General features: G+C 32.7%; 3 protein-coding genes and 3 long non-coding RNA genes across 19 annotated transcripts in view; 3 read left to right on the forward strand and 3 right to left on the reverse strand.

Moving 5' to 3' along the window:
- Positions 1-2,476, reverse strand: part of LOC18433194 (putative magnesium transporter NIPA6) — a 10,559-nt gene extending 8,083 nt beyond the window's left edge. For 3 of the 4 annotated variants that reach the window (XR_016053618.1, XM_011624649.3, XM_006843289.4), the window contains exons 1-6: positions 2,289-2,476; positions 2,140-2,196; positions 1,395-1,485; positions 1,146-1,306; positions 938-1,065; positions 677-814 (exon numbers count right to left, since the gene is read on the reverse strand). Coding sequence is in view for 3 of the 4 variants with exons in the window: in XM_011624649.3 (XP_011622951.1) it covers positions 677-814; positions 938-1,065; positions 1,146-1,306; positions 1,395-1,485; positions 2,140-2,196; positions 2,289-2,415 (702 nt within the window). In the remaining variant the exon portion in view is untranslated. The remainder of the gene's footprint in view (positions 1-676; positions 815-937; positions 1,066-1,145; positions 1,307-1,394; positions 1,486-2,139; positions 2,197-2,288) is intronic. The other variant, XM_088864140.1, reaches the window with a different exon arrangement.
- A 6,326-nt stretch (positions 2,477-8,802) lies between these two features.
- GLDH (L-galactono-1,4-lactone dehydrogenase) lies at positions 8,803-16,198 on the forward strand. Of its 3 annotated transcripts, none has more exons than XR_016053659.1 (6): positions 8,803-9,596; positions 11,982-12,232; positions 12,428-12,613; positions 13,025-13,467; positions 15,295-15,435; positions 15,572-16,198. XR_016053659.1 is itself a non-coding variant. In XM_006843288.4 (6 exons), the coding sequence occupies exons 1-6, from the start codon at positions 8,958-8,960 to the stop codon at positions 15,725-15,727; spliced, it is 1,806 nt and encodes a 601-aa protein (XP_006843351.1). In that variant the 5' UTR covers positions 8,803-8,957; the 3' UTR covers positions 15,728-16,198. The 3 variants fall into 3 exon arrangements, 1 of the variants encoding a protein (XP_006843351.1); XR_016053668.1 differs by having other exon boundaries at positions 13,064-13,467; XM_006843288.4 differs by having other exon boundaries at positions 13,035-13,467.
- A 5,154-nt stretch (positions 16,199-21,352) lies between these two features.
- On the reverse strand, positions 21,353-29,288 carry LOC18433192 (U-box domain-containing protein 44). Of its 8 annotated transcripts, none has more exons than XR_016053688.1 (5): positions 27,776-29,288; positions 27,269-27,569; positions 23,135-23,214; positions 22,724-23,065; positions 21,353-22,633 (listed from the first exon to the last, which is right to left on the reverse strand). XR_016053688.1 is itself a non-coding variant. In XM_011624648.3 (5 exons), the coding sequence occupies exons 1-5, from the start codon at positions 28,808-28,810 to the stop codon at positions 21,747-21,749; spliced, it is 2,688 nt and encodes an 895-aa protein (XP_011622950.1). In that variant the 5' UTR covers positions 28,811-29,288; the 3' UTR covers positions 21,353-21,746. The 8 variants fall into 8 exon arrangements, 7 of the variants coding, with proteins under 7 accessions (XP_011622950.1, XP_088720296.1, XP_088720308.1 ...); XM_011624648.3 differs by having other exon boundaries at positions 23,135-23,257; XM_088864170.1 differs by having other exon boundaries at positions 23,135-23,257; positions 27,269-27,576.
- LOC148783815 (uncharacterized) lies at positions 27,224-39,636 on the forward strand. Of its 2 annotated transcripts, none has more exons than XR_016053697.1 (2): positions 27,224-27,583; positions 38,826-39,636. It is a non-coding gene; the product is annotated as an uncharacterized LOC148783815 (long non-coding RNA). The 2 variants fall into 2 exon arrangements; XR_016053698.1 differs by lacking the exon at positions 27,224-27,583 and adding an exon at positions 37,263-38,246.
- A 24,445-nt stretch (positions 39,637-64,081) lies between these two features.
- LOC105420572 (uncharacterized) lies at positions 64,082-65,408 on the forward strand. The gene is made up of 2 exons (XR_966642.3): positions 64,082-64,590; positions 65,122-65,408. It is a non-coding gene; the product is annotated as an uncharacterized LOC105420572 (long non-coding RNA).
- An 867-nt stretch (positions 65,409-66,275) lies between these two features.
- On the reverse strand, positions 66,276-68,171 carry LOC110007170 (uncharacterized). Its single transcript, XR_002280743.2, has 2 exons — positions 67,577-68,171; positions 66,276-66,508 (listed from the first exon to the last, which is right to left on the reverse strand). It is a non-coding gene; the product is annotated as an uncharacterized LOC110007170 (long non-coding RNA).
- Between the last annotated feature and the right edge of the window lie 3,918 nt (positions 68,172-72,089).

Genomic DNA, 72,089 nt, shown 5'->3' on the forward strand with positions numbered 1-72,089 from the left:
CATTGAATATGTATATCCCAGCACATTCTTCTATTTGAAGGATGGTTATTTCTTTTTCCTCTTTTCATGGTACTTTTTCTCGAATAATTGTAAACCTACCCATGGAGGGTGTTTTTGCACTGGTATACAACTTTATACATTGAATTCAACTTCAGTCAACCTTTCATCCCAATATCAATCTCCACTTATTTTAATCAGGAGATGCCAATAGTGCAGTATATTGATTAGCTGATCTCAAGGTCCAAAAGTCTGATACTTGTTTTAGAAGCACACACCTGACCAAACCAAGCCGATTGAAAATCATATTTCATTATATACCGCTATTACTTGTTATTTGATCTGTTACACTAAACAATTTTGCGATAAAACGTTAGAATGACAATATGAAACAGATGCAAATGAACATTAGCACTGCTCAAGCATGATAGGATGTGAATCTGTTTTGTTTCAACTACAACGCAGCATTTGTGACAAGAAACAACAAAAGAAATGAAATCACTAGTTAAAAATACAAAAATACAAAATATTGTGCATTTTGGTCAAAATTCTTTAAATAGAATTGCATCCTACATGACAGCAGATTCCCTATCCAATTAGTTGTAACTCAAATTTTACATGAAAAGAAACAAGACTCAAAATTTTAATTATTCTGCCCATCATATAAACTTTCACAGACCTTGTTAAGGTAATTCATTTGCATAACAACGCAGGTGAGCACCACCATCATAAAAAACCATGTCTGTGGATATGTCAACTGATTGTTACCCTCAAAAGTAAGCTTCAAGGAGGTGCCTAAAGCTTTCACACTCATAACCTGCATCATTCATGTAATACTTATCAAAGAATAGTGGCGACTTAATCGTTCCAATGCTTGAAATTCGATATCAGAAATGAATAATGACCATACAGATTTGTCAATTCAAGTGCAAAGCAGTACCGAGAGGGAGCCCATTAAAGAGCAGATGCCTGTGAAAATCAATACATTTGTGTGTCCACAGCGCGGTGCAAAATGAAATATTAACACCAAAGCCAATACTATGACAGATGCCACATAGAGCAAAAAAGCTGAAAAGGGAAAGAAGGCAAACAGTTACAATTTGAGGAAATTGTCTTTCCAAATTTACAAAAAGAGGAAAGATGCAGACCTGTTTGAGTTGCCATCATCCATATTTCTTGGACAGAAGTAATAGTACTCTCTTGAGGTGCATGAATGACAATTATGACTGAACCAGTAATACACATTACACAGCCCAAAATCCCTAAATTATGCAACTTTTCATTCAGCATAAAGTGTGCCAAAACAGCACTGCATGAGAAAATTCGAGTTGTCAAAGTCAATCCAATGTCATTATAACAAGCACAAATGAGAGAGTGAGAGAGAGAGAGAGGGTCACCTTACAATTATACTCAAGGCACCAAGTGGTGTAACTAGGACTGCAGGAGCAAAGGCATAGGCAACAAAATTTGATACTTCACCAACGATCACTACATTGGGTACAGAAAAAATCAAAGAAAAGTATATGTCATTACCAATCAGTATATATCCTTGTCTTTAAAACAGGAATATTCTTAGAAGAAAAAAAAAACAAACTGCCAAACCATTAATAATCCTAAAACTCATCCAGCTCCTAAAATGCATATAAAAATTATTCAAAAGGACACTGTCCAAGGAAACACTACAGGTACTACTCTGATCTCCAAATGGTGAAAAGTAATCAGCGTAGGAGCTCAAATTGTTCAAAACAGTTTGAATTGGAGTTCAACACCCATCTTCCAAATCATACAGAACAAAAAAAAAAAGAAAAAATGCCGTAATGTCCAATTGATTGGGACGGAATTTATGTGCGAAAATATCAAAGTCCGCATAGAATATGAGAAATAGATTGATAACAGTGGAAAAAAAAAAAGGAATGACAATAAAACATGAAAAAAAATATGTGACATGTTATCAGAAATTGGTATCATTGGGGCATAACAGAATATCAATTTTAGAAATTTGAACACAAAAAAGAAGAGAAAATGAAGAGAAGGCCATGATTGCAGATACCGAAATACATTCAATGAGAAATCTCACGTAACTAAACACTTTTCCTTTATAAGTACATAAATTATACAACCTCATGAATCAGATAAACTTACTTGTGATCATGCCAGTCCACCATAGAGGCTCCAGCAAATAAGAATACCCACCAACACCTGACAAATAACAGGAACATTAGAATAAAAAACAAGAAAACCCGTGATTTTGGGTTTTTACACATCAAATCGAGAACCCGTTGCCAACCCACCGGCTCGAACGCCGGAGGCTGCTGCTTTCTTCAAACCCTTCTTCTTGATTATGAAACTCGCTCCAATGAAGGCACTGGAGAGAAGAGCTAAGATAAAGCCTTTAAGATTATCAGTGGAGACTACCATGGTGAATATGTTTTTTTCTCTCTTCGTGACAGGAAGAGAGATGCAAAACCCAACAAGGAATCATCAAACCATGCCCAATTGGGGCCTCTTTCACGTTGGTGAATCCATGGAAGGAGATAGAGAGAGAGAATTGGGGTTCAGGGAAGAGAGAGAAAATGAACAAGTAATGATTTTTAGTTTTATTGAGGGGAGGAACAGGCCTAGAAATGGGCCACCGTTGAGAGGAAAGAGAGAGGAAATGACAAAACAATAATGCGGTATGGACAATAAAGAAATCCACTTGGATAAAAAAAAAAAAGCATAAATTGAGTTTTGTTTTAGGAGAGAGAATAGACAGGAAAGGTCAAAAAGACCTTTTTTTTAGAGAAACTTAATCTAGATGAAATTTGTATATTACTGGCAAACTTACAAAAACAAAAACAAAAAAAAACCTCCCAATAAAAGTCTTCTTGTACAATTTACAACTTTTTTCTCATTTTTTATCCCAAATGTAATTTTTTTAGCAAATAACTCGGTCATAAATAAAAAAAAGTAAGATGAATACCAGAATGCTTTCTAAAAAAAATACAGTCCAGCATCAAATAGAGACGGTCAGACACTTTGTTTCTAATAAATATGCGGTTCGACATAAAATAAGGGCGATTCAGTACTTTGAACATATGATTTGGCATTTTACTTCTGAAAAGCATATAGTCCAACACAAAATAAGGCGATCTGACACTTTGAACATGCAATCCACCACAACATAGGGTGAAATGACGCTATAGATATTTTTCGTTAAAAAAATAAAATAATATATAACTTTTTTAACTTAAGGGTATTTGCTAGAAAGTTCAAGTTTGGATAAAAATTGGTAAAAATCTCCTCGATTGGAAGTAAATCGCCTATTTTAAGGGTTTTTGTAAAATTACAGCAGGTCTTGGTCCAATGGGATAGGTTGGTGACGGCGTTGAAACATCAGTCTCCTTATTTTCTGGTTTGTAAAAGCTAAAATTGGGCACCTGGCTTTTTAGAAGGCTTAAAGAGTGCATGTGGATTAGTAGAAACTCGTTGGCAGATGCAAATCCGGCGTGACACAGGGACTTGGGTTTATAGGAAATGTATTCATAGGAAGGAAAAAGCTTATACAAGGCCGAAGCTCTAAACAATTAATTTACGGTGCACCTCAAAAGTTCCATTAAAATAGGTTGTTTTGAGGTTTAAAAATCCTCAAATTGATCATCTCTACCACAATATGTATGAATATGAGATAAAATGGATTTCAAGTCCTAGAAATAATGCATCTTATAACGCATTTTTAGACCGTCCATTTTCAAGATTTTCAATTGTTCATAGATCTGCTCTATCTATATTGCATTTGAAGTTTTGAATTTTATAATGAGATATGAAAATAAGATTTCCAGTATTTAAACAACATCTTTTGACACTATTTGAAGGTGCGTCGTAATTTGATTGTTTAGAACCTCGGCCTTATACAAATCACACCATTATAGGAAATGTATACAATGAGCTCTTTAGTTTTGATTTGAAGATGTCATAATCATAGTTGATGGTTAGATATGAAATCGAGTGGCTGAGGATATGCCATTATTTTGGGGCAAAACCCAAAATATAATCTCTTAAAAATAAATTTGTTTTTTAAAGAAGTAACTCTAATTTAATCTTTTAAATATTAGGGTTTGGTTTTTATAAGGTTGCAGCCTTAAACAATCCAATTAAGGCGCACCTCCAAATTTTATCATAACATGTAACTTTGGTGGACAAGATTCTTAGGATTATCTCAAAATCTATTTTTATATCTAATTATAAAATTTTAAACACCAAAAATGGTTAAAATCAAGGATATTTGTAAACATATGAAATGGACGGTCTAGATAATATATTGCAAGATACACTGTTTATGGGACTCAAATTTTTTTTTTTTTTTTCATATTTATACATCTCGATGTCAAGATGATCAATTAGAAGGTTTTTCAACATTAAAACAACCTTTTTATTATGGAATTTTGAAGTATATTTGTAATTCTACATTTTAATGTTGCAACCTTATTTAAATTTTTTCCTAAATGTTATGACACACTTTCATTTGTTATCTCATAGTTAAAAGTGATTGTGGCAGCCTCATACCAAAAATAAATAGTATCATTAGTATACAATCCTTAGATTATAACGAAGCATGGTTGCGATGTTTTTGTACAAGTACATTTTTTATGTAGAATGTATGTTATACCCATCTTTTGAATGGGGTGGTGTTCTGTACATGTGTTGCAGCTTTATACTTAGTATAGAAGTATGATATACCACAAAAATCTATTAGAAAAGTGTGTTTGAAGGTTGGAAAACCTTCTAATTGAACATCTGGACATCAAGATGTATAGTAGAATAAACAAAAAAATAGAATTTTGGAGATTTTGAAGCATTTATATATCTGTTAAATAATTCTGCAATGGCTGGTCATATGCCAATCCCAAGATTAGATAAAGGATGAGGGTTATGCTAGGTAGGGCAGCTATATTGAATTTTTGCCACATATTTTCATGAATCTTTAAGTTATTAGCCAGTGCATGAATTTACGCTCTTCCCTTGGAGGAATAGTTCAAAGACCTATTGAATGACCCATAAGAACTAAGGAAGGAACCTTCCAAAAAAACAGGATTCATGTAGCCAATTCCGATTAGGTAGTGATATAGATTTGCTAAATTTGAAGTATTTTTTAAATTATAAATTTTGTAATTAGGGTTAAACATGGATTTCTAAGCTATCATAATTTTTCCGGCATTGAAACTACATCTTCCAAAAAATTTAGAGATGTGTCTTACTTGTATGGAGTAAGGGCTGCCCCTTATACAAACCTCACCTATTTACAGTGTAAATTTGATACATCTTTTGAAATAATACCAAAAGTGTTGTAGTATTGTCCAAATAAAATGGACCATAAAGATTACTGCAACCTTACTTCCATCCAATTTGATATCTAATGGGTGGTTGTAATTATGATGTCATTGTAAGAGAGATAAATGGTCTCATAGTGTACAAACCTTAAACAAAATATTGCAATCTAGAAAAATAAAAGATAAAAGTAAATAGATAAAGAATATACCCTTTTTTACAGCATGCAAAGAGCCCACCCCAAAAAAAAATATTTTTATAATAATAGTTAAAAAATAAAAAACCTAAAACCTAATTTGCTCTCTAAAAAATCCTAATTTTTAAAATAAATATTTTTATTTTCCCTTGTCGATCCTAATTTTGGAGCCAAGACTTGTCACCCACCGAGGATTTTGATGAGGCAGTAATCCGATAGCATGATAAAAAAAGGGCGGCAATTATGATTAGGAACTCACTCTCCTGAGAATTACAATAAACCTAGATAAACTTCTAGTTCTAACTTCTAACCCTCAATTCCCTGCAACAACAAAACACGATACAAACACTTTAAAAGAAAACTAGAAACCAAATAACTCCAAATTTAAATTTTAATCTTTAAAAAATAATAAATTTTAAAAAAATTGATTGCATCATTCTCTATGGGTTGGAAGAAGCTCAAACTTGAGCTTGTTATATTCGTTGTATCTTATACAAGTCATTCAAATAGTTGGTAATAAAGTCACACCATTTTCCTATATATGTTATCTTCTTTAATGAACTAATTAATCAAATATGAAACTTGTAGTAGAACTCTGGGACGTCGAGTGCTATCTTGATTTCTTCAAGCTCAAATGGTTGCATTTCGCATGCTATATAACTAGTTCATCTTTTATAATCGATTATCAAGTTTTGTACTACTTTTGGGTTCTTACACTGATATTTACTATTGATAGTATCTAATATATCAAGTTTTTTCTTTATATGATCTCAAAAATTAAGATTTTGTACCAAATCTACTCGATTATAAGTACCTTTTATTGATGCTCGGTATTTTCTAATCATTACAACCGTTTATTTAGTTCACCAATCTCTATTCAAAATTCATGGATCTCAACTCGAATCCTTATACTATAATATGTGCTCTCTTTTATTTGTTAATTCACAACTGTTATGACTTGTAGCGATATATCTTCCATCACAAGCACGTTTTTAGAGGCATCATGATGGATGTATCTTTTGAAGTTTTGATGCCAACTGATGCAGGAAAAATGGGTAAAGAAAATAAAATTAATCTTAAAAAATAAAATAAATAGATGAGAGAATGTACCCTCTTTCATGGGAGTCACCTCAAAAGATTTTTTCATGAAATCAAAACTAGATTTTCATTCCCTTTTCTATTTTTCTGGTCCAATAATTACATATTTATAAAAAAAAAAAAAATCTTAAAACCCAACTTACTCTATAGGAAATTCTAATCAACATTAAATCTCAACCTTTCATCTTGTAAAAAATAAACTTTAAGTCCCACCCTTCAATTGTTTGTAATTGAAAAAAAGACATAAATATCTTTGAAAAAAACTACAAATCTAAATAACTCCAAACCTGAATTTTAATATTTAAAAAATAAATAAAATTAGAAATTGGAAAAACTCTAATAGTAGTAGAAATCAAAGCTTGCTATCTTTAGATTTTTATTAGAGGCTCACACTGAAAATATCCTTTTAGAGGACAGAGAGGGAGGGGGGTTTTCAATCTATCAGAAATCCCTGGATCTGTAAATTCCTAGAGAGCGAGAGAGAGAGGGCCTTTTAGAGTGAGAATTGTTTTTCCCTCCGAGAAATTCCCAAATCTGCAATATTCTCTCAGATGAGCAGCAATGAAAAAGGTTTTCTCATTTTCTCTCCTTAAAATAGTAGGGTTTAGCACTCAAATGAGTTTCCAAATTTTCTCTCTCTAAAATAGCAGGACCTCATTATAGGAAAAACAGATTGGCAGTATCTCAGAAGACGTCCTAGAATTTGACATTTTCTTGAAAGACCTATCAAATATGTACTGTAAAACTAAAATGGAAAATAAGGAATACATTTATTGTGCAATGGTGGGATTTCGACAAAAGAAAGAAAACAATTCAGGTCTATATCTATGAACTATGAAGGGGATTGTACAGAGAGTCTCGATGGGCCTCATAATTGTCGTGCTTGACAAACCATTCAAACGTAACAGGGCTCAGGAAAATTGCTTTTCCATTTAGAATTTGTTGTGATTGAAGAACCATTCAAACATAACAGGGCCTTGGAAAAATTGATGTGCTTGTGTAGAAATTTCTAACCATTACCGAGTGTTGATGGGCCAAAAAAAGTCCGAAGCTTTAAAAGGTGTCTTTCCTCGATTTTAGAATCGATTTAAATTTGGGTTGTGTTAGGGTGCTCACGATATGAAGTAATTTAGCATGGTGTTCAACAAAATTTGGAAACTTATATACATTTGTTTTATACATGAAACATAATTTAGGGTGTTCACACTGTAGAGTAATTTATTATGGTATTTAACAAATTTTAACCACTTATATACTATTGTTTTATATATGAAACATTGTTTAAAAGAAAAAATAAAATCAACTGTTCAAATATCTTTTCCAAAAATATCATTTTTTTTAATACAGATTAATAATCTACATGCTAAAGATTATATATTTCCAAAAAATTATGATTAAATTTTATTTTAAAAATAAATTATTAAGAGGCTTGCATTTCGGCATATGAGTTATTGGACTCGTAGAAACTATATTTTTTTTTAATGAGGAAAATTATTTCACGTGGGCTGGAATGCATATCTACAATATGCGATTCAACGTATAAAGCATCCATCTTAAAGATAGACGTAAACAGGTAGTCCATCTAAAAACAATTGTAACTAACTTTCCAAATGTTTTATTGATATAAATTCTATTTTTAGTTTTAAAAATTTATTTATTTTTTCATATTCATGATCACCATATTAAAGATTATATATTCTTTAAAAACTAAGATCAAATTATATTTAAAAAATATATTTAACTCCGAACCCATATTTCTATAATATACTGATTGGCCGGATAGAAACCAAGTACTTTAATAAAAGTATTTTTAGTCATAAAAAGGGTCCGACGTGATTCACATCAAATGTGACCTCATCTAGATAAAGCACACTAGCGATATTTATTTATTGAACAAATTGTTACATTTAATACTCTTTTAATAATAAAAAATATCTTTACGAATAAAAACTCAATGTACAAGAGTATATAAGTGTCTAAAATTTGTTGAGTATAATGCTACATTATTTCGTGTAATTTGACCTATCAATCAACCTGCAGGGTCCGCATAATTTGACCTATCAATCAACCATTAGGGCCTGTCTTCCTATTATTGAAAAAAAAAAAAAAAAAAAAAAAAAAAAAAAAAAAAACAACTCAATGAACAGTAAATCCATTTTCTAATGAGCGTCGTAAAGAGAGAACTTACCAAGTGACTGAAAAGAGAGAGATGAGCATCTTAGAGAGGGAGAGTGCCGTCCCCTCGATCGAGAGAGTGTCGTTCTTCTCTTCGATCGAGAGAGAGAGAGATCAGCATTTTATAGAGGGAGAGTGTCGTTCTTCTCCTCGCTCAGCATCTGAGTGAGAGAGATAAAGGGCCATGTTTCGAATTCTCAGAATTCGCAGAGCTGCAGCATCAGCCATCATTTCACACTCAAAGCTCTCAAACCCTACTCCAAATACCCTAATTCCCCAACCTCCATTACAGGCTCTCCGCCCCTTCTCTTCTTCCTCCTCTGGAACCACGGATTCAGAGCTCCGAAAGTACATTGGCTATGGCGCCCTTTTTCTAGGCTGTGGTATAGCCACCTATTACTCATTTCCATTCCCCGAGAATGCAAAGCACAAGAAAGCTTACCCCTTTCGCTATGCTCCATTACCTCAAGATCTCCACACTGTAACGAACTGGAGTGGGACTCATGAGGTGCACACTAGGGTGTTTTTACAACCAGAGAGCCTGGAAGAGCTCGAGAGAATGGTGAAGGAGGCCAACGAGAAAGGCCAGAAGATCAGGCCTGTGGGTTCGGGCCTTTCGCCTAATGGAATAGGGTTACATAGAAGAGGCATGGTGAATTTGGCCCTAATGGACAAGGTTTTGGAGGTGGATAGAGAGAGAAAGCTGGTTAGGGTTGAGGCTGGTGCTCGTGTTTCTCAGTTGATTGACAAACTCAAAGAGTATGGGCTCACATTGCAGAATTTTGCGTCCATTAGAGAGCAGCAAATCGGGGGCATAATCCAGGTTCTTCTCCTTCATTCTCACCTGAATTCCACATTTTCTTTATGTTTTGACGAGGTCAAAGATAAAACATTTACTTAATTTATCGCAGAGTATAATGGAAAGGAATGCTATAATCTAAGCATCTTCATTGCAAAAAGATGTTACATTTCTGGATTTTTTATTATTGGACCTTCAAAAAATAATGTGGAACCCTTTTATTTTTGAATTGTTTTCTTTATGCACAGTAAAGTTGGAGATTGCTTTTTATTCTGATTTGCATTCTAAAGTTCAATGGATATGAGTGTGATACCAAAGCATATTAATTCACTTCTACATGGATATGATGCGTTGCAAACTTTATTTTACTTTTCTATTGATATTATGCGAGTTGCCTTCAAGGACCAAAGGGCAGTTGAAAAGAAGTGGAAGTAGACGTCAAGGCTTGTTAGCTTGGCTCTCACTTATGTTTCAATAGAATCACATTGAGAGGTCTTGAGTGTCCTTCCAGTTTTGCCCCAGTTGAAGTCAAGATTTGTGCTACCATTTGGTGGCCTGCACTAAATGGCCTCCGGTCCATCTCTAAAAGAGAAAGTGTGAAACCGTTGTTGATTCTATTATATATAGATCCTTAACTCTAAGCAAAGCAATTATTTAAGAGACTAAGGACCCTGATGGTTGCTGTGGGCCTGGTTTGTTCCCTAAGGCTTAGTTCATATGTCTAGATATTTGTAAAGATGCAGTTTCTTATTTTCTTTAGCAGTCCATTGTTTCTTTTATTGAATGTAATGGAGTATAATTAGGGGACCATCTTCCAAAGAAGGTAGCTTTCCTCATGCGGCATCATAGTTCGTAAAACACATTTACCTATGAGGCCATCTAATTAGTACAGGCATGACCCAAGCAACCTGAAAGGGCTCAAACAAATTGAGGAAGTCATTTTAAATATTGCATGTGAATAGACAAACACAAAAGAGGCTGTTTTCAAAACGTCTTCAAACTTTCAAGATTGGATACATCTTCTCTAGGGGTAATACATAGTATCTTATGTATAGGGTGGCCAACCAACCTAAGTAGAGGATTCAGGCTGGTGCTTGGATACCATGGACAATGCTTCAAAGAGTGTTCAACCCCCACCAGTGTTGAACTCTTTTGGACATGGGGCCAAAAAGCAACCCCAGTGTCCCATTTCTACTACCTCTTATTAGGAGATATTATTGGGATACTTGTTCACTGGACCCCAGATAGATGTCTTAACTCCTGTGTTCTTATACCCCTTGGACTTCTTCTGAATCTGCACAACAAACTCCAAACTATGTGGACCCTTCTCATCTCCCGTTCAAATACTAATTAACATAATACAGTCTGGGTAGTTGTAGGATCCTACATCTAATCCTGTATTGGGAGCTCTTATAGAGCATATAACTCTCTACTTTCAAACTCTATTCCTTGTTCTCATACTTTTTTATCTTGCATTGTCATTCAACTGGATGTTCCTTTTTTCTGTTATTGGGCTTTATAGACCAGTGGACTTAAGTAAGGCATTTTTACTTCGTCTCTTCTCTTTGATTGATGAAAAAATCTTATAAAATTTGGACTTACCTGTATACATGAATAGTTCGAATTCATTGCAACCTAATATTCTCTTTCAATTTTTCTTTTCAACCCAGTTTTCTGTGCTCTATTTTTCATTTTCATTCCGTGGAGGCTGACTTATATAATCCTGAATGTTTCACAACTTGTGTGAAAGCAGCTCTTGCAATCTTGGTATTTTGCAGAGGCTTCCGATTCTCAGTTGTTTATGAGTTTACAGTTCTAGTGTGAAAAAGAAGTTCTCGAAATGCGTCTGTTTTCATTTACAAAAAGGAAAAAAAAACTCCCATACTGCTTTTAAAAAAGTCTACCAGAGTGCTTCCATTTATGTGTGCAAAATGAAGCAAATGTTCCTTCTACTTTTTCCAAATCACCAATCACTATAGTTTAACATATTTCTCAACTGAGGATAATTTTTTACTTATTATACTTGTTTGTCGATTCTAGGCCTATTATTGTTATACTGAAATTGCACCTATGATGTTAAATTATGGTGTTAGTCTCACTCTTGTCCCCACAGTATTACACCTGGATGAATATGCACTGTTTGACATATGATTATTGCTTCAATGAGTCATTCTCTCAAAAAATTATTGCTTCAATGAGCCATTCTTGGTAATAAATTTTCCTATAATAAGCTGTGACAGTCACTATGCAAAACAAAGGAATAACATTTGTGGTCCTAACATGTTTATGAATGTCCGAAAAAAGCTCTGCTTCCCTCTTGAGATATATTTTCATTCATATATGTGTTGTCATAGTTTACTTCAGAATATGGTAATTGCATTTGCTTTTTTCACAATCCTTGATTTTCAGGTTGGAGCTCATGGTACTGGAGCAAGCCTGCCTCCCATTGATGAACAGGTTGTCAGCATGAAACTGGTTACCCCTGCTAAGGGGACAATAGAGGTCTCTAGGGAGAAGGATCCAGAACTCTTTTATCTAGCTCGCTGTGGTCTCGGTGGTCTTGGTGTTGTGGCAGAAGTTACCATCCGATGTGTTGAGAGGCATGAGCTTGTGGAACATACATTTGTTTCAAACATCAAAGAGATAAAGAAAAATCACAAGTAATAATCTCAATCTTACAAAATGGCTATATGGGATTATTTTTATTTTTATTTTTTTGGGAATAGCAATATTAGAACATCTATCTCAAGTTCTAATCAAGTATAAATTATGCCTTTGTTGATCTATTTTGTGATGTACTTTATTGGTCTGGTTGTGCTTTGGATTTGTAAAATTCTTTCTCTATTGTTACACAGGAAATGGCTTGCAGAAAATAAGCACCTTAAATATCTGTGGATTCCATACACTGAAGCTGTAGTAGTTGTTCAATGCAACCCTCTCACAAAGAGAAAAGGTCCTTCGCAGTTTAAGCCAAAATATAGTAAGGATGAAGCTTTGCAGCATGTTCGTGATCTATACCTGGAAATGTGCAGAAAATATGGGTGAGTGGAATCACACTACATATAGTTGTTCTTGATTGATCATTGGGTTATGTTGTTGGGAACTTCTCAAACTAGCTGGCCTAGACCTAGCTAAATTGGACAAGGTTGCAATTTGATAGAAAGTGTCGTGATGACTTAATTCAGCTGAAGAATGGAACTTCTCTTCAATTTTCTGAAGTTCTTCCTTTCTTTTTTCTATATTCCTCCATTATTTTGAACTTTACTTGTATTTGGCAATATTGCCCTAGTTGGTGACTGTTACCAGAAAACTTGGCCTATAAAAAGTAGGAATTTCTAACCTGCTTTTTCCTCTTTAATTCCTACCAATACTTTATCTGTTTCTCTTCTGCTTTTTGGTACCCTAAGATTTATATTGTTTTTAAACATTCAGCTAATTAGTTGCAAATATAGCTGTTTACAGAACCAAAGAAATTACTTTGAAAACCTCAGGAACGGAGCAACCTGAAGAGGAAAAAGATGTCAGTGAGCTTTCCTTTACAGAATTGAGAGATGAGCTCCTCGCGCTTGATCCCCTCAACAAAGATCATGTAGCTCAGGTCAACCAAGCTGAAGCAGAATACTGGAGGAAGTCTGAAGGATTCAGGGTTGGTTGGAGTGATGAGATTTTGAGTTTTGATTGTGGTGGACAGCAGTGGGTGTCGGAAATTTGTTTTCCTGTTGGTACACTTGCAAAGCCCACCATGAAGGACATCAGCTATATGGAAGAGTTGAACAAGCTTATAAAAAATGAAGGTATCCCTGCTCCTGCTCCCATTGAGCAGCGATGGACTGCTCGTAGTACAAGCCTCATGAGTCCTGCTTCAAGTTCATCTGAAAGTGATGTATTCTCCTGGGTAATCTTTCAAAACCCATGCCAGATTCTTCAGTCATTTTCGACTTAAAAGTGTACAAGAATTGAAGAGATTTCGTTTTATGCATCCATTTTTTTTCCTAATGCAATTGGATGGTTCTATCTTCATGTGCATCTGTTTGCTTTGTTTGCTTGATGTTCAAATGTGTCTTGGCCTTCATTTTTCCCTGAAGGCAGGCATGCAAATTTGCAAAATAAGTCATTACCAAACTATTAAAGAACTGCTGTATGATTTAGTCTTAGTTGTTTGAGTGGTTATTTATTTTCTCTTTGCTAAGTAACAGTTAGAATGGTTATTCTCTCGCAATGATTATATAATTTTTTCATCTGACAACAATGGTTGCTGGTATTGTGATTTTTTTGAAGAATTCCAGTTAAAATGTGTGCCGTGTTCATGTGAGATACTTCAGAGACTGTAGTATCTCATATCGGATTTTGTGGCTACACGCACCGCCATATCTGTGCATTGTTGTTAGCAGTGACATATTGATTCTTACCTACACCTTTTTAGTGCTAGACTTAAGTAGTAAACGCCTTTTAGCTTTTCTGGTTCCCATTTTCCTCTAGATATGTCTAAACATCCAAATCATGTCCATTATTAGCAAAATGGAGATATACCCATCCATATATTTTTTTTTTTTTAAAAAATGCTTAGCAAAAAAATGATATTTTCTTAAGCTTTTTTTTGTTTGGCTTTCAGGGTTAGCCAATATGGTCATTCTTTTGAAAAAATCTCAATGTCAAATGGCCTCACGTTTATTTCAAATTCATGTCCCATTGAGGGTGTTCCCAATTACAGCTTGAAATTCTTTTTATGATGAGGCATGTGATTATCATTAGTTGTTTGGAGATAGCAGTTTTTCAAAAAACTCCCCGAGTCGAATTTGGATTCACTTGAGTCAACCTGAACTGGCAACTTTCTGGCTCTGGAGGTCCCCAACTTGTTCGGGGGACTCTGTTCAGACAAGGGTGGTTTTTCTGTCAGACTCGGACAGTCTCCAAGTTTTGGATGAAGTCCGACAAAAATACAGAAATATTAGGGGGTGGAAATCTAATCCCCCTTTCTTATTAGGGGGTGGAAATCTAATCCCCCTTTCTTATTAGGGGGTGGAAATCTAATCCCCCTTTCTTATTAGGGGGTGGAAATCTAATCCCCCTTTCTTATTAGGCTTTGAGAATTTGTAATTGGGCCTGCTTTTGTATCCTCTATGCGACCAAACCTTGAATTTAACAACAAAATTCTCAAAATCTTGCAAATCCAAGATTTACAATTTTGATTTATGATTTGGGACAAAAATGGGTTATTGGAATGGTTTGGGCGTTTCAGTTTGGGGCATTTGAGAATCTATATTGCAAAGATTGGAAGCATCTATCCAAACTAGACATATCTTTGGTAGAATTGGCTTCAAAACTTGGGGTAAGGGAAATTAGGTTTTATTTTTTCAATTTAAAGGCATATAAATGAATTTATTTTGGATAATAGATCTAGCTATATTTTCTTTAATATGTTTTTCCTTATTCTTTGGGGTTTTTCTTTAACCGGGCAAGACTTGGTGGCAACTTGGGGCTCTTCAAGTTGACCTGGCCTGGCCCCTGCCTAGTAGCATGGTCTGCAATTAACTCAACTGGTGTAAAATTGGCATTGCCTTTTGTTGGTCCAACCACAATGAAATTATGGGCGTATGCTTGTGTTGAAATGATACACAACCTCTGCCAATTCATCCATTTGAAACAAGCCAGTCTCTTGGGTCGAAGGTGCTACTAACATTACTTTTTGAGGTGCTAACCTACTTTTGTTCTTGTGTATCAGGTTGGTATAATCATGTACCTGCCCACTGCAGAAGCCCGACAGAGGAAAGATATCACAGATGCATTCTTCAAGTATCGATATTTAACCCAGCATGAACTGTGGGATGCATATTCTTCTTATGAGCACTGGGCAAAAATCGAGGTGGGTTAGAGAGAGAGAGAGAGAGAGAGAGAGAGAGAGAAAGAGAGAGAGGCTATTCGTTATTTTGTACCTTTTACAGGTAAAATTATTTTAATTGATAGTTTTTTAAATATCAAATGAAATGCTGTTCTTGCAGGTCCCAAGAGACAAGGAAGAACTTGCTTGGCTCCAGGGGAGAATCAGAAAGTGCTTCCCAGTTGACCTCTACAACAAAACGTGCAGAGAATTGGATCCAAACAGGATTCTTTCGAATCGCATGCTTGAGAAGCTCTTCCCATCTGCTACCGAATGAGTCTCTCAAAGTTAAGTATTGGACTCCCATTCGAAGTCTCATCTTCATTTCGAATTTGGGGTTTTTGTCTGCTGTTATTTTGATGATTGCCCCTTTGCCTTGGGAATAAAAGCCCCTCTCTATTTTCTTCAATTTGTTCATTAGCTCTTTTTTAGCCTATTGCAACCCTTTTATAAGGCAATCAGTAAAATAAAGAGTTACAAGAAAGTTGCTTTGCATCTCTCAGTCCAAGTGACACTCGAAAGGTTGGCATCAAGGTGTGTAAAATGATGGAGAGTGAGTTTTGTCTCCTTGTGAATGAGTGTGAGATCGATGAATGCAGATGGATATACAGAGATGACCAACTTGTTTACAGTTTAGCGATTCAAATACTGTGCTTGTTCATACATCATTGTGGAATGTGAAATATTTAGGCCCTGCGGCCTGATTGTATGATGGCTTATGAAGTTGGGTACCATTATTTTTTGAAAATTAACATTCATTTCCTTTTGGGTTAAATCATATCCTATTGATTTAGGGAAAAAGTTTATATAAGGATGCAACCTTATAATGTAGAACTACGGATGCTCCTCAACAATCCATTGGAAAAGGTAGTTTTAATGTTGAAACACCCTTTGATCGATCATCTCGACATCAAGATGTATGACTATGAAAAATAAAAAGATTTTAAATCTAAAAAATAATGTGTTTTACAATATTATCTACACCGTCCATTTTCAAGATTTTCATGTCTATGGATCTACTTGATTTTAATCATTTTTGAAATTTAAAATTTTATAATTAGATATAAAAATAGATTTTTAGATAATCCTAAGAACATTTGACATCAAAATTATATATATGATAAAATTTGAAGGTGCACCTTACCTTTACACCTACGGATGCATCCGTACGCCAACTGGACTCTTAATTTAGAGGAGTAAGGAACCTTCTCGATGTAGGAGGTTCTCGGCATTCACAAACATTCTCTCTCACACATACGCACATGTGCCATTGGATGATCGAGTTTGTTGCTTTTATAAACCTGAATCTCTCTCTCTCTCTCTCTTTGAACCACCATTGAATGATCGAGTTTGTTCCTACTATGAAATTGGTCATCAAACCAAGAATATGCCTATACATCTAAGTTGAATATTTTAAGTTGGATTTGTTATATCATAGAAACTAAGGAGACGATAAATATTAGGGATTGTATACAATGAGACTTTTTACCTTTGGTATAATGAGATCACAATTAGTTATAACTATTCGATGTGAATTCTGATAGCATGTGTGTCATGAAGTTTGAAAAAATTTATTTTGAACTTTTGAGTTTGGTCAATGAAATGAATGCAGCCACCTAATTTTACATCCAATGGTCAATATTAGTTGTGACTAATTTATACTAAAAGCAAATGGTCTCAATATATATTATTAGGACATGATTTTGGTGAGTCAGCAGACTCATCTATTGTTGTGTGGTCTCATTCATCAAATGTCGATCTCTAAGATGGACTCAAAAAACAGTGCATCCACAAAGTTAAAATGAATGGTGGATGTTTTTAAAAAAACAGTATTTATATTTTTTTTAAAAAAATAATTCCACATTCATAAGCATCGTAATAGTTGAGATTACCAAATCTGAAGTTTTGAATCAAATTTCTATCTTTGAGATGATTTTAAAGGAGACTGCACAACCATAGGTGTGAGGCGGTTGACTCACACATATTTTATTTTTTTGCTTGTAATATAAGGTTTCGTTTTTTGAGGATGATAAGATGCAATTTATCATTTTTGTCACAATGTAATGTTTTGTTTTTGTTTTTGTTTATATATATATATATATATAAAAGGTGCGGTTTCTATAAAGTTGCAACTTTAAACAACCGAATTAAGGCGTACCTTAAAATTTTATCATAACATGTAATTTTGTTTTTGATGTAAAAAATTCTTAGTATTATCCTAAAATCTATTTTCATACCTAAGTAGAAAATTTTAAATTCCAAAAATGGCAAAAATCAAGTAGATCTCTAAATATATGAAAATCTTGAAAATAGAAGGTCTAGATAATTGTTGCAAGATGCACTATTTTTGGGACTCAAAAAGTTTTTTTTTTTAATATTCATATATTTCGATGTCGAAATGATCGACTAGAGTATTTTGTCAACATTAAAACAATATTTCCGACATATTTTTGAGGTGCATCTGTGATTCTACATTTTTAAGATTACAACTTTATATAAATTTTTTCCATATATATATATATATATATATATATTGTGAGAAAGTGGGGAGAGGGCTCTTTGGTAGGAATTGAGTTTAGGACGTAGTGTTACAAGGAATTGAGTTTAGGACGTAGTGTTGCAAATCGTCAAGCATTAACCCATTAAGCCGAAGGTCCTTTCCTATTTTTGTGACATGGAGTAGGTTGGTTTCCTTGCGCGTACAAAGGATGCAAATAACTTTTATAGGATTCCTCCTGTGGGCAAACGACTTTGGAGGATGGTTTTTCGGAGCTACTCGGGAGGATTTTCGTGATTTAAAAATTTGTGATTTATTTGAGGATTTTCAGATGAATATTAAACAAAAAAATGGTTTTGAGTTTCTAAATACTTAATTGTGTTTAAGACATTATTTTAATTGTGTTTAAGACATTATTTTCTTTTGCATGTCTGAAAAAACTGTCGTTCGGTTGTCACACGAAAATGCATAGTGATTTAGATTATTCTTTCGGCCATCTTTCTTTCATACTGTTTATTATTTTTTTACAAATGAATCAAACTAGAATTTTAAGCTTGTCTACTTATCACTATTATTACACTAGAAAAATATAAAAAAGTATTTTTAAGAATAGAAATGGGCCAAAATAGCCCTACACCATTGAGGGTATTTTGGTCATCTTATTTATTTAAAATTATTATTTTCCAAATGAGGTGCACAGATTCAAACTTTTAGCTCAATCACATTTGTAGCTAAAAATAAAATTCAAATAGTAACATACACTCGCAATTGTTCAATCAAAGATTGGACAACTATACTATAATTCAAATCACAATTATCTAGGTGCCACCATCCTCCCCACATATTCAAAATTTTAGCTCAATTTCTTTTTTTTAATTTTGCCAAGCTTGTCAGTTGCCATAAGACTTTTCTTGTGAACCATAGTAGGAATTTTAATCTTCCTAATTCCAAGCATAAGCAGGTTGCTATCACAATCACTAGACAATATTTGTCTTTTATTGATATTAATCAATGTGCATCCGGGCAAAATTTTCCTTATGATATAAGGAGACATAAGATTGATCAACTATTTTGTGATAGTATTACAAGTTCTAGAGCATCAAATATGTTTTTTTTTTTTCGAGAGTGAAAGTTTGCAATAGTTCTGAAAATAATAGAGAACTTATTTACTGAGGAAATAGGATTGCCTTTCTATAGAGAAAGTACCGTTTTCACCTTCTGTTCAATGCACTTGTTCGATAAAAAGTTTCGACTCTTGAATTCTCAGTTTCTAACTATAAAAAAAATGGTTTATAGTTCCAACTGGATGCGCACCAGTCATATGGTTCCAAGATTCATCCCTTGTGCTCTAAGACCAAGGAGAAAGAGCATATGTGGAGCATGCATGCGTATATGAGGGTCATTCTACACTTCGCACCAAAAGAGGTATGGAATCCAGAGTCATGGGCGTTGAAGCCCTCTGGCGGTCTCGGAATCGATGTCCAATGGTCACTAGTTAGAAGATGTGATGAATTACTGTTGTGTCCCTGCGTCTCCTACTGGGCATTCTTTGGAATCCAAAGAGGTATCCTCCTATTGGGCACTCTTTGGAATCCAAAGAGGTATCGATGTCCAATTGGAATCTTTGTACACTATGGTTAGGTATCCTCCTATTGGGCACTCTTTGGAATCCAAAGAGGTATCGATGTTCAATTGGAATCTTTGGACACTATAGTTCGAAGATATGATGAATTTTACTCGCACGGGCATTTTTTGAAGCCCATGCGAGTCATCCTACTGGGCATTCTTTGGAATCCAAAAAGGTATCCTCCTCCTATTGGGCACTCTTTGGAATCCAAAGAGGGTATCGATGTCCAATTGAAATCTTTGGACACTATAAGTTTGAAGATGTTATGAATTTTACTCGCTTGAGCATTTTTCGAAGTCCATGGTATCGATATCCAATTGGAATCTTTGGACACTAAAGTTCGAAGATATGATGAAATTTACTCGCTTTGAAAGCCATGCGAGTTATGGGCGTTGAAGCCCCTGCCTAGGCCTATGCAGGGAAACATTGCGCGATTTAGATTCCACACCTTTTTGGTGCGAAGTGTATAAAGACCCTCGTATATACATGCATGCCATGCACATGCTCCACATATACACTCTTTTTTCTTGTTTTAGACATGGATGCCGTACGCATGCTCCATGTATGCTCTTTCTCCTTGGTCTTATAGCACTAGGGATGAGGATATTGTCATATTTAACCGTGACTTTTTCTTTCTCCATTTTTCAATGTCGGATAAATAACTTTTATTTTTTTGGGATTGTCTACAAACGTATCATTTATCTTTGTTACAAGATCACAACTATTCCCACTTATTAAAGGTCAAATTTGACGGTTTGGGGTGGGTCACAAAATATAAGATTTTTTTTTTTTTGGAACTTTATGTCTATTCAAAGACACTTTTACAACTAACCATTTTGAAATTTTAGTGTCAAGACTACTTGTATAAAAGGTAAATGTTATTTTTGTATATTTTTCTTAGGGCGTGGTTTGTATAGAGCGTAAGCTCTAAACAATCAAATTAGAGCCTACTTTTAAATAGTGTCGAGAAATGTGGTTCCAATACTGGAAATCTTTGTTATAGCCTTAAAATATATTTTTATATTTATTTATAAAGTTTAAACCTTAAAAAATAGTGCAGATCGACAAATCTATGAAAACTTGAAAATCTTGAAAATTGACGCTAAAAAAATGCATTATTTCCAAAACTTAAAATCAAATTTTTTCATATGTCCATGCATCTTGATGTCGAGATGATCAATTTGAAGATTTTAAAACAATCTCATGTAGTGAAATTTTTGAGAGAGGCTCGAGTGTGATTGTTTAGAGCCTTAGCGCTATATAAACTTTTCCCTTTTTCTTATGGGTGCAGTTGGCATCCGTAGGTGTCGAGGTAAGGTGCACCTTCAAATTTTATCATGGTACATAATTTTGATGCAAAATGTTCTTAGGATTATCTTAAAATCTATTTTTATATGTAATTATAAAATTTTAAATTTAAAAAATGGTTAAAATCAAGTGGATCTATAAACATATGAAAATCTTGAAAATGGACGGTGTAGATAATATGTTGTAAAATGCTCTATTTTTGAGATTTAAAATCTTTTGATTTGTCATTGTCATACATCTCGATGTCGAGATGGTCAATCAAAGGGTTTTTCAACATTAAAACTACCTTTTCCGATGGATTTTTGAGGGGCATCCATAGTTCTACATTATAAGGTACCATCCTTATATAAACTTTTACCTATTTCAAAATAACATCAAGTATTTTTTAATTTTTTTTGAACGTATAACACCTAGTATTTTTCATGGCTGAAGTACAAGAATCCTTTGATAATCAACGCTTAACTAGAGAGTTTTAATGAAGACCGATGGTTGCTCAGCCTTGCTTATAAGTAACAATATATAAACCATTTCCTCTATGCATGGAAGCAAGAGTTACAATTCAGCATTTGGACTAACAAAAGGTTTACCATAATCCTAAAGACCACCATGAACACATAGTTCTTAGGGTCACCATCGTCATTGCAATTATGGAGAGGGATGAAGAGGGAGAGGGGAATTCCATTTGGGTCATGCATCATCTTGTTGAGATCCAGTGTCGTTGCCGTCCATCATTTCAATGGGTGGTGATGACCCTAAATAATACAGTTTGCCAGATGGTTCTTGATTATGGTATAGCAGGCATTTCCCAAACAAAAACAAGAAGCAAACAGACACTAGAAAGGAATTAAAATGCAGTTGTTACAATCAGAAGTAGCTTGATTGGTTCTGTAAAAGCTCGAGATGAGCCAAGATCTTGGCAGTCAATGATTTCATCGCTGGATCGCCCTTTTGTGCAAGATCAATGAAAAGAACCTGAACAGGATCACCGTACTCCACTCGATACTCTTCGATCCTGAAAATTCTCTCTAATATCCAGACAGCTTTCTCTTGAGCTTTCAAACTTCCCACTCTCAAAATCTCTATAATGGGTTGCACCCCTGAAGCTTCGGCTATGGTCTGGCACCCTTTTTCCCATGTTTTGTCCTGTAAAAGAGTAGACAGAGCCCCAAGAACAGCCTCATCAGCTTCTCTTTCTCTACCTTCCAAAACCCGAACAAGAAGAGGGATTGCACCGGCCTTGATAAGGCACAATGATCCCTTGACTGAACATGTACCACCATGAACTTTACATTCCCTCTCTATTGAGGAGGATCCAATACATGACCACATGTTTGCCTTAGAATTACTCAAGGAGAGAGAGTTTTGTGATAATTGCGCTAATGCCGTTGCAGCTCTTGCCTTGGCCACACAAGATCCACTTGAGAGAACCTTCACAAGTAAAGGAATGGCTCCTAGCTTAGCTGCTTCTCTCTGTAGCTTTTTATCCCAAGGGACGGTGAATCGAACTAGAGTGCTCACTGCTCTTTCGACCAAGAGAGTATTCATTGACTCGGTCTTAATTAAAGTAATCATATAGGGAAGAAGGTGAGCCTTTACTAACACATCGGTTGCTTTTCTATCTGTGATGGGTATATTACTCACTATACCAAGAGCTGCAGCCTTTTCATCCACACAACCAGATACCAATGCGATATTCACTATGGTTTTGAGGTTCCCCTCGCCTAGTTGATTATTTAGCTCTTCTGCTGAATCTAGAGAAAGAAAGTATAGTAAGTTCAAGCCACCTGTTTTGATTTTAGTGTCACTTGCAGTTAAGAAAGGCATGAGAAGTTGGAGAGCACCGTTTTCCCTCATCTTGGACCTCAGCTTGGAAGCACTGGGATGGCTGGTTATGTTGGTTAGAGCTCGAAATAAGTGATATTGGACTGTAGGGCTCGACAAACTTAATAGAGAGAGAATTTGCTCTGTCACGTGGTGGTTAGTGAGAACTTGTTCGGATTCTGAAATGTTTGCAAGTATTGCAGCTGCAGGCTCTCGGAGAGTCATAAGAACAGATGTGACAGAGAATAGAAGTTGGAGGATAGGTCCCACAATGGCCGAGTCAATAAGGCGACGAGCATTTGAGGTCAAGGTTGATAGGTTCTGTAAAGCTCCTAACGCTGCCAGCTTCGCTTCGAGCTTACCTGAATTTTGTGTTTTTAGTCAGAAAGATGGGGGGGGGGAGAGGGGAGAGAGAGAGAGAGTTTGATTACCTGAAATGAACAGTTTGACAAGTGGTTCAATGGAGCCTTCTTCTCCGAGAGCAGCTTTGCTTTGATTGGTGAGTTCCATTCTAGAAATGGCAGTAGCCATAAGAACCCTATTCATATCAGATCCTGAAGAGAGAATGATTCAGAGGAAGATGTAACAAGTGGTCTATGATGGTCACAAGAGCAGCACAAAGTAGCTTTAAGCATGCCAAAGCATTTTATAATGGAAAATTATATCAAAGTACAGCAGACTATGGTATATGATACTCTAAGGCTACACCTACCGTCCCTTCTGAGTGATGAACTGTTGGAGATTGGTTTGAGTGGGGTCCATAGGGTCATTGCCCTAGTAAATTAAACCATCCATTTCCAAATGAAAAAGGACAGGGGATTATATAATTTGGAGTACAACGTCTCTTGGACTGTGATTCCTTTCCATTAAGGGAACACGTGAACATGATCACAAACATAATGAATGGAGACTTAGCTTGCCATGACATTAAATGCCAAACGTGCACTAGGAAAAGTAAATAATGGTGAAAAACAAGTAGTCAATTTAGGGAGAGGATACCATAATCTAAGGACTAACAAAAAACCGTAATCTTTCATCCATTCAAATGGATGGAGATGGAGAGAGCGGGACGACCAGAACATGACACGTGGTGCGTTCCACTCTCTCTCCATCAGCATTCATTATGTTGAGGAATGACAATGACCCCAATGACTGTGATTTTCTATAACCCTTATGACTATGGTTTCCTCCTGCCAATTTATATACATTTTAAGGCTCTGTTATATTGGTCCAACATTCCCAAAAAGGAAGGGACTTATTTATAAATAAAGGAAAAACATATTTTTTTGCCGAGGTACTAATGTTTTTTTCGCTTTTTTGACACGCAAAGTGACAAAAGTCTGTTCCCCATCACTCTAGGAGCAGATCAAGCAGGCTATTTTCCATTCCTAAACGGGTGGAGGAAAAATATCGCCCTGTTCCCAGAACTTGGTCCATCCCCTAAGTTCACATGCATCAAGATACATAACATAGGCAGGTTCCAAGGCAAATGGATTTGTATGTACACGTCAGCGTTCATGAACTTCTTAGAGGAAAATTTGAATGCTTGAAAGGTCAAGCCTGGGTGCATGAACAACGGTTCACCTAATGATTTCCACGGCTGTTCTTTTGTTGGAAAACATGCTTAAAAGAATTATGAAAGCAATTTTCTGTATGATTATTATGCCCAAACATAATGGAGGAGTCTTTGTCATATTTCATTTACTATGTACACGGAAAAGGACAATGAGGCACTTCAGTCAATTCATCCGGTGTCTTGCCTATTAAGAATTTGCATTCAAGGGGAGTCTAACAGAACTCAGGGTGTCACATGCAGACCTTCCAATTGTGTAAAACCTATATTAAAATAGAGTGTGACCTGAAAGTCATATTGTTTCTCCCAAAGCATGAAAGAAAACTCTCGATGTCATACTTTACAGGCACAGGAACTACAATAATACTTTAGAATATGTAAGATAGACAAACTGCAGAACAAAAGAGAATGTAAGCGTCCATCATGAATTAACGTGTCACCAGGACTTTGTGAATATGCATGATTATACTTAACCACGCTTTTTGTGAAATACCACAACCTGCTATGCACTAATGGATGTTGGAATAATCGCATTAAAAAGGTTTCAGAAATTTACAAAAGCAGGTAGATGCATACTGTGTCAAATACATCCATATGCAAGCATGGGGGTTGATTTGAGGACTAGTTAGTAGGGAACCATCCTAGCAATCTACGTGGAAGCACACTTAAAATAGTCCAGATGGGTTGTGCACAGCATACAGCATATATTTAGATGCACTTGCAAGATGCTTTGTTGTTTCATCTCATGATAATAAAAAATATATGAGACAAGCGGTTGATAACTCGCCACATTGTATGCATGTTTAGCCATCCGAATAAACAGATGCCATGGCAGAGACACAGTGCAGTTGAATATTTAACAGAGAGATTGCAAGATAGTATTGCAATCATCGGATGATTTCTCACAAGGGACAAAGTCAATATGACTTCAATTGAAGAATATCATAAAGAAAGAACGAATGGAGTCGGTTAGGCGTATTTGTATATAACATAAGCCACTGCAAGGCTAAAATGACTATTCGACTCATTCCTACGGTTAAAAGAAAACACAGAGGACCTTTTAGAATATTTTCTCCTTGTTATTTTTTCTGTCTTGAACATTTGTTTAATTCCATTTATATCTTTGAGGCTTAAGGGAACCTTTGTCCATGTAGAAGGGTATTATATTGATGCAGGCTGATTACGTGTAACAAACTTTAGGGCTGAAGTTCAGGCCTTTAGAGGCATCCTTTAGACTAGTTTTATGGGCAAAATTAGTGAAGCAATTTTTAGCGTCTAGAGCTTATGCTGCCATTCCAAAAATGGGATCATAATAACAATTTCTATATAGGTGTAAAACGGTATGGTTTTTCAAAGTTAGGTATTGCTTTCAGGGTTACTAGGATGAGTTTTCTTACTTCATTTTCTCAAGGGAAAAAGCTTCAAGGTCAGATTCAATTTTAATTAGGAGGTCTAATTACATTAGATTTAGGTTAGAAAGTCCAAATGAAGTTTATAAATAGGGGTTGTATTGTTTTTGAAATCGATTTGACTATTTCATAATATTGTTCTTTGGGAATTCTATTGAATTCTAGCTATTGAAGCTAGGCTTATTATCTCTTTTTCAATTTTCAATCAAATTTTCAGATTTTTTTTTTTGTCTTCTTCGCATGTTCCGATTTGCATCATATATAAGCTGCTTTGGAGGCATGAGAGTTAACGAAAAACTGACTGGTTTGCATGTGCCACCTATAGCTATGCTAAAACTCTATCATGATCTCAGGTTGATTCCTACTTACAGTCTGTTCCTTCCCCCATTATAGAGAAGAAAGACAAACAAATGCAGCCACGCTTGACAGGTTTGGGAACCTATCCTGACAGACTCTCAGGTAAATCGATGTAGAGGGCGAATCAACCCACATGATCAGATGGTTCAACTAGAGGAAATATCATATACTGGCAGAAGCTACAAATTTAGATGATAGGACAACCATTCTGATGTCCTTCTCCCTCGCTCATTGTTGACTTGTTTTGTCTAACTAGTTTTTTTTATTTTTTTAGTCTCAGCTTAAACGGAAAAAAAGAAAAAAAGAAAAGGCAGCTTTGGTTTTTCCATCTTTTGGGTGCTTCTATCTGAAATCCTCATAACTGATGGTAATTCCTCTAATTATGAAAATACAAAAAAGAATAAATGTGTAGAACATTGAGAAGTTCCAAGAATATTTAAGAAAAAGAGCAGAAGACTTCATGTTCCGTTTATAAATTAAAACCCATTCAACAGATCATCTCCTTATAATATGAAATTCCAAGGAAATATACGTGGTGCACATAAATTAGACAAATATTGACTTTCTCCATTTGGTAAAACTGAGATTTATACCAACCGTAAGGAACATTTGATCCCCAGTGTAAAACTTCCAGGTTTCAGTTCTTTCCTTGACTTGCACTAACAACAATGCATGTGCGACATGGCAAGTTGGAAATAATAAATGCTCTTCTGATATGTACAGAACATGTCAAGGATCTGATCCATTCCAAAGTGGATATCCCACTTTTGAGGCGTCCAAGTAACATGAATCACAGTTACCATTGTTTAAACTTATTGAGGAGTTTCCATAAGTATGGTATGACAAGAAAAGAATAAGAAAAGTGTAAAGCATCCATCTGCAAGTAGGTGTTCTATCTAAAAACAATGGAAACTAATGGTCCAAATGTTTTCTTACTAGAATTATTATTTACAGTTTTTAAAATTTATTTATTTATTCATATTCATGATCTCGATGTTAGAGATTACATGTCCTTAAAAATTAAACCTTAAAATCCATCTCAAAAATAGATTTATTAAAAAACCCGCATTTCTACATATGTGGGCTTGGCCGCATAAAAACCGGATCCATAAAAAAATAACCACAACAAAAATAAGCAAAGAGAGAAAATTCATCGGCTTATAACTACAGAACATGAAACATGGGGGGAAATAATACAATAAGCCCATTAGAGAGTATAAGGCTACCTTCACGGAGGCACTGCACAAGTGGCTTGAAGTAATTCGCCTCAGCCATATGAAGCACATGCTGAGTGTTGCTTGATAAGATATCAAGGAGCCTCTTAGTATCAAGGACTGCACAAGGGTCATCACTGTTCAACATGGCAACCACCAACAAAATGCAACCCTGGACTCTGCCGATCCTTTGACGAACTCTTGAAACGTCGGATAACTCCAAAAGAAGCCCAACTGCTTCCCTTCTCTCTTCTGCATCTCGCGTCAATGAGCGCACCACTAAGGTCAATGCCCCATCATCTGCAAGCCTTTCCTGGCCACTACAGTGTAAGAATATAACTTGATTGACATTAGAGATGGAAAATTGCATTCTAAGTCTCAGTAACATTGTTATACTGATTTAATTTAAATAAAAAGACACTTTGGATTCATTATATGGAAATTAGGCTCTGAACCTGAGCTCCATGTTACAAGGATTTATCCAAAATAAGAAAAAGGAAATAAAGTGTCTTAACCTACCTTATTATCATCATTCTTGGACACAAGAATTCTCAGGATCACTAGGATCATTTTCCTGATGTCTTGCTTCTTAGAACTCAAACGTTTTGCTAGAATAGGAATGAGGTCTTCGACTCTTACTCTTTCTTCATCTAACAAACTTCCTTCAATTAGTTTGTGTAATTCAGACAGGGCTAAGCTTAAATCCTCATTTCTACCATCGCGGATGATCAGGAAAATTTCATCCAATCCTCCATGAAACTTTTTCTCCTGCAACCCATCACTAGAATGCAGTGACACAGTGGAGTTCCTGTCGGGACTGCCTAAGCTATTGAAATTTTTATCCTTTAATAAGTCAGCCTGTTCTAGAAATTCAATTATTCTACGGAGATCCATTGCTTCTATCTGGCCCTTATGGACTGGTGCATCTGCATTTTTCTTAAGGTTTTCTATCTCTTGCCTAAGCATTGCAGGTTCAGGCAAAACATCCACATCCTGGGCTATGGTGACTAAGAACTCCTCGGCATCGATTTTGTTGAACCTTCCAGACTTGATTCCTTCTATCATCTCTTCAATGAATTCTTTGTCATCAAATAATTGATTAAATTTAGCATTCAGCATTTCCTTGTGTGAATTTCCAATCTTATTCTTGATTTCATTCGAAACGTCAAGAGAAGCCATTAATATTAGGCTTAAACATCGGCCGAGATCATGTGTTAAGTCCTTAAGCTGGTTAACAATGGCTGAGAAATTAAACCATAAGTAGAATCGGCTTCCCGACTTACATAATATGGCCAATCCTTGAGCCTTTTTAAGGTCTTTCTCAAGGGATTCAAGAGCCTTTCGTATAGGTTGTGTATCCATTTCTTTATCATCCTTTAGTTCCACTAATATGGGAATAATCTTCTTCAGATAAGCAGCAAAATCAGATAATATCTTTGGTCCAATCACAGAGTCCTCTGTGACTAAAGCAATCTCATCAATTAACTCTATTAGTCTTGACAGAACATCAGTGAAGGAGGGAGAAGGTGCAACTTCAAGCTTACCTTGAATCATACCTCAGACTCTGATTATTGTTATAAAGTGAGAATATGATATAGTGGGTAATGGGTTTCTTCCCCCGTTGATAGAGTCAGAGGCCACAATTGTCACGATGAAGTCAGAAAACCCATTAAGAAGTTTCAGTTTTGGATTTGATATTACCCACTAAGTGTTCCACCTCTGAACCCAATTCAGAGCATGTTGCCTGTTCCTTTCATATGGGGTGAAAAAGTTCCTGGACATAGAGAAATTTGATGCTTCTTTTACTCTGAAGTAGCTCAAAAACCAATTAAACATGAGTTAAATCCAACTTAACTTTCATCTTTGGAACCCAATTCTCAGCAGAGTCAAACCCAACTCAACTCCCAATAGAATCGATAGAAGCAAGTAGTTTGAGATTACAATATGAAGAGAATACTTACTGAAGCTCGTATACTTAATCAAAATGAAAGTTTGAAACGAGACCCACCAATTGTTTCGCCGATATCAACTCGATGGTACAATTTTGTTATGAGAAAGGAGAAGAAGGAAGCTCTGGAATTATCAGAAGAGGAACAGAGGCCTTGGACACAAGCGAGAGAACAGTTGCAGGCCAAGAGCGAGTTTAAACGATTTTAAATGATGGTGGGTGGGTAGATATTTACGTAGTGGGGTCGCTTAGTACATGGAAGCAGATCAAAGACCTGTTCTGATTCTTGTTTTCACTCGACTCCCATGGTTGACGCGTTCATCTGATTATTGTTCTCCCTCTCCCTCTCTCTCTTCCTATTCTTTTGTTCACTCGACTCCTATGGTTGACGTGCTCATCTCATGTAATTCTTGGTTTTCCCTCTCCGCAAACAGCTTATTATGCTATAATCTATATTTTTTTTCTCTCTCTCCAAACAGTTTATCATGCTATTATCTAGATATATTTCTCTCTCTCTCCAAACAACTCATCAAGTAATTATGTTATAATATACATGGAAAAAGCTAGCCTAGGTCCATTAGCTCACAGTTACATATGAGCTTAATGACCCAGATTCAATATGAGACGATCTAACGGTCATGACTATGTTTATATTTAAATTTTAATTTTTTATACAAATCCAAATCACCTGAAAATTTGAGCATGCGTTATTAAAAAATAGGATAATCTAATAATTTTTTTTATAATAAATAAATTGACCAAAATACCTACAAAAATTTGTAAGGGTATCTTGATCATTTTATTTATTGTGGATTTTTTTAATATCTTATTAGGTGTGCCTTGATGAGAAGAATAGGTGCCTCAAATTTCATGTGAGAAAAAAAATTAAAATTAAAATATGAAATGAAGTCGTGACCGTCAAATCGACCCATATTAAATTTAGGCCTTTGATCTATAAATACATCATTTGTCTATATACATTTCACAATCACTCTTGTCCTTTGAATTTCAAAATGGGCAGTTGTAAGCGTGTTATTGAATAGACACAGTTCCACATAAAACAATTATCGGACTTCGTAACTCGTTATCTATTTGGACATCTAATATATAGGAATGATTGTGAACTCCATGTATAAAACATAAATGGTGTCTCCGTAGACAATCTCTACTGTAATCTATATACTTGATGAATAGAATTTCGGATACACTCAAATTTTAGCCGAATGTCCTTTTGTAAAAAACGGAGAAATATATAAAGTTATAGGACTCTTATCAAACATAATTTTTTAATAAAAAACAATATTTTTTATAGAGCTGCAGTCCTATCAAAACAAGTAAAGCCCCACCTTAAAACTCAGTAAAAATTGTAGTTTTGGTATCGGAAAGCCTTCAAATTGGACATTTCGGCCTTGACCTTATCATTGCGAAAGAATCAGGATATAAAAAATACTGTACATTGTAACACATTATCTAGATCATCTATTTTACCTTAAAAATAAGTGTTCACATATAAGCATGATTTCTATATATATTTTTTCCTTTAAATTTCATCATCATTATTAAAACTGATTTTAGAGTCATCGTGAGAATCTCTGATACCCAAAATATTTTCCACAGGGCTCTACTTCGTTTTGATAAAGCCCATGCCTTTTAAAACTGCAAACTACATGAGGTACAAAATTGCTCAAAATTTAGCCAAACCACTACTTGTATAAAAAAAAACAAAAAAAACAATAAAGAAGAAGAAAATAAAGTAGGCATAAGGTTGCAACCTTATAATAATCTTCACCGTCCATCTTATTTGGATGGCATGGATTTGACACTGTTTTAAAAGATGCGTCACTTTTTTATATTGTTTTAAAAGGTGCGTCACTTTGATATTGTTTTAAAAGATTCGTCAATCCACAATGCCCAACAAACGGTACAAATTTTTTTTGATATAAATACTATTTGTAGTTTTCAAAATTTATTTATTTATCATATTTATGATTTCCATGGTAAAGATTATATATTTTTTAAAAACTAGGATAAAATTATATTTTAAAAATATGTTTATTACAAAGCTCGCATTTCTAAAATATGCCGGCTGCCCCATAGAAACTGTCTATATATATATATATAAACTATTTTGATACCAAATTACATTTTTTTATTTTTTATTTTTTATTTTTTTTATAAACTATTTTGACATCATATTTTGGATGTCCATTCCTCTATTGAACTCATACTAGCAAAAAATATAAAAAAATAATTTCAATAAAATAAAATGACCAAAATACCCTTGAAAGCTTCAAGGGATATTTTGGTCATATATTTTATGGAAAAATTATTTTTAATATTTTTAATACATGCTGCCCAATGAGAAGATGACACGTACCAAATTTCATATTTATACAATTTGTATAAAAAAACTAAAAATAAAATGCTTTGAGACGCCAGATCTAAAATCAAACGGTGAGTGGCTCTCTTGATCAAAATTGGATGGCTGGATGATAGGAGGAGGATAAAACTTCTATAGTGTAGGGGAAGCATAGAAACCCTTATATATATATATATATATATATATATATATATATATATATATATATATATATATATGAGTAATGATCCTATAGGACCCTCCCCTATCCATATATATAAGACCTCAAAAGATCACTATTAAAGTGGGCACGGATCTCTAAAAACATTATCACATGGGTGTGGGATTTGACTTTTTTATAGATCCATATCAAATTTAATAGTGATCTTTTAAGGTGCTACACATATGATGGGGGTTTGATGTAATTTCAAATACCCTTCAATTACAATTGACTATTGATTGAATATTTGGAAAAAAAAAGATAAAATTTTAAGCAGTTGATTAAGTGTATTCGACTCAGTGACCCTATACACAATCAACTGTATTCGACTCATTGACCCTATACACATATATGCAACGACTCATTGACCCTGATATCTTCCATTTATAAAAGACTCTTCTCTAACTCTCTTACTTCATCTTTCTAAATTCTAAATGCACCTGATTTGCGTGCCCTTCACTCTTACTTGACATATTTCTCTGTCCTTATCTTGCAGTTCATTAGCTTTACCTGCTAGTCTTTTTTTTTTTGTCCGGAGGGCCGCTATGTTGGTCCCCCTCCTCCTGTTTTAGTGGTCAAAGAATCAGTCACACACGCTACCTGCCTGTCTTTTTTTTTATTTGTCCGGAGGGCGGCTATGTTGGTCCCCCTCCTCCCAAAGAATCAGTCACACACGCCTTCTTGCCTTGATGAATAACTTTATGAAAGAATATAACAATAATATGATAAAATACAAAGGCTTAAAAACTTGTCCCTGTCTAGGTACTTGAACTTTGGCCGAGGCAAGTGCCTGGACCGAATTGACTTGGACAACAAAAAAATACAAAAAATAATAATATTTAAAAGTCATAATAAAAAAATATATAAAAAAAAACTGGTTTATACGTGTGGGATGCATAACTACTACATTTGCATCCCCTAAGGGACCATCTATCTTCTATCTTAAAGATAGACGTGGGTTTGTGGTTTTTTTGAAAAAATTTAAAATAAGGGTTTATAATTTTTTTCAAAAATTGTCATTTTAGTTTTTAAACTTTATTTATTTTTACGCATTTATGATCTCCATGTTAGAGATTATGTATTATCATCATCATCATAGTTTTTTTCCAATTGATCATCATCATTTTAGCATTTTCCAAATTATTTGAGGTCGACGACATGAATCTTGATTTTCCATTCTGTTATATTAAATGTCATATTCCCAGTGTGGTCATAAGTTCCCATATTTTTTCAAACTACTTCCAATTACGTCTTTTTAGGTACCACTTGTCATTTTCAATCATTTCATTTGAACTAACTCGCACCTCCTAACAAGTGTTATACTTAGTTGGCACCATATATGGGCAGCTCATCTAAGTCTACTTTTTCTCATTTTATCGCTAATTGGGTATTTTGATAAATCTTTAAAATTTAATAAAAAAAAAAAAATGAAAGTTCTCAAATCATCTACAAAAATCATCTAAAAATTTATTTCTAACAAATATAGTGGTATTTCCCAATTGTTATATATTTTCCATTTTTATATAATTTTACTTACATTTATAAAGGTGGGCCGAGTTGTCGTGGAACTCGCTCCTACTCAGCCGTTCCCATAGTGGCAGGTTGAGAAAGTCCGATTGAACTCGGGCAAGTAATGGAATGCTGGAAAAAAGTTTATGGATTCGCTTCATGAATAAGTATAAAATTTTAAAAGTTGCAGCTTCTATAGCCTCGAGGCTTTATGAAAGACAAAGTAAAGCCACACAGAATTCTCGTCCGGAAAGCACTTTGGGCATCAAAAATCTCCATGATAGCTCTAAAATAAATTTCCAATATTGATTATGAAATTTTGAAGCTAAAAACAAGTACGCATCTTGTGGATCTGTGAACAATTATTTTCAGGGCGAAATGAATGGTCCAGATAATATCTTATAATATACAATTTTTTTAGGGGTTAATATCCTAATTTTTTTTTATAACCATAATGGTTAAGACCGAGATGATCGATGCGAAAGTTTTCGATGCCAGAACTACTGAGTTTTGTGGTGATGCTTTACTTAATATGATAGGATTTTAGTCCTATTAAAATATTTTTCAATTTTAAAATTTTCATATGATAATGAGTCGATCTACATTTAACGATATTTTCATTTCTAAGATTTAAGAAAAATTATGTCCTTACCTTATTTAAATATGGTAATTACATGAAAGTCCAAATATTTGCAAATTTTACAAGCAATTCATTTATTTGTTTTCTAATTTTGCCCCTTGGTCCAATGTTGGAAGGGTGTAATTTGCATACGAATGCATTCGTTGGTGTAGAGGTAAGGTACACCTTCAAATTTTATCATGGTATATAATTTCGATGTAAAATATTCTTAGGATTATCTCAAAATCTATTTTGATATTTAATTATGAAATTTTAAATTTAAAAAATAGTTAAAATCAAGTAGATCTATAAACATATGAAAATCTTGAAAATGGACGGTGTAGATAATATGTTGTAAAATGCACCATTTCCGAGACTTAATCTTTTTATTTTTCATAGTCAAACATCTCGATGTTGAGATGATCAATCAAATGGCTTTTCAACATTAAAACTACCTTTTCCAATTGATTTTTGAGAGGCATCCGTAATTTTACATCGTAAGGTAGCATCCTTATATAAACTTTTTCCATGTTGGAAACATCACATTATTATTTTTATTTTATTTTATTTTTAATTTTTTTTTGAATTATATATATATATGTATGTATGTATGTATGTATGTATGTATGTATAGTTATTTATTTATTATTATTATTTTTTTATATCACCCCCTTTGTTTTGGTAAAAGATTACTTACAAGTGGTCTTATTACAACAACATGTATTTCAAAATAAAATCAACATGACAATAAAACCAAGATCTTAAAACTTGATGCCATTGAAATAACTATGCACTGTGCTTGAGAATAAAAAATAAGATTGCAATAAATAAAAGAGAAGTGTGACGAAGATTACCTCAACTAGGCTTATTACAGCCCACACCAAGTCACCACCATATGATGGCAGGCGATCGACTTCAATCTCAAACCGGAAAAGCAAGTTTAGGCCAAGCCACACCAATAGAATATGAACCCCTTTAATCATAAACTCAAACCTTAAGTGAATTCCCTTAACAATCTAGTTTGAGAAAGATGAATTCTCTTTTTGCTAAACCCTAAGACACTTAATCATAAATCCATAGTTGAGAGATATGAGAGAGAATAACTCAATAACCTAAACTCTTAGGTTCTTTTACAATGTGGGAGAGAGATAAACGTTTCTTAAGAGAGAGAGAGAAATTCTAAACGGGATATGAGAGAGAAATATGGAATTAGGTACAAAAGATACGGTGTACATATTTTTGGGTAGAGACAATCCATCTTTATAGGCTTTGAACAAAATTAGGGTTTTTTAGGGTTTTCCTTAGCTTGCATCTTCTTGTGAGATTGAACATGGACCATCGATCAATGGTGACTTGTGGGATGAGAGATCTGAGCCATCCATTCTATAAATGGGCTATCAACATTATGGAATGTGCATGAACCCTTATCCCTATTTCCTAAACCATTTTTCCATCAATAGAAAAGAAGTTAAATTAATTTTAATTTAACATTGTGCATTCCATAAAATAACACATCTGTACACATATTTGTCATAAAATTTATCAAAGATATATCAAGTCAATATCTAATTCCATATTAAGTCAATATATGATCAATGCATACTCAATTCATAATTTGACCACATGTCACAATTTAAAGTTATCAAAACATAGGGTCACATGGATGACAAAACAAAACATTCCATAAAATAGAAAGTAGTAAGAAGTGGGGCGTGTGACCCATGGGAGGCACATGTGGGCCCCACCTTCTAAAAACATGGTGGGCCCATGTGCACAATGGACCCCCATGATTTTTTTTTATACATTTAAAATTAACAAAATAATTTTTAGTGAATAGTAAAATATTACAAAATTAATATCTTTAATTTTATAAATTAAAAAATTATAAATAAAATATCTAAAAGTTCATAAAAATTCAAATAAAAATTCTAAAATAATCATTATCATAAAACAAATACAATTAAATTAATTTGACGAGAAATTGATCCATATGATTTAGGAATTGAATCAACAATCATAAGGCACTCCACCTTCAACTGTGGACTACAGAACACACTTGCTTTATCAGACCGACCAAGTGTTTCCCATGACCCACAGTCCAAGCAGGGGTTCATTAGTGAGTTATCAAAGTCTGGCCAATGAGCCAAGGGGTCGCAATCCCAGTCTGTGGATTACAGGTCCACCCCTAGAGATGAGTCTAGGTTACCAAGACCTGATACGACCATAGCTCTATGACGCATCGGGGATCTTTCGCACATGCATACGCTTCACCCTAAAAGGTGGATTTCTGGCTTTCCCGAAGGATCTATCGATACGTAAGCCGTATGATGGCACATGGATGAGGTTTTGACCCCGTCTCTGTAGGCCACCATCACACACAACGGTCACACAGTCCCTCGGCTCACTCATCCGGGCATGGTCTCCGACCTCATCAAGGGCTAACCCATCGGTTTGTTCTTCATGCCCAGGTAACATGGGTTTTTCCCAACCGACTGGCCTAGATCGTCAAACACAGTCCGATATCTGCAAACATCGTTTACATGGTATGGTCCATGAGGGACAATACTCCCAATGAGTTCATGTTCCACTAGATCATTTCATTTTACAAATACTCATAAGGCTTTTAAAGGCCACATAAATCCAACAATTTTCAGGAACAAGAAGTCATTGAAGATCTTCAGTGTTTGTGCCAAATTAGGTCTTTCTCAAGTCTTACCTGATTCTCAACAACTAGCTACTTAGAGAGAGAGTTTTGCATACAAGAAAGACTAATTGGTGCACACACTTTAGGGGTGGAATTTGGCGTTGGACGTGTTTTTTTTATTATCTTAGGAAAAAAGATCTTTTGACGTAGTGCTTTTTTTGTTTTCACATTTTGTATGTGTTTTTATTTTCATTGTTTCCATTAGTAAGTGTCACATATATCATTGATGGTATTCTTATTCTATTTAAAGTCTTGAAAGAGTTAAACTTTTTGTATAGAATATACTAGAAGTTTTCTTCTTTTGGATAAAGAGGAACTTTTTTAAGAAAACAAGATCATCATTTGATTCTCGTTATAAACAATTCCCAAAAAGGTAACAAGAAAATAAGAAAGAAATCCTTTGAAATCTTGAAACATAAGATTTATTTGTCCCTCAAATGGATGGTACAGAGTCCGTTTAAGGAGATAAAAAGTACATGACTTGAGTCCTTGGTCTTTTGTGCTGGTAATTCAGGGACAATATGGTCAATTCACTGGGGTAAAATAGATAGTGATTTGTAGTGTTTTGTCTAAATAGTGATGCTTTGTTTAGCTTCTATGTATTTTTACGATTAAATTTTTATATTTAATGAATGCTTTGAGAGATTGTAGGTTACTGTTGGGTTTCTAATGTATAGGGGACTTGGTTGGTAGTATTTTAGGTTTAGGTTCATTTCTTGGTTCTTAAGTTATGGATTTATGGTTTTATTTTCTTATAAATAGGGTCTAATGGATCCTTGTACACTGAGTTATAATTTATGTGTCAGAACTTTCGGGTTCTTGAGCCTTTGAGCTTCTTTCATGGTGGTTGTGGTCTCGTCCTTGTGAGTCTTTTACGCTACCTGGTTCTTGCTGTATCAAAGTGGTAGTAGACCAGGCTCGATTGCATAGGATTAGAGATCTAGTAGCCTCATGCGATCCTCAAGACCCCAATTGTTGCACAGTTGATGGAAGACTTGTTTCAAGAAATGGACCAGCTGATGGATCCTATCGCTTATTAAGCTGCAAATCTGAAAAGCTTGTTGAGTAAGAATGAGCTACACGTTATTTGCATCAACTACTCCCCAAGTTGGGGACATTTTTCAGAAACTCTGAAAGATAACTCATTTGACAGTGTTTATTTGGAGTTTTGAGTTCGATTTGCCTCTATCCTTATAAAGTGAGTGAATATAGTTTAGATGAAAGACGAACCCAAATCCAAGGACAACTCGCATAAATTTGTTGAAGATCAAGCACCATTAACATCCATTTTAAGGATGTTGGGGCAGCAAAGGTTTGATGCAGAAGAATGATGTTTCTTGGCACTTATCGAAGGTTAATTCTAGAAGCAAATTCTACAAAATATAAAACCCTTACAAAAAACTAGTGGAGGATGTCATCCAATGTTAAAAGAGCAGTTTCATAAAGTGAAGTATGGGAATCTGATGATGGAATTTCACAATGAGCTGTTGAAGGCGAGGATGAGTTCCTCAGCCAAGGGAGAATGATGGAGATAAAAAATAAGGGAGTTGGATTTTTTTGTTTTTGTTTTTGTGTTGGAAATTCAGTGGCCAAGTGGTTGATTGATGAGCTAAGGAATAAATAGGGAGCTGGTATGTAGTGTTTTGTTGTGCATTGTTCGGTTCTAATATGTTTTTAAGATATAATTTTTGTATTGCATTCTTAGGATCTCAGTAAATGACCGACACACGGGGGACATGGGTGGTGGAATAACTTTAAATTCTTTTCTTGGTTCTTGAGTTTAGACTTGTCTTTTAGGATTTCATTATTGATTGATTGTATTATAATTCAGTGTCGGAACTTTTTTGTTATTGAGCCTTGAACTCCTTCCCTCTTTTCAAGGGGGTTTTTACCCATTCTTGCTGCGGCATCGGTTTTTGAGAGTGAATTGTTCCCAAACAAATTTTCTACTTTTTATTTTTATATTTTAATGGAACTGACCATGGAGTGGCTAATACAATGTGAAAGTTTTCCGAATCAAAAAAATTTCTGGTCTCTCTCTAGTCACTGGATGAACCAATGCAAACTAGGGCTAGACCAGCTAATATGCGCCCTTCTATTATTTATTGTAATCTTATCCCTGAAGTTAATCGGTACCGTTTGATTTAATGTAAAATCAAGATCCAAATAAAGAAGTGTGGATGCTGGTCTGAGCTTTGATTCCTGATTAGGATGCGGCGTCCCTTGCTAAAACCGTGGAGGAGCCTGAGGCAGCAGCCAGGAAGCTCACAGAGACCGCCTACATCACCTTTGTCGTCGATTCCATCACAAGGCGGATTTGGACTCCCCACTTTCAACTGAAGACTAGGACTTCTTGCCACCAACACCCCCAAAAGGAAAAACTCATGTCACTTCTATCGGTATTCTTAAACCTTTGATTTTATTTTATTTTATATTTAAGTTGCTTTTCTTGTTCTTTGTAGTGTATTTATTGTATTGCTTATTCTCGTTTAGTATTTTCTATCTTGTTTCTATGTATTTGACGTTGTGGGCATGGATAGATGTGCTTGAAACACGCTGTGCACTCTGAATCAAGAATCAATCCTGGATAAACAGGCTTGATGGTTTTTCAGCACCCGTGTATGTATTACATAGCATTTATGACGAGATTCGATGCTCCTGCAGAAGCGTATTGTCTACTTCCTCTCTGGTAGAATCCAATTAGACCCAATCCATGGAGTATAACCCCATAATTTAACAGTAAAAGAGAAGTGAACTTTCGAACCAGACCTGTACTGGCCTTGAAATGGATGATGCCCCAAGACTGAACATGGTTTGATTTTAGGAGGTGAGTTATAAAGAACTCAATTGTTAAGATAAAATCATTTGGCTACTCAGGCGTTAAACCGATAGGAGGCTAGATTTGAAGGACACAAATTTATTTATTTATTTTCTCCAGACAATCAATTTTTGGGGCATGGTATAACAATGATTTATATGTTGAATGTAAGTGAAAAGAAAGCGTGTAAACGACTAAATGTCTCCATTGGTTTCTGACGGTTAAGTCCTCTTGTGCATGAAGCCATTGCAAGTTTCAGTTTCGACATAAAATTTCATTAGGGTGTGGTTTGCATGAGGTTGCAACCTTAGATTGAGGCGTAACCCTAAACTTCGTCATGTGATGCAATTTTGGAGCCGAAAGTTCTTTGGTGTGAGATTCTATTTTTATCTTTAATTAGAATATTTTTAACTTTAGAAATGGTTTTAAGTCATGTGGATCTATAAACATTTGAAAATCTTGAAAATTGACGGTATGGATGATGTGTTGCAAAATGTTAAAATAGTCTTGAAATTACTCTTTTTTCTCTTTATACATTGCGATGTCAAGATGATCAGCATCAAAACAACTTTTTTTTCGAAAGGTTTCACATTTGTAACGAAATTTTGTATTTTAAGGTGTCAACTTTATATAAACTTTTTTTTTAATTATAAAATATTTGTTTTTTAATTCGTATTTGAATAATTCAAAATATACTAAAAAAACTGATTTTTTGTAAAATTAATATAAATATGTGTTTTTACCTTTCCAAAAACTTTATGAAACTTCTTGTTTTATTTTTTAAAACTTCCTTGAAACTTAAACTTTTCATCATTGACGTGAAATTTGAGTTTTGTTTTTGAGATAAGTTAACTATGGGACTAAACCTTGATTATTGGTTTAAGAGAAAATTTCATGAATGTTTTTTTTTTTTTTTTGGGTACCAACACAACATAATGTATAATTTTGATTAATTTTAGGTTTTTTGGACTTTGTTTTATGTGTTTTTATTGGCTGCAATCCTTTACTGATATTATTTTCTTTATATTTTTTGTTATATGTTTTGAGTTATAAAAGCATATTGAATAATTAGTTGTTTTTGTTAAATGTTTTGAGTTATAAAAGCATATTGAATAATTAGCTATTTTTGTTATATGTTTTGAGTTATAGAAGCATATTATATGTTGATTGGCAAACAAATTGTCAAGTGGGATAGTACGATAAATGCAAGCTATGACATGAGATTGTATCTATCTATCTATCTATCTATTTTATATTAAGAGAGAGGACTACCACACTTATTCTTTCACTACGTGTCCCATGATATTAATAAGGGAAATTATAGCCAATAGACCTAAATTTAATAAAATCGTAAAAAAAATCACAACGTCTCAAAACCCCACCCACACCCTTTTTCTCAATTTTTGGTTTTTTTTGGACGAAAATATCTTTTACGGCAGTATTTATACCGTAATACATTTTGATCTTTACGGTAATTTAAATACCATTACAAATTGAGATAATATTACGGTATATAAAATGCCGTAATAATACGAAGTTGTATTACGGTGCTTCGAGTATCGTAATAACTAATCTTCTTTTTATGGTATTCTTAATACCATAATTGTTTGAATTATTATGGTAATTAAATTACCGTAATGTGTGGTGAAATCCTTACTGCATTCTTACTACCGTAATATGTTGAAAAGCTTCAAACCGAAGCTAATATCAGTGTTACCACTCTTTTTTCTTTTGAAATTCTACATTCCTCTCAACCATGTCTGACGTACCTTCAGTCTTAAATCTTGATAACGGGAGATATATAAGGTTTTTGCTTAAAATTTCTCCATATGTGGATGATAGCATTTCGTTGCGCAGGGTTTCTGTTTGGTTTTTCATATTGCAAGGTTTATTTAGCAAGAAACTTGAATTTATGTGGATTAATGAGATCTTTTGTAATTTGAACTTTTTTTTCTTTAACTTTTGTAGTTGGCAGACAATTACGGGGAGGACAGGAATGAGAGAGGTAACCCTGATATTAGCTTCAGTTTGAAGCTTTTCAACCTATTATGGTAATAAAAATACCGTAAGAACTTCACCACATATTACTGTAATAATTCAAACAATTACGGTATTAACAATACCGTAAAAGAAGATTAGTTATTAAGGTACTCGAAGTACCGTAATATAATCTCATACTATTACGGTATTTTATATACCGTAATCAATTTGTAACGGTATTTAAATTACCGTAAAGATCAAAATGTATAATGGTAGAAAGACTATTGTAAAGGGCATTGTCGTCCAAAAAAGCCGAAATTGGGAAAAATGGTGTGGGCGAGGTTTTGGGAAGTTGGGGTTGTTTTTGCGTTTTTATTAAAATTTAGGTATATTAGCGATAATTTCCCTATTAATAACTCTCTTTCCACATCTCTCTCATGCCCATACATATCATCTCATGCATTCTTTCCCACTCATCTTTCTTATTCCCATACATGTCATCTGATCCAATTCTTTCCCTTCTTTTAATCATCCATCTTCTCTCTCTATTTCCTAATAACTCCAAGCCCCACACATTTCTCTCTCTTCTCTCCTCACCCATATTAATCTCTCTCTTCTCTCCCCCATATTAATGTCTATCTCATTTTTCCTCTCCCCATATTGACTATCTCTCTTTTAATTTTTTTAAAATTTACTCTTTTCCCCATCTCCCTCCCACATTTACTCTCTCTCTTCCTCGTACATGCATAAAAAGTTATATATATATATATAATTTTTTTTTTAATATAGACATAAATATGGGTAACTCTTTTTTTAGTGTAATGTTTTTATGTAACTCTCTTCCTCCTACAGGCTTAAAAAGACATAAATATAAATAATTCTTTCTTTAATTTTTGCGTAACTCATTTTTAATATGGTCTCTCTATCTCTCTCTTTTTATTTAATTTACTATCTCTACCTCTCACTTTTCTCTCCCCTTTCTATTTAATTTACTTTCTACTCTCATGTTTCTCTATCCTTCCCATGTTTCTCTCTCCTACTATGTAACAAGTCATTCCTGTCTCTCTATCTCCCACATTTCTCTCTCACACTATGTAACATGTCATTAATGTCTCTCTAAACCTTACTCTTTCATCAGATAGCTCCTATAACCTCTCTCCTTTGTCACTCATATCTCCCTCATTAAACATCTCCCTCATATTTCCCTCCCTATCTCTCTTTAGGAAATTTTTTTTTTCTCCTGTAATTATTCTTCTCTCTTATCCATCTCTTTAAAAATTTCCCTCTCAATCTCTCCCTTCCTAAAGCTCTATTTAGGAACAACCTCTCCTATCATATCTCACTTAAAATGCTAAAACCCTCACACCCCAACCCCAAAGCTTATTACACCCAAACTTACGATGAATCTCTTTCTCTGGACTATCCTAGTACTATCTAGCATTTTTTTTTTATTAGAAATATTTTTCTAAATGAAAGATAGAAGGTACGTTATCCATCCCTATCTATATATGTATAGTATATTTTTCAAAGTATAATGTAATTTTTAATTACAACAAATATGTGGTTTGAGCTCACTCACCCTTTATATATCTCTCTAATATAATAATAAGAATAACAACAACAACAATTGTAACTGTAATTGTTGTTATTACCATTATTATTATTATTATTATTATTATTATTATTAGTATTAGTATTATTATTATTATTATTATTGTTATTATTATTATTATTATTATTATTATTATTATTATTATTATCATTATTATCATTATTATTGAATCATTTTATTTTATTTATTTTAATTGCATATAACTTATTTATTTATATTACTCTTTCCTCTAGCTTTCTCTTGCTATTTTTCATATTTTGAGAAGTAAAAAATTAGTTATTTTTCTTTTTGATTCTTATGTTAATAGATGTATCGATTTATTTTCATATCAATTTTTTTTCTTTATATGTATTTTAAATTTTTTATTGATTCTTTGAATATTAAATTGCTTTTGTAACTACAATATTATATTTCTAGCAAAAAAATATGTGATGAAGTACTTGGGTAATTTTTATTTTCTAATTATGAATTTTGATTACATCTCCTCTAACTTTCTCTCACTATTTTTCATTTGCACTATATCAATTTTTATTCCTCTATTTAAAATAGCATTTAAATTTTTTTCATCTCCCATAATCATATTTTATCACAAATAGTATACCTGAATTATTTATTTATTGCATGGTTTTTTAAAAATAATAATAATTTCATAAAATTATTCAATAGTGAAGATAAATTCAATAATCTCTAAGACCATGTTTTATTCAAAATATTTTTCAATGATAAACATGTTTCAATAATTTATGTTAAATATCACATGTGACACAAATGCATATTACTAGTTATATATTAAGCAAGATTAACACCTTCCCTATTTTTGAGCCACGTATCTGACCATATTAATAACTCTCTCTTCTCTCTCTTCCCACATCTTTGTTATGCCCATGCATGTCATCTCATGCCCATCCTTTTTGTTTCTCATCCCATTATCTCCCTTCCTCGCCCCATTCATGTAACTCTTCTCTACCCCTCATGCCTCTCTCTCTCCCCAAATGTTAAACTCTCACATTAATTATCACACCATATTAATAACTCTCTTTTCTCTCTCTCCCCATATCTATCTCCTACTACGCATGTCATATGTTGCCCATCCAGTTTCTCTCTCATCCCGTTTTTTCCATTCATCTCTCTCTCTCTCTCCTAATAAATCAACTTTTTTAAAATTTCTCAACTATTTTCTTTCTCTTAATAAATCTCGCTCCTCCCCATGATTTTTTCTCTCTTCTCTGTCCTCACCAATATTCTCATGCAGCTCTACTATCTCTTTCATAATAACTCATTCTTTAAATCTCTCTCCCCATATTTATCCATCTCTTTCTATAAGACCCTATTTGTCTCTCCCTCTCTTTCCATAATGGAGTCGATTCTGTTTCTCCACACTTCTCCCTCTTTATCCCATATTTCTATCCCTTCAATTTTTTTTATAATGCTCTATTTCTCTCTCTTTCTCTTTCCATAATGGAATCCATTTTCTCTTTCTCCACACACCCTCTCTTTATCACATGTTTCTATCTCTTCATCTCTATTGATAACGTTATATTTCTGTCTCTTCTTTTCTTCTTCCAATATCTTTTCCTCCTCTGTTTCTCACGTCACTCCCTCTATTACAAAACACGCACTCTCTCCTTCTCTTCTCTTCTTCATAACCCCAGATACTCATTGTAATGGCATTTTCAAGGTAAGTACTCTTCTTTTTTTTATATATTTATTTTTTATTTATTTATTTTCAGTCTTTTCCATCACCTTTTCATTACTTTCTATGTGGAGTTGAGTTTTTTTTTTAGATTATGTGGAGTTGAGTTCTATTTGTTTATTCTTTTAGATATTTTAGTGATCTACAAGGCAAATAACTTTTCGTTTTCTCTGTATTCTATGTATTTTTTATTGCTTTTGCCTATATTTCGGTCATTTCCATCATGTTCTTCTTCGTTTCTATGTAAAATTGATTTTTATTTTTTGGAATATTATGTGAAATTGAGTTATTTTTATTTGTTTTTACAGATATTTGAGTGATCTATATAAGCCCTAAAAATATAAGCCCTAAAATGATTTGTTGATTAAGGCTCTGTAGATCAAGTTGTTTCGAGAGTTCTTTTTTGTTTTTGTTTTTGTAAATCTTTTAGTGATCGACAAGGTAACTAGCCTTATGTTTTCTTTGCATTTTTGTGTATTTCTTTATTGCTTTTGCCTATATTTCGATCATTTCCATCATGTTTCTCCTTAGTTTATATGTGGAATTGATTTTTATTTTATAGAATATTATATGAAATCGAGTTATTTTTTGTAGATCTCAAGTGATTTACTAAAGCCCTAAAATAATTTGTTGATTGAGGCTATGTAGATTAAGTTATTTCAAGATGTTCTTATCGGATCTATCGTGAAATCAGAATTTTAGGTTTTCAAAGTAAGTAATCTTCTGATTTATCTGCATTTCTATACATTTTTTCATTATTTTTGCCTACAATATTATTATTATTATTATTATTATTATTGTTGTTATTGTTATTGTTATTGTTATTGTTATTGTTATTGTTATTGTTATTGTTATTGTTATTGTTATTGTTATTGTTATTGTTATTAATATTAATATTAATATTAATATTAATATTAATATAATAATAATAATAATAATAATAATAATAATAATAATAATAATAATAATAATAACTATTATTATTATTATTATTATTATTATTGTTATTGTTATTGTTGTTGTTATTGTTGTTGTTATTGTTGTTGTTATTATTGTTGTTATTATTGTTATTATTAGTATTGTTATTATTAGTATTGTTATTATTATTACTATTATTATTATCATTATTATTATTATTATTATTATTATTATTATTATTATTATTATTATTATTATTGTTATTGCTATTATTATTATTGTTATTATTATTATTGTTATTATTATTATTGTTATTATTATTATTATTATTATTATTATTATTATTACTATTATTATTACTATTATTATTACTATTATTATTCTCTTCGTCTTCTTCTTCTTATTGTTGTTGTTATTGTTGTTATTATTATGATTATTATGATTATTATTATTATTATTATTATTATTATTATTATTATTATTATTATTATTATTATTATTATTATTATGAAGAAAGAGCCGAAATGTAGGAAAAAATAATGAAGAAATATATAGAAATACAGAGAAAACAGAAGATTACTTACTTTGAAAATCCAAAATTTTGTTTTCACAATAGATCTGATGAGAACATCTTGAAACAACTTGATCTACATAGCCTCAGTCAACAAATTGTTCTAGGGCTTTTATAGATCACTCAAAAATCTATAAAAACATAAAAAAATAACTTGATTTTACATAATATTCTAAACAAATAAAAATCAATTCCACATATAAACTAAGGAAAAACATGATGGAAATGATCGAAATGTAGAAAAAAACAATGAAGAAATACATAGAAATGCAGAGAAAACAAAATGTTATTTATCTTGTAGACCATTGAAAGATCTACAAAAACAAACAAAAAGAACTCAATTCCACATAATGTTAAAAAAAAGAGAAATCAATTCCATATTGAAACTAAGAAGAACATGATGGAAATGACCGAAAATGTAGGCAAAAGTAATGAAGAAATGCATAAAAATGCAGAGAAAACGGAATATTACTTACCTTGATAACCAAAAATTCTATTTTTACAATAGATTAATTGAGAACATCTTGAAACAACTTGATCTACAGAGCCTCAATCAGCAAATCATTTTAGGGCTTCTATAGAGCACTCAAAGATCTACAAAAACAAATAAAAATAACTCGATTTCACATAATATTCTAAAAAATAAAAATCAATTCCACATAGAAACTAAGGAGAAGATGATGGAAATGACCGAAATATAGGCAAAAGCAATAAGAAAATGCATAGAATGCAGATAAAACGAAATGTTATTTACCTTATGGATCACTAAAAGATCTAAAAACAAAAAAACAAAAATACTCAATTCTACATAATCTAAAAAGAAAACTCAACTCCACATAGAAACTAAAGAGAACGTGATGGAAAGACTAAAAATGAAAGAAAAAACAATGAATAAATGCATAAAAAAAGAAGAGTATTTACCTTGAAAATGCCATTACAAAGAATATTTAGGTTTATAGAGGAGAGAGTGTGTATTTTGTGATAAAGGGGGTGGTGTGAGAAACAGGAGAAGAAAAGAGAGAGGGGAAGAGAAAAAGAAAAAGATAGAAAAATATAACAGTATCAAATGAGAGGAAGAGAAAGAAATATGAGATAGAGAGAGTGTGTGGAGAGAGAAAGTGGACTCCATTATGGAAAGAGAGGGAAAGACAAATAGAGCATTATAGAAAGAGAGGAAGATATAGAAATATGGGATAGAGAGAAAGTGCGTAGCGAGAGAAAATGTACTCCATTATGGAAAATGATAGAGAGAGAAATAAGACGTTATAAAAAAAAGGATAAATATGGGGGGAAGGATTTAAAGAATGAGTTATTAGGAAAGAGATAGTGGAGGTGCACGAGAATATTGTTGAGGACAGAGAAGAGAGAGAAAATCGTGGGGGAGAGGAGAGATTTATTAGGAGAAAGAAGATAAAAGAGAAATTTTAAGAAAGTTGATGTATTAGGAAAGAGAGACGAAATGAGAGAATGGGATGATAGAGAAGATAGATGGGCAAGAGATGACATGCATGGTATAGTTAGCAAATCAGTGATTAATCACCGATATTTTCAAAAAATCGGAGATTGTTTTAAAATCGTTGAAAAAGGCATTTTTTTGAAAAGTTTGTCAAAAAAATATGTTTTTTTCATAATAACGTTAAAAACACATTTTTTTGGAGAACGAATTAAACGAGCCTAAAAAATGCATTTTTACTTGTATTTTTTTTAAAAGAGAAACAAATTTTTTCTTGATATGTATAATTTAAAAAAAACATATTATTTCAAAAAAAAAAAAATCCTCAAATGCCAATCCATTATTTCTTCTAACAATTTCATTTCTTGGATCATTAGCTGAGCTAAAACTCTTGTAGATTTTCTACTTAGAGCGTCAGCCACAACATTAGCCTTTCCTAACTGATAATGGATTGTACAATCATAATCTTTTAGGAAATCCATCCATCTTATCTGCCACATATTTAAATCATTCTTGGAGAAGAGGTATTTCAGGCTCTTATGATCTGTGTATATTTCGAATTGCTTACCATATAGATAATGCCTCAAAAATTTCAAAACGAATACTATTGCAGCTAGCTCCAAGTCATGAATTACATATTTATTCTCAATTCTTTCACCTGTCTGGATGCATATGCTACTACCTTCCCATATTGTATTAATACACAGCCCAAGCCTTTATGTGAAACATCACTATAAATCACAAATCCCCCACTCCCCTCAGGAATAGTTAAAATAGGTGTTGAAGTCAATCGAGCTTTTAGTTCTCGAAAACTCTCCTCAAATTCCTTTGTCCATTCAAATTTAACATTTTTTTGTGTCAATCGAGTTAATGGGGTTGCAATTCGACAGTATCCTTCAGTAATATCCCGCCAATCCCAAAAAGCTTCGAACTTCAGTCACATTACTTGGTTGTTTCCAATTAACCGTAGTTTCAACCTTTGAAGGATCAACTGATAAGCCTTCCTTTGATATCACATGTCCTAAAAATGTCACTTGTTCAAACCAAAATTCACATTTACTTAGTTTGACATACAACTTCTTTTCTCTTAGTATTTGCAATACCAATCTTACCTGTTGTTCATGTTCGTCCCGATCCTTGGAATAAATTAGAATATCATCGATGAATACCACAATAAACCTGTCCAGAAAAGGCTTAAAGATTCGATTCATGAAATCCATAAATGCAGCTAGTGCATTGGTTAATCCAAAAAGCATGACTAAAAATTCATAATGGTCATACCTTGTTCTGAAAGCTGTATTGGGAACATCATCACTTTTAATCTTGAACTGATGGTATCCAAATCTAAGATCAATTTTTAAAAATACTTGTGTTTGTAATTGATCGAATAAATCATCAATTCTAGGTAGTGGCTATTTATTTTTCACTGTCACTTGGTTTATCTGTCTATAATCGATACACAACCTCATGGTCCCATTTTTTTTTTTTAACAAACAATACCGGAGCACCCAAGTTGACATACTGGGTCTGATAAAACCTTTATTTAATAATTTTTTCAATTGTTGTTTAAGTTCTGCAAGTGCCAGGGCCTTAGAAATTAGGCCTGTCTTGGGAAGTAACTCAATAGGGAATTCAATTTTCCTATCAGGTGGTAACCCTGGCAATTCCTCAAGAAATACGTCAGGAAATTGTCGGACAACCGGAATGGTGTCCAAGTTTATAGGCAAGAAAGCCTTGACATCCTTTTTGAATGTGTCGATTAACTCGAATGAAGGAGATTAAAAATGGTGGAGAGGCTTCCTTGATACCTTCTAACACAAGGACTGCCAAGGCCATCTTCTTATCATTAGGATATTTCATTACCTCGAATATTTTATCAAATTACATAATCCATCCCTCGGCTTCTAGTAGGTCTGCAACACCCTTAAAAGAAGGTGGGTTTCAATTCTTAAATTGTTCAATAGCACACCTATCATTTCCCATAACTGACTGCTTAGGTGGATTGTGTTCTTCATTTAATGTTATATACGAGCAACCATATTCTCTGAGGCTCTAAGAATTGCTTCCATACTTACTCCAATCATATGGAATCTTGTAACTGTTTGTACATACACTAAGTATGACTTTAGGTATATTTCTATTCAGATTTTCTAGGATCCTAAGCTTATTGCTCTGATACCATAATTGTCACACCACAAGTTTTAAAATACTAGAATCCTTGAGATGTGACAGTCGATTCTTAACAAAACAAATTCTTAAACTTCACCATTTATTGCGCTAAAACAATTTTTCATTTCTACGAGTTTACAAAGTCTACTCATAACTAATATTAACATGGAAGTTTTGATATACATCTGTTGATAGAACAAAAATTTACAATTTTGAAGTTAAACAAAAGTTACAAAGGAGAATTTAGTTATGACATGACTGCATTTGCTTCATGGAGGATCAATTTTATTTGCCATTAGGCAATGAAGAAGATGGCCAATCTTATTTATAAAAAAAAAACAGCCATGGCATAAGAAGGTGAGGAGAGCGCGATGAGGGACTTATGGAATGATCAAGAGAGAGACTCTTATAAAATTTTAACACCTTTCATAAAGGTGTCTTCATTACATATAATGAAATTTTAAAACCTTTCATAAAGGTCGCTTAATTACATATAATGAAGTTTGTTGGGTTACCTCGTAAGGTTTGTTGGGTTACCTCGTAAGGTGAGGAAGCATCTCCTTAAAACAACGCTTTTGTACAAGTTGGTGGAGCAAAGGTCTATACTGGCAAAATGGGTCCTAAGTAAAGGTGTTGGAGATGCTACCCTATTGTAAGGTAAAACATAGTGCAAATGCAGTGTAGACCACAAGATCTACACTATAAAAATGGACTTGTACCATATTAAAAAATATTAAAAATAAATAAATTGTTTTGAACTATTTTATTTAACAGAAAGGATAATTGTCTTCTACGTGTTTCAAAAGACCTCTTCCCAAATATATCAGAAAAGACAAAACGAATGGTCCCTAAGGACCAAAATATTCGTATAGATCACCACACTATAAAGAGTTATTTAAACTTTTTTTTTTTCAAAAGTTTAGGATTATTACAATATATATATATATATATATATATATATATATATATATATATATATATATATATATATATAAAATAAAAGTCTTAAAAACGGCTACAAGTGAATTACTACATTGTTCCGCCTCTATCACATACATGCTTTAGCCCACTAGTTTATATGAACATATGTGTTCATATGAGCCCAACAACCCAGATTGAATCTGGGTTGATCTTACGGTAACAACCCAGATTGAATCTGGGTTGATCTTACGGTTACGACCTCATTTTGTACTTAAATTTTAATATTTTTTTTACAAATTCAAATAATTTAAAAATTTAGACGTGTATTCTTAAAAAATAGGAGAATCTAATAAAAATATCAAAAAAATAATTTAATAAATAAATTGACCAAAATACCCCTAAAATGTTTTACAAGTATTTTGATTAATTTATTATTTTCGAATTATTTTTAAAATATTTTTATTAAGTGCGCCTTGATGTAAGAATACACGCTTAAAATTCCAAATTATTTGGATTTGTAGAAAAAAATTAAAATTAAAATACGAAATGAAGTCGTAACCGTTAGATCTTGGGCTCATATATTCATATGAGCTAGTGGGCTAATCTCAGCATTTTCCATAAAAGAGAAAAGATCTTGTCCGCCCACGCGCTGATAGCTATTGTTTCAACCAAAGGCCCAGATTAAATTTGAGTCGATTTGAGAGTCACGCCCTCATTTCGTGTTTGAATTTAAATTTTTTTCTACAAATCCAAATCACTTGAAATTGGACTGTCATTTTTTCAAAAATATAATAATATAATAATAATATAAAAATAATAATTCGGAAAATATAAATTAATCAAAATACCCCTGAAACATTTCAAGGGTATTTTGATCAATTTATATTTTATGAATTATTATTATTTTATATTTATTTGGTGCGCCTTGATGAGAAGAATGAACACCTAAAATTTCAAATAATTTGGATTTGTAAAAAAAAATATATATCAAATACTGAGATTTTAACTGTCAGATTAGCCCAGATTGAAACTGGGCCATTGGCTGACACTATAGTAGTCAGCCCGTGTGCTGACAGAATCCACTCGCATATATATATATATATATATATATATATATATATATATATATATATGGTGCAGTTGGCATACGGATGCATCCGTAGCTATAGAGGTAAGGTGCGCCTTCAAATTTTCTCATGGTATATAATTTTGACATAGAATGCTCATAGGATTATCTCAAAATCTATTTTTATATCTAATTATAAAATTTTAAATTTAAAAAATGGTTAAAATCAAGTAGATCTACAAACATATGAAAATCTTTAGAAAGGACAGCGTAGATAATATGTTATAAGATGTACTATTTCTGAGACTTAAAATCTTTTTATTTTTCATGATCATACATCTCGATGTCGAGATGATCAATCAAAGGGTTTTTCAACATTAAAACGACTTTTTTCGATAGATTTTTGAGGTGCATCCGTAGCTCTACATTATAAGATTGCAACCTTATATAAACTTTTTGTATATGTATATATATTTAATCTGAGCCTTGGGTTTTTACTGTAGCAGTCAGCCTGTGGGTTGGAAAAAGATGGGATTAGCCCACTAGCTCATATGAACATATGAGCCCAACGGCCCAATTGAATCTGGGCTGATTTGATGATCACATATGTCTGTCAGTATTTGTATTTTAATGTTTTTTTTATAAATTCAAATCACTTGAAATTTTAAATGTGTGTTCTTCTCATCAAGTCTCACCTAATAAAAATATAAAATAAATTATTCACAAAAAATAAAATGACCAAAATACCCCAAACATTTTTGTAGGTATTTGAGTCAATTTATTTAATATAAAATATTTTTTTTGATATTTTTTAAAGATTCATATATTTTTGATGAACATACGCCAAAAATCTCAAGTAATTTGAATTTGTAGAAAAAAATTAAAATTCAAACACTCACAAACATCTGTGACCGTCAGGTCTGCCCAGATCCAATATGGGCCATTGGGCTCATATAAACTCATATGTTCATATGAGCTAGTAGGCTAATCCCATCTTTTTACTCTATATATATATATACATTGGGACTTGGAATTCTGCCTAGAAAAATTATTCAACTATCAAAAAAGAAATTTTATCAATTGTAAAATGTGTCCACTAAATTTAAGAGTAACATATTAAACCAAGAATTCTGTATAAGAGTTGACTGCAAAGCTGACAAAGATGTCTTAGAAAATGATGTTAAAAACTTAGCATCCAAACATATATTTACTAGATGGCAAGCTATTATTTTAGCATTTGATTTTAAGATAGGATACATTGAAGGGGAATCAAATTCCCTGCTTGATTTCTTAACTTGTGAGTTTTTACAGGGATAGCAGGAGAAGAACGGCCAATCAAGCCTCATCAAGCAACAATAATACACCTTCTCCTAAATCAAAGGAAGAATACAATAAGGCTAATAGCCTTGATACAAAACCAAGAACGCCTTATATAGAAAATGCTATACTTCTTATCATGGTAATTGAAAATAAGCACGTTCTAAAAGAGCCAAATGAAATTGCAGAACTATATCTAATAGATAATTTACATCATGAGTTGGGACATAAAGTGAATATTATGAAAAAATATTGACTGAAACTCAGTCAATCAGAATAGTTCACAATTATAGAAATAATAAAACACCATTGGGAAATCCAAATTTCAAAATTTCAGGATAATACCCTATGAAGATTGGGGATTTGATCCTATGAAATACAAATATTTTTCAAAGGCCCTAAAATTATGGGCATATAATTGCTATGACTACATAAAAAGCATGGGATGCAGTTTTGTACTTCCAAAATCAAATATGAACCTATAGCTGGTTCTTGCAATTCCGGCTCAGCATTAAAATGAGTGAATTCCCACAATGGTTTAAAAGGTGGATGTTATACTGGGGTCCTTCTCCAGATATCTATCCTTCAATACCAAAACATTCTTTTGAATTATTTCAAATCTCTAATAGAAGGATGAATTTAATAGACATGTTCATATATTTCACGGCCATATATGAGGTCCCTTGGATACTTAGATGAGAATATTCTGTTACCCCCAACAATAATGAATGGGATTATATCCCTTACTTCCAAAGGAGAATACTCATAAAATGGTGGGATTCATATAACGAATCCTATATATCTCCTCAAAAGATAAAAATTAAAAGGTTAAAAACAGCCAATAACAAAGAACCAAATCCTAATAGGATTAATGATTACTTTAAGCTCTTAATGGAGCAAAATCCTTAATTATCAAGTAAAGAGCTTAAAAGATAGCTCCAACTAGCTCTAAATGAAGAAGAGTAGGACATATGATATGTCAATAACCTCCTCAAAAGAAAATGATGAAGACTATGCTAAGGAAACAGAGGATGACTGCTACGACATCTTAACTCCTAGAAATTAAGAAATATACATTGGGTCGGCCAGACTCCAAAACAATCCAAGACACGAAGGCTTGGAGAAAATGACGAAAGCCATGATGTCACTCTCTACCGATAGAACTTACTGTAACAGATAAGACGTTTTACTGTAGCAAGGACAAGTGGCAGACAAAAAAATATTATTCAATATGCCGGTCACTATAGCTGTTACATGACAGGTTACTGTAGTGTCGGTGCAATAATTGAAGGATACTATTCAGACCTCAAATAAACATTTTGAAATCCGAATTTCGCTTATAAAAAGAGGAAGACCCTTCACTTTTTGGCATCAAAGTTTAGGAGGTCGATGTCTGTCTGAACTTATCCTTTCCTGTCTAAGTGTGCGTTGCTTCTAAGTGTGCTCTTTCTTTATTTAGGGTTTGAGAGTTTGGAGAGAGAGTCATGTTTGTGAGTATTTTTTCTAGATGTGTTTGGCCTTGAGTCTGTAATATCTTTATATGTGTGATTGCTATTGGAATAACATACCATTACACTTCCTGGAGGAGTGGAAACTATTTGCAAGTTTCTGTCAGTGTGAAATGTAAGTCTTTTGAATAAGAAGTATCTTTCATGATTAATTTATTTAGTTTATTTAGTTTTAATATAACCACGTATTAAATGGCATCAGAGCCGAGTCATAGTTATAATATGTGAAATTTAATATTAAATAGAATAGCTATTAAAGTTGTAATTAATAATACGTCCTACACTGCGGAACTCAAAGTCATGGTTGAGCTCACACCCGTAGAAGAGAAAGTCGGTAGAGCATATATCCCATTGACTGTGAAGCAGAGATCCAGGGATAACTGTATTATTGACTCAAAATGGCCAGTCTATTTAGATCTAGGTCTAAAATTTCAAATGGTGAGGCTAGCTCATCCAATTCTCATATAAGCAATATAAAAAACACAGAAGAAATTGTAATATCTAATATAGAAACAAGCATTCAAAATTAGAATATCCCTAAATTACCTATATATGAAATATACAGGAAGGGATCATTTCAATTTAAAAGTGATTATGCTATAAAGACTGTTGAAAAAGCTGTATCCATTCTTGAGACTCAAGATTCATTCTCTCTTCTATCTAAAGATAGGGTGGAGGACCACAAGAATAAATGATATAACTATTTGCTTATAGGACTAGTACAAATTGTGGTTAAACCTTTAACCAAAACCAGACTTAATAATTCAGTCATTTTATGCCTTAGAGATACTAGGCATAAAAATTTCTCTGATTCCTTATTAAGAATAGTTGAGTCTAGTCTTTGTAAAGGACCCATATATTTCAATTGTTACCCCAATTTCTCCATCTCTTTGATTGATCCAAATTTGTTAAAAGTATTAACCTTGAACCTTAAAACTTAAGGGTTCGATATGAAAATTGGGTCTCAAAATATTGCCATAATTTATCGTATCTGTTATAAAGTTATGAATACCATTTGCCCTGATGTCAAGAAAATGGATAAAAGAGGATAAACAATATACTTTCAGACTCATGTGGAAACATCCAATTTGATTGTCCCAAAGATTATTACTTGGGACCAAGTAAGATTACCCACAAATTTACACAATCAAACTCCTTTTAGAGCTGTCCAGAATACCAATATTAATACAATTGTAAAATTCAGAATGGGGAAGTTCAAATACAATTCAATACTCAAAGAAGTGTTAGAATTCATCTAGCTCTACAAAGTCCTAGAACACCAGCTAGGAGTTCAACTTCTTCCATTCGTAATATGGAATTTGAGCATCAACATATAGATACTACTTTGTAAGGTCTAAATAGAATAGGTGGTAACATCCAACAACCTATTTACAACATTGAAACAACAAAAACAGAAAACTCTAGACCTTTATCACCTGATCCATCTTTCTCTAATGTTGAATACTCTCCACATCTTAATATGATAGAAATAAAATTTTTTCAAATAAACTATGAAAAAATTGAAAAAGATTTTAATGTAGAACATAATAAGGAGATAAGAGAATGGTTCCTTGCTAAAGCCACTCCAGCTTTTAAAAAAATGATAAAAGACGAATTTATAAAAGCAATAGAGAATGTGAGAGGAAATTTGTTTTTCTTTAGATGATTTGGTGAAATTTTTGTAAAACAACATAAATTGACTTTCCCTTTTGAATATAAAAAAGAAAGAAAGATATATTCGAATAATCTCTGAAGTTAATATGACAACTGCTCAATATAGTAAATATAAGACAAGTAAAGGGGAATTTGAGGCCAAGCATCCCCCATAATATATTATAGAGGTTTTGGGTGTAAAAACTACCCCTTACATTAAACCTTTAGCAAGTCATAATAAAGAGGGATTTAATGAAATAATTGAACAAAACAATTATACAAACCTATACCTAAAATCAATAGGACAACAGACTAATAAAATTGAAGAATTAGTATCTAAAATAGATACTATAAAACCTTTACCACTAGAACCAGTTAAAACAAATGTCACGACTAGTAAGCCTTTATTGTTTAAACCATCTCTTGAATTGCCCAAAAATAAATTCTAGTTACAACCTGTTAGTACTGATTTTTTTGATGAAGTAATTACTAGATTAGGAAATTTGAAGATTAATGATAAACAAAAACAAAACATGGATATTCCTGAATCTTCAAATAATATGATAGAAGATATTACTGAGGAATGCTCAGAAAAGGACTTAGATGAGGTTGAAGAAATGTTTAAACTGACCTTAAACAATAAACCTGCTGAAATAAATAAAGTAGGTTACAGTCTAAAAACAAGACCTACTGCTTCAACTAAAATGTATTATCCTAGGCTTTCGCCTGTTGATATCCAGCATGAGGAGGACATCCTTGTAGGTTTTGCAATGTATGATGGCAAAGTCATTGTATAATGGAGTCTGGATACCTTTAGTGAATACCAGATTCCTACTTTCCTAAGACATGATGATGTATGCCACGACATGTATAAATAATGGAAATCAGGATCCAGATGTAGCTAAGGCTATTGTTACTAGATTTACTAGACAGTTAAGAGGACGTGGGATAATTATCTCAATGAACAAGAAAAGAATTATATTCTAACTGCTAAGAGGCAATATGTACGGACACAAGAAATTCAGCCTGGACAAGCACAAAGCATACAATATGCTAAAGATGATACAATAAATACTCTGTTGTATATGATTACCTTACACTTCATTGGTAATACAACTACCCTGGCTCAATGACAGTCAGATTTACTCAAAAATCCAAGATGCCCTACTTGTCCCATTTTAAATGGTATAAGGGTACTTTTAACTCCAGACTTCTTACAGTAGAAGACTGTAGGGCAGATTACTGGAAAGCCCAGTTTATATCTGGACTTCCAAGGTTATTCAAAAAAGAGAGTAAAAAATAGGCTTAAAGGCAAAATAATAGAGACTTCAATTATTCTATCTATACCCTAGGAGAATTATCTACAGAAATATGTCCTACAGATTTAGAAATTTGTACAGACTTAAAGCTCAGAAAACAATTAGAAAAACAAAACTTGATTAAAAGAAAAGAGTTAGGAGATTTCTGTGTACAATTTGAGTTCGAATCTATAAAATCCAAACCCCATATTGCTCACCCTAGGAACAAAGAATCTTATAAATCCCATAAGAAAAATTGAGAAAGTTTAAAAAAAAATTCTGAAAGAAAAATAAACCAGAAGATGCAAAAAGAAAATTTTTCTAAAAAAAAAAGAAAATTTGTTATCTGTAGAAAATATGGTAAATATGGACATTATGCCAACAAATCTCGTACTAAAAAGAAAATAAACAATTTAAATATTGATGTGGTCTTAAAAGGTAATTTTGCAAAGTGCTTCTTACCTCTGATAACGAAGAAACGGATTTAGAAGAATCTATTAATATAATAGATGAATCCGACTCTGAAACCTCGACAGATAATGAAGATAAAACTAATTGCAATTGTGACTATTATAAATCAGTATTAGTAATGAATGGGTTAAGTCTTAATGTTTTGACCAGAGAAGAAAATCTAATACTAGACATAATTGACAAAATAGAAGATCCAATAGCAATATGGCTAGTGTCAAAACCCAAGAAAACACTTCCCAACAAGAAGTACAATATGAGAAACCAATGTATGATTTCAAAACCATTATCAATAGGATAAAAAAAAGAAGGACACAATTTATAGAGATCCTTCTATCCAAGATTTCAAATTTGAAATTAATAATATAAAACAAGAAATAAAGCTTCTTAAAACAAGAATGGATAAAATAGAAAATCAAGAAATTTTAATGCAAAGTTCAGAGTTTAAACCCTTATCGCCTTTACTTAATGAATTTGAACATGTTAATCAACAAATAATTTCGGAGGGAGATGCCAATCATATTTCAAAGAAAAGTCTAAAAGACATGATACATGTAAATCTGGTAGATAAGGACATATCCCAGAAATGGCATACATATGTAGCCATTGTAGTTAATAAAAAATTTAATTTCCAAACAATCGCCCTCATAGACTCAAGAGTTGATTTAAATTGCATTAATGAAGGGTTGGTTCCTTTTGATAAAACTACTCAAATTCTTAATACGGCAGATGGTAGAAGAATGATGATTAATTATAAACTATCAGATGCTGCAGTATGCAATAACAGTGCTTGTTTTATCTTGCCATTTATAATGGTAAAATGATCGTCTCAAGCTGTGATCTTAAGGACTCCATTTTTTAACCTTTTATATCCAATAAAATTACTGGATCACACTGGCAATGAATATGAAATTGATGGTCATAAGGTAAAATTCAAATTTATTGACAAACCTAAAATAAAGGAAATAAATGAGATTCACAATAAAATCCAAAATAAAGAAACATTATTGTTTTCTCTAAAAGAAGATGTTAATTATAAATTAATAGAAGGAAAAATAAAATTCCCACAATTGTAAAAAGAAATAGCTTCTTTCCAGCAGCCACTCGAAAAAAGAAGTACGTACTAAGATTCCAAATGCCTTTTGGAATAGAAAACATGTAGTAGAATTGCCCTATGAGCCAGATTTCATTGAAAGACTTATGCCAACAAAATCTAGGCCCATACAAATGAATAGCAGATTATTAGAAATATATAAAAAAGAAGTTCAATATTTGCTAGAAAAAAATGCTCATTAGAAATCATACTCCACATGGAGTTGTCCTGCCTTTTATATAGAAAATGCAGCAGAATTAGAAAGGGTGTTCACATACTTGTAATTAATTACAAACCCCTTAACAAAGCTCTAAGATGGATCAGGTATCCAATCCCTAATAAAAGAGACTTACTTAATAGACTTTATAAAGCTACAATCTTTTCTAAATTCGATATGAAATCTGAATACCGGCAAATCCAAATAGCAAAAAAAAACAAGTATAAAACTACCTTTACTGTACAATTCGAACATTATGAATGAAATGTTCTGCCCATCGAGTTAAAAAATACACCATCTAAATTTCAAAATAAAGTGAATGAAATATTTAACCTTTATATCACCTTTTCAATTGTATATATAGATGATGTGCTTATATTCTTAGAATCAATTAAACAACATTGGAAGCATTTACATCTATTCCATAAAATTATTTTGAATGCTGGACTTGTTGTCTATGCTAAGAAGATTAAATTATTTCAAACCAATATTAGATTTCTTGGTCATCAGATTTACCAAGGAACAATAATTCCCATTGACTATGCATTATACTTTGCTGATAAATTTCCAGATATCATAACAGATAACATTTAGCTACAGAGATTCTTTATAGTCTCAATTATATTGCAGATTATTACAAGAATCTGGCATCCAATTGCAAGCCTTTGTTTCAACGCCTTAAAAAGAATCTGCCATATTAGGGGGAGGAACATACACAGGCTGTAAGAAAAATTAAACACAAAACAAAATAATTGCATATTTGTTAATTGCCCATCCAAAGGCATATAAAATAATAGAGACAGATGAGTCTAATCTCGGTTATGGAGGAATCTTAAAACAAAGATTCCTACCTGATGAGAAATAAAGATTAGTTAGGTTTACATCTGGGACTAGGAATTCTGCCAGGAAAAATTTGTTAGGTTTATATATATATATATATATATATATATATATATATATATATAGGTAAAAATGAACAGTGATTTTGTCTACCCTCATCACCATCCAAACTTCATACCATGGTCACAGTTGTTCTCCTGTAGTATTTCAATTTTGATTTTTTTTTTTTACAAATCCAAATTACTTAAAATTTGGAGTATGTGTACATCTTAATGAGGTGGACCTAATAAAAAATATGAAAAAAAATAATTCGTAAAATATAAATAGACTTAAATATCTTCAAAAATTTATAGGGATATTTTGGTCAATTTATATTTTACGAACTTTTTTTGTTATATTTTTATTTGGTGCGCCTCACTAATATGTACTCATGCTCCGAATTTTCGATCATTCCAATTAGTAAAAAAAATAAAAAATGAAACACCATTGAACAATTGTTACCGTGTAATGAAGTTTGGATAGTGATGAGGGTAGGTGAAATCACTCTTTAATTTCACCTATAGGCGTTTTGTAGTATCTTCTACACACACACACACACACACACACACACACACACACACACACACACACACACACACACACACATATATATATATATATATATATATATATATATATATATGTAAAACACTACGCAATGCCTCTAGGCGAAAATGAACAGTGATTTCACCTACCCCCATCACCGACCAAAGTTCATCACGTAATCACGATTGTCTGGTAGTGTTTCATTTTTTATTTTATTTTTACAAATCAGAATAACCTAAAACTTGAAGCGTGTATTCATCAAAAATAGGGGAATCTTCAAAAATATAAAAAAAATATTTTACATGAAAAAAATTGATTAAAATACCCCTGAAAAGTTTTGGAGGTATTTTGGTCGATTTGTTTTTTGCGGATAATTTCTTTTATATTTTTATTAGATGCACCTTAGTAATACGTATATACCTTTTAAATTTTAGGTCATTCCGATTTGTAAAATAAAGATAAAAAATAAAATACTACTAGACAATCGTGACCGCTCGTTAATATTTGGACGGTGATGAAGGTAGGCGAAATCACTATTTATTTTCGCCTATAGGCGTTGGGAAGACTTTTCATCTATATATATATATATATATATATATATATATATATATATATATATATATATATATATATATATATTGTCTACAGTTAACAACCCCTCAAAATATAAAAGTTAAGTTAGAAGGGGTTGTGAAGGGTGTATTGATCAATAAATCATTACTTTTTTATTAAAAAATTATTTAAATAGGTAACTTTATCATTAAGCAATGGAAAATTTGAAATTTTCACAAAAGTAAAATGTCATTTTGGAAGTTAGTGTCCTGGAACTTTATTTATAGGGTGCTTTGCCATTTAGTTAAAATTTCAATTTTACCCCTTATGGAGATGAAAAAAATACCATTTGTCTGATAACAATATTTACAAATTTGACACACAAAGGTAGCTTTTTTAAAAAAATTGACAACAAAATTAAGAAATCCACCCTTCATAACTCTCTTTATTTTGAACCTTTGTAAATTGAAGGGTTGTGAAGTTTAGAATATATATATATATATATATATATATATATATATATAGAGGGAAAGATGAGATTAACCCACTAGCTCATATGAACATATGAGCCCAACGTCCCAGATTGAATCTGGACCGATCTGACGATCACAGATGTCTAGTAGTGTTTGAATTTTATTTATTTGTCTACAGATCTGAATCACTTGAAATTTAGGTGTGTATTTTTCGCATCAAGGCGCACCTAATAAAAATATAAAAACAATTATCTGTGAAAAGAAAAATGATCAAATGCACCCTGAATCTTTTCAAAGGTATTTTGGTATATTTATTTCATATAAAATATTGTTTTGATATTTTTTGAAGATTCAACTATTTTTGATGAATACACACCTAAAATTTCAAGTGATTTGGATTTATAAAAAATTAGATAAAATTCAAACACTACTGGACATCCGTGATCGTCAGATCAGCCCAGATTCAATCTGGGCCGTTGGGCTCATATGTTTATATGAGTTAGTGAGCTAACCTCAGTTTTTTCCATATATATATATATATATATATATATATATATATATATATATATATATATATATATATATATATATATATATATATATATATATATATATATATATATATATATATATATATATATATATATATATATATATATATATATATATATTCTAGACTTCACAACAATTCAAATTACAAAGGTTCAAAATAGAAAGAGTTGTGAAGGGTAGATTTATTAATTTTGTTGTCTACTTTTTTTAAAAAATTATTTTTGTATGGCAAATTTGTAAATATTACTATAAGACAAAGGGTATTTTTGTCATCTCAATAAGGGGTAAAATTGAAATTTTAACTAAAAGACAAGGTCACTCTACAAATAAAATTTCAGGACACTAACTTCCAAAATGCCATTGTATTTTTTTAAAAATTTCAAATTTACCTTTGCTTAATGGTAAAGTTACCTATTAAAATATTTTTTTAATAAAAAAGTAATGATTGGTTTGATAAATACACCTATCATAATCCCTTATAACTTGAACTTTTGTATTTTGAGGGGTTGTTAACTCTAGACAAACCCTATATATATATATATATATATATATATATATATATATATATATATATATATATATATATATATATATATATATATATATATATATATATATATATATATATATATATATATATATATATATATATATATATATATATATATATATATATATATATATATGGGAAAAAGTTGAGATTAGCCCACTAGTTCATATGAACATATGAGCCCAACGACCCAGATTGAATATAGGTCGATCTGACGATTACGGATGTCCGATAATGTTTGAATTTTTTTTTTTTTTCTACAAATCCAAATCACTTGAAATTTTAGGTATTTTGGTAGTTTTTTTTTTTTAATAATTTTTTTAATATTTTTATTAGATGCATCCTGATAAGAAAAACATACACTTCTAATTTCAAGTAATTTGGATATGTAGAAAAAATAATAAAATTCAAACACTATCGGACATCCGTGATCGTCATACCGGCCCAAATTCAATCTAGGCCATTGGGCTCATATGTTCATATGAGCTAGTGGGCTAATCACAACTTTTTTCACATACACCACTAGCTCATATGAACATATGAGCCCAACGGCCTAGATTCAATCTGGGCTATTGGGCTCATATGTTCATATGAGCTAGTGGGCTAATCACAACTTTTTCCACATACACCACTAGCTCATATGAACCTATGAGCCCAACGTCTCGACCGGTCTGACGATTACGGATGTCCAATAGTACTTGAATTTTATTATTTTTTCTACAGATCTAAATCACTTGAAATTATAGGTGTGTTATTCTCATTAGGACGTATCTAATAAAAATATTAAAATAAAATTATTCGTAAAAAAAAAAATGATCAAAATACCCCCTGAAACTTTTCAAGGGTATTTTGATCAATTTATTTCACGTAAAATATTTTTTTGATATTTTTTGAAGATTCACCTATTTTTGATAAACACACGCCTAAAATTTCAAACGATTTGGATTTGTAAAAAAAAAAAATTCAAATACTATTAAACATCTACGATCGTCAGATCGGCTCAGATTCAATCTGGACTGTTGGGCTCATATGTTCATATGAGTTAGTGGGTTAACTCCAGCTTTTTCATATATATATATATATATATATATATATATATATATATATATATATATATGGGATTAGTATGCTCGCTCATATACTTCAGCTGCGCCAACGGTTATGATGAAAAGTCTATAAATGGACGGTGAGAAGGAAATGTCAGCATTTTTTGTGAAAAATATGGCTCTTTTAATGGGGCGCTGCCAGTGCATGAGTACTGACATGCACGATTCTCTCTCTCTTCCTGAAAATACACACCCTCTCTTCTCTCTCTACCAAAACAACATGCCCTCTCTCTCTCCTGGTTTTCTTTCTCCCAACCACTCTCTTTCTACACAGTGGAACTCACTCTCTCTCTACGCAGTGGTCCTCCCTCTTTATCTGTGCAGAAAAACCCAACTTTGTCTCTCGACGCAGTGGAACTCCCTCTCTCTCTATGCGGTGGGCCTCCCTCTCTTTGTGGAGCAGAAAAATCCAACTTTTTCTCTCTCTACGTGGTGGAACTCCCTCTCTCTCTCTAGGTGGTGGTCCTCCCTCTCTCTGTGTAGAAGAAAAACCCTACTTTCTCTCTCTATGTTGTGGAACTCCCTCTCTCTGTGTGCAGCCATTGAAGCGCCATCTCTAAAGGTACTCTCTCTCTTATTTGATAGGTTTTAGTGAGAGAAATCCCTCCATTATTTTCGGTCCTTCTCAAACCCTTTCTTCTTGCTTCATTTACAGCCAGGTAGTTTAGATTGATTCTACAGTTTGAAGGTTTTATTCATATTTGATGGATCTTAGTTTGGAGAGTGTTCGATTGAGAGTTTCTTGAATTGTAGTGACTGATTTTTCTGTGCAATTTATTGAATCATAAATGAGTCAATGAGATAATCATTTTGATAGGATAAATTGAAAATTTAAAAATGAAAAACTATTTCAAATTTTTTTGGAGGAGGAGATTGAATTTGAAGTGTTTGATAGATTTCCAAAGCGAAGTATAAAAATTGGCATCCCAATATTGCGTAGGAAAAGTTCAGTTTTTGGGCTAGAAAAAATTGAAAAAGTTAGCAATAGATTAGAATTCGTTAATTTGACTGGTATTACTTGTTGCTGAAAGATGCACACCTTTATTTGTGTCATTTTCCTTTTTGACTTTGATATTCTGTTTTTATGGTTCAGGATTGATATTTGATGAATCGACTCTCTGCAAATTTTCTTCGACAAGGTTATCTGGAACTTCGTCGACCCTCCTTTTCTTCTAAGTGTGACATCTATGGGCTCAACGCCTAACTTGATTGTTGATCGTCTAGAAATGTGGGTTTTTGTCTTCGGTATGAGACTCAAAAATCATTTGGGCTACAAGTTCTCTCTTAAAATTGAAAAAGTTAGCAATAGATTTATCGGCTACATGGGTATCATAAGTTCTCTATTGAACATGCATAAAAGATTTGATTTGATGCTTGCAATCTTTCTCCCATTGGCAACTTCGACAATCTTGTTGTCCTGTGATTCCAATTTCACAATGTTTGATGTCATCTTTGATTTCCACTTTGTTTTAAAGTGAAAATTTTTGATTTTTTTAGCTCATAAAATATTCCTACCTTTTTTTGTTTTTTTTTTCTTATATACTTTTCATTCATTAACATAATGTAGAAACATATTGATGTTCATTTGTACGCATATATCTAACACACATTTATCTTATCGTGTTAACCGTTGGAATGAAACTGGATGTGGCTATCTAAAGTGGTGTGATGAAATTCTAGATAAAGATAAAGAGTTGACTCAGCAGCTGGATTAATATTTCGAGTGTTGGAAAGGTACAATAATAGCATTCCACTTGAAGCATATGACTTCCTATATACTGTTTCTAATGATTAAGAGAGAACAAAACATTTACCCCAAATACCTCACAAATCAAAGGCGCCAACAGCTTATGTGTTTCCATCTACTCTAAATTGGGGCATGTACTCAAGCAAGTGCATCTTGTAAGTTCTTGCAAGCAACCTTTCCAATACAATTCGTAATATCGAGAGCAGTAATGGCAAGATAATAAGCTCGCCTAGTAAGCATTAATACATTCCGGAACCCATAAAAGATACATTTGAATAGGATAACTAATAATTTGCGCTCTAGGTGAGAATGAGCTTGTAGTCAAGCACATACACTTTTCTTGACCTTGCCCCTTCACTATCAAAATAAGGTTTCAATTTTACTTGTGATAGCAATAGAATATGATTTCAGAACTACTTTTTGAAACTGTTTATTTTCAAAAAAACGTTCTGCAACAGACTACTTGAACGATCACAGAAATATCAAATGCAGTGCGGTCATTACGTACAAGTGAGATTAATTTCTTGCATTTTTTAATGTTTTTTCAACAATCAAATATCATGGCCAATGTCATCAAGAAGACAAGCTCTTGCTGCAGATCAAGACAGATTTGCATAATTGCAACAAACCGTCACCAAGTTTACACAAAAACCATACTCTCTGTAATCAACAGACAAGCTTGTACAATGGCATACAGCCTGCATCTTTTTATTTTGAGTGGATTGCATACAACCTGCATCAATAATGCCAATAGTTTAACAACAAACTTTTCAAAAAAAAAAAAAAAAACGAGCCATAGCCCCTCCTTCGAAGTTGTTCCATATGAATTTGTCCTCTCTACATTATGATGAGTGACATAAACATATATAAAAGCATAAACATAGAATTTGTCCCCAACATACAATACTTTTCAGGATTTAAAAGTTTGTCATAAACATGAAGTTGTCACCAGAATCTAACCTGATGCCATTTGCTTTATACCTGAACCAAATAATCATAATTATAACAGCTGAATCTAATAAGGAGAAAGCAATAAATTACAGCATAGAATGGGAAGAAACTAAACAATTGCATTTTCAGGAATGAGAGAGAATTATTGTGAAATTTGAATCAACATGAAACTCCTACTTAGATCTAAATTTAGGCTAAGAGAATTGTACCTCTTAACGCACAAAAACACAGGACAACAAGATTGTCAAAAGTTGCCAATGGGAGAAAGAATGCAAGCCCCAAATAAAATCGTTTAAGCATGTTCAACAGAGAACTTATGATAACCCTTGTAGCCAATAAATCTATGGCTAACTTTTACAATTTTGAGAGAGAACTTCTAGCCCAAATGATTTTCTAATCTATTGTTAACTTTTTCAATTTTTGTAGCCCAAAAACTGGATTTTTCCTACGCAATATTGGGATGCCAATTTTTATACTTACCTTTGGAAATCCATCAAACACTTCAAATGCCATCACGTCCTCCACAAAAATTTGAAATAGTTTTCCATTTTTAAATTTTCAATTTATCCTACCAAAATGATTATCTCATTGACTAATGTAGGATCCAATAAATTACAGAGAAAAATCAGAAATTGCACAGAAAAATCAATCAATACAATTCAAAAAACTCTCAATCGAACACTCTCCAAACTAAGATCAATCAAATATGAATAAAACCTTCAAAACTGTAGAATCAATCTAAACTACCTGGTTATAAATGAAGCAAGAAGAAGAGGCTTGAGGAAGGCCGGAAATTATGGAGGGATTTCTCCCACTAAAACCTATCAAATAAGAGAAAGAGAGAGAGTACCTTTAGAGATGGGGCTTCAATGGCTGCAGAGAGAGAGGGAGTTCCACCACGTAGAGAGAGAAAGTTGGGTTTTTCTACTGCACAGAAAGAGGGAGGACCACCCCTAGAGAGAGAGTGAGTTCCACCGTGTAGAGAGAGAAAAAGTTGGGTTTCTCTGCTGCACAGAGAGAGAGAGGGAGGACCACCGCGTAGAGAGAGAAGTTCCACTGCATAGAGAGAGAAAGTTGGGTTTTCTGCTGCACAGAGAGGGACCACCGCGTAGAGAGAGAGAGGGACTTCCACTATGTAGAGAGAGAGAAAGTTGAGTTTCTCTACTGCACAAAGAGAGGGAGGACCACTGCGTAAAGAGAGGGACTTCCACTGTGTAGCAAGAGAGTGGAGGGAGGAAGAAAACCAGGAGCTTAGGAAGAAAACCAGGAGAGAGAGAGGGTTGTTTTCGTAGAGAGAGAAGAGAGGCCGTGTTGTTTCAAGAAGAGAGAGAATCGTGCATGTTAGTGCTCATGGACTGCACTGTCGGCGCCCTATTAAAAACAGTCATATTTTTCAGAAAGCATGCTGACATTTCCTACTGTCATACTTACCGTCCGACTTACCGTTTGTTTATGGACTTTTCATCGTGACGAGTTGTTTGAAGCGTTATGCGCACCCTAATCCTACTTTTTTTTTTTTTTTTATTTAGAAAGAAAATGGGATTAGTCTATTTGCTCATGATCACGAGTCATATTGAATCCGGATTTATCTGATGATCACGGATATCTAATAGTGTTTAAATTTTATTTTTTCTTACAAATTCAAATCACTTAAAATTTTAGGTTTTTGTTCTTTTCATCAAGGCACACCTAATAAAAATATAAAAAATTATTTATAAAAAGTAAAATAACTAAAATACCTCCCAAAAATTTTAAGGGGTATTTTGATCAATTTATTTCATGTAAAATATTTTTTTGATATTTTTCTAAGATTTACTTATTTTTGATAAACACACGTCTAAAATTACAAGTGATTTAGATTTGTAGAAAAAAAAAAAATCAAACACTACCGGGCATCTGTGATCGTCAGATCGGTCCAGATTCAATCTAAGCCGTTGGGCTCATATGTTCATATAAGCTAGTGGGTTAATCCTAGCTTTTTCCTTTTATATATATATATATATATATATATATATATATATATATATATATATATATATATATATATATATATATATAAAGAAAGAGAGAGAGAGAGGTTTCTAAGCATAGAAGATCTATGCTTCTCCTTCCATCCAACCAACCAAATTTAATCAAGAGAGTCACTCATCGTTCTTAGATTCGACATCTCAAAGTATTTTATTTTTAGTGTTTTTTTGTATAAATTGTATTGAATATGAAAATTGTTACATGTCATCTCCACATTGGGTCACACCTATAAAAAATATTAAAAATAATTTTTCGATAAAATATAATGACCAAAATACCCCTTAAAAATTTTTAGGGATATTTTTATCATTTTATTTTTTTGAAAATGTTGTTTTTACATTTTTTGCTAAGACTAGTTTAATAGAGGATTGGACGTCCAAAATTTGATGTCAAAATACTTTATAGGAAAAAATTAAAAATAAAATAGTATAGAGACGTGACATTGTGATTAGGGCACCTTTTATTCAGATTGGATGGTTGGCTAAGGGGAAGTATATAAGTTTTATGCTTTAGGGGAAATATAGAAAGCTTTCCCCTATATATATATATATATATATATATTTTTAGATGACCAATTCAAAATCTTATATTCAGATCCAAATTTGAGTGGATCCGGATCCGATTCAAAAAATTATTAGCCTTAACTTGCATCCTATTTATGGGCGTTGGCTCCAAACATGCTTTTACCTGTTCTTCTATGTTGGACTAAGATTTAAGAGAGAAACAATCTAACTTTGACTTTTATCCACCTCCTCCCTCGATAAAAAGTTCATATAAGGTTGCAACTTTTAGAATTACATATACGCCTCAAAACTCCATCAAAAAAGGTTGCTTAATGTTGAAAAATCCTCTAATTAATCATCTCAACAACAATATATATATATATATATATATATATATATATATATATATATAAAAGATTTTGTGTCATATTATCTAGACCGTAATTTTCAAGATTTTCATATGTTTATATATCTACTTGATTTTAACCATTTTTGGAGTTCAAAATTTTATAATTAGGCATGAAAATAGATTTGGAGATAATCCTAAAAAACTTTTATACCAAAATTATATGTTATGATAAAATTTGGAGGTGCGCCCGCCTTAATTGGATTGTTTAATGTTGCAACCTTATAGAAACCGCACCGTTTAACAAATGCGTTGGGAGTGAGGGATAATTCCATCTCGAATAATGTATTAACCCTGATTAATAAGGTGATGTTTGAGTCATCTAAAAACTAAACATCCCTACTTCCTTAGTAAATGTAGACATGTGCCCCTCTCTCTCTCTCATATATATATATATATATATATATATATATATATATAGAAGATACAACAAAACACCTATAGGCGAAAATGAACAGTGATTTTGCCTACTCTCATCACCGTCCAAAGTTTATCACACGGTCACAATTGTCCGGTAGTGTTTTATTTTTTATTTATTTTCTATGGATCAGAATGATCAGAAATTTGGAATGTGTATTTATTAAAAATATGTGAATTTATGAAAAATATCAAAAAAAATATTTTACATGAAATAAATTGACCAAAATACCCCCGAAATGTTTCAAGAGTATTTTGGTCATTTTTTCACAATATATATATATATATATATATATATATATATGGTGCGGTTTGTATAGAGCCTAGGCTCAAATCAATCAAATTAGAGCCTACCTTCAAATAGTGTCAAGAAATGTGGTTTCAATACTGAAAATCTTTGTGATAGCCTTAAAATATATTTTTATATTTATTTATAAAGTTTAAATCTTAAAAAATAATGTAGATTGATAAATCTATGAAAACTTGAAAATCTTGAAAATTGACAGTCCAAAAAAGCATTTAAAAATACACTATTTCCAAAACTTGAAATCCATTTTTTTCTCATGTCCATGCATCTTGATGTCGAGATGATCAATTTGAAGATATTTGAACATCAAAATAACCTCTTCTAATGAAAGTTTTGAGGTAGGCTAATTTGATTGTTTAGAGCCTCGTCTCTATATAAACTTTTCCTTTAGATATATATATATATATATATATATATATATAAAAGATACTACAAAACGTCTATAGGCGAAAATGAACAGTAATTTCGCCTATCCTCATCACCGTTCAAAGTTTATTGCACGGTCACGATTGTCCGGTAGTGTTTTATTTTTTATTTCTTTTTTATAAATCAGAAGGATCTGAAATTTGGAGAGTCTTCCCAATGCTTATAGGTGAAAATGAACAGTGATTTCGCCAATGCTCATCACTATCCAAAGTTTATCGCATGATTACGGTTCTCCAGTAGTGTTTCATTTTTCATTTAGTTTTTTAAAATAATCAAAATGATCTTAAAATTGGAGTGTGCACATAATAAAAATATAAAACAAATAATTTGTAAAAAAAAAAATAACTAAAATAACCCCGTAAATTTTTGGGGGTATTTTGATCAATTTATATTTTACAATTTTTTTTTTGTTATATTTTTATTAGATTATCCATTTTTTGATGAATAGGCGCTTCAAATTTAATATCATTTTGATTTATAAAAAAAAATGAAAATTAAAAAACTACCGAATAACTATGACTGTGGGATGAACTATAGGCGAAATCACTGTTCATTTTCATATATATATATATATATATATATATATATATATATATGAAAATGATCCTGTGAGCCAATGGGCTTACAAGAAAAAATGAGCCCGACAGCTTATATTGAATCTAAGCCGATATGACCATCACGGATGTCCGATAGCGATTGAATTTTAATTTTTTTTTCTACAAATCCAAATCATTTGAAATTTTGGGCATATATTCTTCTCTTCAAACTGCACCTAATAAAAATATAAAAAAATAATCTGTAAAAAATAAATTGAACAAAATACCCCCAAAACCTTATGGGGATATTTTGATCATTTTTTTCATGTAAAATATTTTTTTGATATTTTTCAAAGATTCACCTATTTTTTATGAACACATGCCTGAAATAAGTGATTTGAATTTGTAAAAAATAATAATATTCAAACACTATCGAGCATACATGATCATCAAATCGGCCCTATTCAATCTGGGCCGTTGGGCTCAATTTTTTGGAAAACTCTTCCCAATGACTATAATCGAAAATAGATAGTGATTTCGTCTACCCTCATCACCATCCAAACTATATCGCACGGTTACAGTTGTCTGGTAGTATTTCAATTTTAATATTTTTTTTCTACAAATCCAAATTACTTGAAATTGGAGCTTGTGTACATCTTAGTGAGGCGCATCTAATAAAAATATGGAAAAAAGAATCCATAAAATATAAATTGACCAAAATACCCTTATAATTTTTAAGG

Source organism: Amborella trichopoda, chromosome 1 (assembly GCF_054954075.1).
Source record: "Amborella trichopoda isolate Santa Cruz 75 chromosome 1, AtrichopodaSantaCruz75HAP2 v2.0, whole genome shotgun sequence".
Lineage (NCBI taxonomy): Eukaryota > Viridiplantae > Streptophyta > Magnoliopsida > Amborellales > Amborellaceae > Amborella > Amborella trichopoda.

What these genes read in the sequence shown, in the direction of transcription:
- LOC18433192 (XM_006843287.4), bottom strand. Translation starts at nt 28,810, where the DNA reads ATGATTCAAGGTAAGCTTGAAGTTGCACCTTCTCCCTCCTTCACTGAT. An exon ending in CCAAGAATGATGATAATAAG is followed by an intron (nt 27,570 to 27,775) that starts GTAGGTTAAGAC and finishes TGTAGTGGCCAG; the next exon opens with GAAAGGCTTGCAGATGATGG. An exon ending in TGTGCAGTGCCTCCGTGAAG is followed by an intron (nt 23,258 to 27,268) that starts GTAGCCTTATAC and finishes TTCTCTCTTCAG; the next exon opens with GATCTGATATGAATAGGGTT.
- GLDH (XM_006843288.4), top strand. Translation starts at nt 8,958, where the DNA reads ATGTTTCGAATTCTCAGAATTCGCAGAGCTGCAGCATCAGCCATCATT. An exon ending in GAGATAAAGAAAAATCACAA is followed by an intron (nt 12,233 to 12,427) that starts GTAATAATCTCA and finishes ATTGTTACACAG; the next exon opens with GAAATGGCTTGCAGAAAATA. An exon ending in AAAGTGATGTATTCTCCTGG is followed by an intron (nt 13,468 to 15,294) that starts GTAATCTTTCAA and finishes CTTGTGTATCAG; the next exon opens with GTTGGTATAATCATGTACCT.